Genomic DNA, 54,149 nt, shown 5'->3' with positions numbered 1-54,149 from the left:
TGTGTGTGTGTGTTTCTGTGTGTGAGTGTGTGTGTGTGTGAGTGTGTGTCTGTGTGTGTGTGTGTGAGTGTGTGCTAATGTTCCTCTGAAACATTAGCTTATGTTTCTTCCTCATTAAAACGTTGAGCTGAGCTTGCAGTGTGTGTCCCCAGCAGGCTATACTTTCATACCTACATGATGGTTTACAGTTTCAGATGAACCTCAATTAGGGCGCCGGACATTTGAGAGATTTCCAGACCACACAGTCATCCCCCGCTACCATATAGAAGAGCAACATGAACTTCTGAACGTGGCGAAGAATTTATCACCCTCCGTGAAATGGCGGCATCRGCTTTAGCTCCCCTCTAAGAGGGGGAACCGGACGATCTTCCAGAATGATTTGGTGTAACAATTTACCAGAGCCTTTACTCTAGTTCTACCCCTCCATCCCCGCTGCTCTCTGTCTTCACACACACACACACACCACGAGAGTCATATCCAATATCGCTGCACAGATTCCAGGCCAGAGTTTGGATTAGTAAGTGGTTGTTTGTGTGTAAAACAGGCGTCCCTCAAACGTTCAGCCTCGCCGGCTCCCTCTGACCTACGTGACCCAACCTCTCGCTTCAATGAAAACACATACCCCCAGCACGAGAGAGCGAGAGAGAGAGAGAGAGAGAGAGAGAGAGAGAGAGAGAGAGAGAGAGAGAGTTTCTGTGTTCTAGAAACAGCCCGTAAATCAAGAGGTAGCTTCAACATAAAACTCAAAGCAATGTTCTCTGGACAGGACAGGACGGGACGGGACGGGACGGACGGACAGAGAGAGAGAGAAACAGACAGACAGAGAGAGAAACAGACAGACAGAGAGAGAAACAGACAGACAGACAGACAGACAGACAGACAGAGAATGAGAGAGAGAGAGAGTACGAGGACCCCTCCCCAGTTCTGTTAAATCATCTTTAAGTGTACTAGCCGAAGGCTACACTTGCTTAACCTTCTGACCTCTGACCCTTTACTTCTGACATGCTCCCTGAACCCTGGAAGACACATGATCACGAGTAACTCGAGTCATAACTGTAATAGTAATAACAGCATAAACAAATACAGGTCTATGTGAAGTGTAATGCCTTCATCTTCATACGGATTAGAATACAGCCCATCACTGTATAAACTGGAGAAAGTCTATGGATTAAGTCTATGGAGAAAGTCTATGGAGCAAGTCTATGGAGCAAGTCTATGGAGCAAGTCTATGGAGCAAGTCTATGGAGCAAGTCTATTCAGCAACATAATATAATCATATATATGCCATTTAGCAGATGCCTTTACCCAAAGTGACTTACAGTCATTTGTGCATACAATTTGCATATGGGTGGTTCCCGGGAATCCAGCCCACAATCCTGACGTTGCAGGGCGTCATACTCTACCAACTGAGGCCTCCAGGATCACAGTAGACAACCACACTGGCAGACCTGAGGGGGGTATGAGTTCCTCCCTCACAGGGTGTCATCATAACTGGCCCATCTCCTTATCGGCAAAAATAACGGTCTCTGCTCCTCTCCCTGTCAGCCCCAGAACTGTCTGAAATCATTCACTCTGCAGTACATTATTTTATGTGTTTCAATTGTTTGACTACACACGTAAAGAGAAGAMAAACGTGCCACATGATTTAGTGTCTAGTGCCCTTCCCAGCTCCCGACACCCCTGCAGTTTTCACTTCATCAAAGTGATTGCGCAATGGAGCCACTTTGGCCTACTCCAATCGTTGTTCACGGTCTCTGACCTATTGGGCTCTCAGAATTAAGAGTTTCACCCGATAGATTCACCTTATGATGTATGCTGCTAATTCCTAAACAATAATGTCATTTCAGACTACAATGTGTTACACGCAGCCAAGGTGTGAATGTGACATTACGCATCAAWTCATAAATGCACGCTGTGAAGTTTCAGCACATTTCCCATTTTCCAATCATAAGACAGTTTATGAAAGTTTAGATTTTTTTTTAAAGATAAAATTAACAAATGACATAAACAACCTAGTTATTGATCAAATGGGTAGGCTATTACCTCCGTGGTCGAGGTGCTCCTGCCGTTGGGGACTGCGCTTTTTTGACTGTTGGTGGGGAAGCTCTTGACTGACACCTGGATGGTCGCCAGGAGGACAACACACAGAAGCTGAACCCGCCTGCGCATCTTCTGCATGTTTTCTCCGCGTTGGGACACAGTCCGCTGGTGTTGGGATGCTCGGTCTCTCCTTTGATCTTTAGAAGCTCTTAGCGTCCTGAACACGTTTCCGGTACCCTCGCATTTGGTCCATAAATATCATCAATATAAATCCGAAATCAACATATATGATACTTAATCCAACATTTTGTCTAAAAGTGACCGGAACTTTTAACCAATTTGATGCGTCTTACCAGCGCTATTTGCTTTCCGTTATGCGTCGTTTATGTTGACGCTCAAAAGTTGCTTGGAACATTTGGCGCTGTGATCAATAATTCCCGTCAATTCATCTCCGGCTTATATCCACACGTGTTCTTGTATCAAAAGCGTTCAGAAGCTGATATCTATTCTATTTATCCTTCGTTGACTTCACAMCGTCTCATTCCTTGCTCGCTTTCCGTGCACGCGTCTTCTCTGTGCTGCTTTTGTTGCGACCTTATACTCCTTTGAAATAAGTTGAAATAATTGTAGATAGGGAACTTTGTCWAACCATTATGACTGCAAATGTACACATAAATCTTTTTCCATGCGCTCTGAGAAAATATTTCTATCGTTAGTTGTAAAGGAATCTCTTCTTTGAATGCTTGAGAACAACCGTTTGTCATCTACAGCCCACTGGTTTTGACACTGCATGTCTCTCTGTCACCATCTGTTCAGTACCAGACTATGGCATGTGGGGCCCTGGGGCACCTACCTCCAGCCCCGCCCCCCCCTATAGCATATTTCCGGCAATTCTACACATTTGACCATTGCTTGTGATTTATTTATATACTATCTGGGGTGCCCCGACCTCTATTTGATGATTTTTTGGGTTGTGGGCCCCCTGGAGGTCTGTCCCCGGGGCATGTGCCCTGCGTACCCKCTTCACTAAGCCAGCCCTGCATCTGTTCAGTACCACTCACCTTTGCAGAGTCATAGTAGTAGTGGCTTCATTAGCTGAGGGCTGGACCTGCATCTCCCGCTGCCAGGGTGACTTTATGGGGGAGGGTCCTACCAGAGAGCCCACAATAAAGTAGTGAATGAATGAGAGAYCCGAATGAATGAATGTCTGTGAACGGGAAGATTGAATATGAGCTAAATGAAAGGATGAAAGAGAGAAATGAGAACAAAGAAGATGTCAAGTAAACAGAGAAGAAACACTATTTTTGGGGGGAAATAAATAACTTTTCCCACAGAGTTCCGATTTATCTTGTTTTCATCTCGTCCATGTGTCAGAATTCCACGTTTTAATTATTTTCCTTGGACTACAAAAAGGTTGTAGGAGCCAGGGAATGGAGAGCGTTTTCTCATAGACTGAAGATACATAGATATGAAGTRAAGCAGAGGGGTGTGACCATGTAAACTAAAGTGGGAGGAATGATAAACAGACAGATCCTAATAGCTATCTGGCATGGGTCCAGAGGGGCAGCACCCACTGATAAATCACAATTTAAAAAATAATTAATATAAAAAATAAAACATAACAATTTAAGATCTTTATTTTTATTACTGTATGGGCGAGGCAGAGCAAAAAAAATTGATACATTTTATTAATTTATTTTATTGAACCTTTATTTAAATGCCTCTTCCGACAGCCAAACAGCACCACTGGACCCGAGCCACTGAACCAACACCACTGAACCAGCACCACTGAACCAGCACCACTGAACCAGCAACCCGAAGCCACTGGACCCGAGCCACTGAACCAGCACCACTGAACCCAGCCACACTAACCAGCACCACTGAACCAGCACACTGGACCCGACCACTAACCGAAGCCAGCTGAACCAGCACTACTGAACCAGCACTACTGAAGCCAGCACTACTAGACCAAACACCACTGAACCAGCACCACTTGAACCAACACCACTAAACCAGCCACCACTAAACCAGCACACTAAACAGCACGCACACCACTAGACCCGCACCACTGAACCAGCACCACTGAACCAGAACACCAGTAACCAGCACTACTGAACCAGCACCACTGAACCACACTACTGAACCAGCACCACTGAACCAACACCACTGAACAGCACCACTGACCAGCACCACTGAACCAACACCACTGAACCAGCACCACTAAACCAGCACCACTCTCCTAAAACCCTGACTTCACTTATTACCTCTTCCTAAAACCCTGACTTCACTTATTACCTCTCCTCAAAACCTGACTTCACTATACCTCTCCTAAAAACCCTGACTTCACTTATTACCCTCCAAAACCCTGACTTCACCTTATTACCTCTCCTCCAACCCCGACTTCACTTATTACCCTCCTAAAACACGGACTTCACTTATTACCTCTCCAAAAACCCTGACTTCACTTATTACCCTTCTAAACCCTGACCACTTATTACCTCTTCTAAAAACCCTGACTTCACTTATTACTCTCCTAAAAAAACCCTGACTCACTTATTACCTCTCCTCAAACCCTGACTCACTTATTACCTCTCCTAAAACCCTTGACTTTCCACTTATTAGCCTCTCCTTAAAACCCATGACTTCACTTAATTACCTCTCCTAAAAACCCTGACTTCACGTATACCCCTCCTTAAAAACCATGACTTCCACTTATTACCCCTACCTAGCTCCTAAAAACCCTGACTTCACTTATTACCCCTCCTAAAAACCCTGACTTCACTTATTACCTCTCCTAAAAACCCTGACTTCACTTATTACCTCTCCTCAAAACCCTGACTTTTGAAAATGTTTTATTTCACCTTTATTTAACCAGGTAGGCTAGTTGAGAACAAGTTCTCATTTACAACTGCGACCTGGCCAAGATAAAGCATAGCAGTGTGAACAGACAACAACACAGAGTTACACATGGAGTAAACAATAAACAAGTCAATAACACAGTAGGGGGAAAAAAGGGTCTATATACATTGTGTGCAAAAGGCATGAGGAGGTAGGCAATAAATAGGCCATAGGAGCGAATCATTACAATTTAGCAGATTAACAATGGAGTGATAAAACATCAGATGATCATGTGCAAGTAGAGATACTGGTGTGCAAAAGAGCAGAAAAGTAAATAAATAAAAACAGTATGGGGATGAGGTAGGTAAATTGGGTGGGCTATTTACAGATGGACTATGTACAGCWGCAGCGATCGGTTAGCTGCTCAGATAGCAGATGTTTAAAGTTGGTGAGGGAAATAAAAGTATCCAACTTCAGCGATTTTTGCCATTCGTTCCAGTCACAGGCAGCAGAGAACTGGAAGGAAAGGCGGCCAAAGGAGGTGTTGGCTTTGGGGATGATCAGTGAGATATACCTGCTGGAGCGCGTGCTACGGGTGGGTGTTGTTATCGTGACCAGTGAACTGAGATAAGGCGGAGCTGTATTCAGTGATGTGAATACATATTTTAATACAAGACGACTGAACACGAAGAACACTAACAAACTATACAAAATAACAAACGAACGTGACCGCTATAAACACGGCGTGCAGACATGCAACATCAACATAGACAATAACCCACAAACCAAACTGGAAAATGGCAACCTAAATAGGATACCCAATCAGAGACAACGATAAACAGCTGCCTCTGATTGGGAACCAATCTAGGCCACCATAGACCTACATATGTCTAGACTAGACACACACACCTAGACATACAAAAAACCCTAGACGAGACAAAAACACACATACCACCCTCGTCACACCCTGACCTAACCAAAATAATAAAGAAAACAAAGAATACTAAGGTCAGGGCGTGACATTTACACTCCACAGTGTCAACACCCTGCTCAAATATCTCTCTAATCACATTACTGTATGTTTTACACTCCACAGTGTTAACACCCTGCTCAAATANAACACCCTGCTCAAATATCTCTCTAATCACATTACTGTATGTTTTACACTCCACAGTGTTAACACCCTGCTCAAATATCTTTCTAATCACATTACTGTATGTTCTACACTCCACAGACAACTGATTAAGACAAATGTATCAATGTAACAATGGATGTGGAAATGGCCTTTTACATTGTAGAACCAGTTTATTGGTTGTAATTGCCAATTGGGTAACTGTATGGTCCCGGGGGCCTACCAGAACGTAGGYCTACCAGTTTGAGCTCCTGTTAGACAGATTCCATTTGGTTTCTCTACGTGTGTCCATTCAGATAGAAATAGCATGTGTATCAGGCTGAACCGGTCCTATCGGGCTATTGCCTGTGTATATTTGGTCAATCTACTTGTATATTTTGTATGATATGGTGCTATAACCATTGGATCACCAAGACCTGTAAATAAATCTCCACTCTGAGCACGTCACCCTGACTTGGCTTTTGCTGATTTCATGCCATTACGACTGCTACAATGTCCCTATTTTACAATTACATAGGCTAATCAAAATGTGTTGTAGACAAAATAATGAAAAGGGCTGTCTGTTTGCCTTAATAAATAAACAAAGATTTGTATTTGAACAAGGCGTTGTATGTATAGATTTATTTTCATAGTCCGCAAACTCTTTTCAAATCCTCGGTCCATCTTAGCAAAACACAAAGAAGAGAAGACACAATTTACATTTTGGAAAATATTTTATTCAACTTTATCAACTCATTCATTCAAACATTAGCGAGCTCATTCCGACTCATACCATCCAAGACTCAGACGCCTTGAGGAAACCAAAGCCTGGTAAACATGGAAATCCTGCAGCACAATACAAGGTCCGTCATTGCGAGTTAAAGTTCACCATTAACCATGAGTTTACTAGTCGAATTGTCAGGATTAGAGGTTTCAAGCCAGTTCTAATCTTTCTCGTTTCCGTGAACTCATCTGTCAATCAAAGGAAGAGGCAGGGAGGAGAGACAGGTATTGACCAGCTCAGCGTCCAATATCAAAGGAAGAGGAGCGGAAGGCAGAGACAACGGTCATGGACAGCCCTCAGCTGCTCAATCAAAAGGAAGAGGCAGGGAGGAAAGACAGGTATGGACAAGCTCATCTGCTTCAATCAAAGGAGGAGGCGATGAGGAGCAGACAGGTATGGACAGCTCATCTGTCAATCAAAGGAAGAGGCAGGGAGGAGAGACAGGTATGGACAGCTCAGCTGTCAATCAAAGGAAGAGGTTTGCAAGAGAGCCAGATACAATGGCGCCGGAGGAGATGGCTGCTGGTTTACAGGCTTCTAACCAACTGTGCTATTTTGTGTGCTTTTTCGCAATGTTTGTAACTTATTTTGCACATMATGTTGCTGCTACCGTCTCTTATGACCCAAAATAGCTTCTGGACATCAGAACAGAGATTACTCACCTCGAACTGGACAAAGATTTTTAATTTAATCAGTCCGACGCAAAGGATATACTGCTTCTCTGATACCAGGCCCAAATCCACGTCATTCGCACGAAAAAGAAAAGACAGAAGTACAGGGGGGCAGAGATAGGGGTGCTTTGGGAGAATTAGTCGGCGAGTGGGTAACGTGCCTCTACCATCCGTTCTATTGGCCAACGTGCAATCACTGGAGAATAAACTAGATGATCTCCATTCAAGACCCTCCTACCAATGGGACATTAAAAACTGTAATATCTTATGTTTCGAACGACGACACGGATAATATACAGTTGGCTGGGTTTTCCGTGTATCGGCAGGACAGAACAGCTACGTCTGGTAAGACGAGKGGTGRKGGTGTGTGTCTATTTGTCAAAAACAGCTGGTGTGCAATGTCTAATATTAAGGARGTCTCGAGGTATTGCTCGCCTGAGGTAGAGTACCTCATGATAAGCTGAAGACCACACAATCTACCAAGAGAGTYTTCATCTATATTTTTCGTAGCCGTCTGTTTACCACCACAAACCGATGCTGGCACTGAGACCGCACTCAATGATCTGTATACGGCCATAAGCAAACAAGAAAATGCTCATCCAGAAGTGGCATTCTTAGTGGCCGGGGACTTAAAAATTTGGTAAAATCCGTTTGACCTAATTTCTCCCAACCTCTTGAGGAGAGCCAGGTATGGACAGCTCAGCTGTCAATCACAGGAAGAGTTTGCGAGGAGAGCCAGGTATGGACAGCTCAGCTGTCAATCAAAGGAAGAGGTTGGGAGGAGAGCCAGGTATGGACAGCTCAGCTGTCAATCAAATGAAGAGGCGGGGGAAAGAGCCAGGTATGGACAGCTCAGCTGTCAATCAAAGGAAGAGGCGGGGGAAAGAGCCAGGTATGGACAGCTCAGCTGTCAATCAAAGGAAGCGGCGGGGGAAAGAGCCAGGTATGGACAGCTCAGCTGTCAATCAAAGGAAGAGGCGGGGGAAAGAGCCAGGTATGGACAGCTCATCTGTCAATCAAAGGAAGAGGCGGGGGAAAGAGCCAGGTATGCTGCTGTGTTCACCTCTGGAAAAGCTCTCTATATTCACTGAACGAAGGATGTGAAAAAAGGAGGAGAGAGTAAGTAGGATCAGAAGTCCTCAACCTGAGGCTGCAGTAAGGCCTGCCTGGCAGCAGAGTGTGTACCAGATCAGATGTATTGAGATGATGTGGACAACCTTGAGGAAGACCAAGTTACAGCAGAGTTAGTCATAGGAAACACACTCACTGCATGCACACACACAACTTCAYCTGGGATGAACAAGGCAAGAGCAACTGTTTGTTGTTGTTGTCCTGCCGTGATATAGTGGCATGCGTGAGTGTGCGTGTTTGTGTCAGGGTSATCTGAATATGACACCTAAGCTGTTCTGCACACAGAGCTGACAGTGATCAGACAGGCTGCACGGTAGAGACAATATAAATGTACATGTGTATGTGTGTGAGAGAGTCTGCAGACATGGCCGGTACTGCAGGTAGCTAGCCTAAATTAAATCAGTCTCCTTCTGACTCATCCCAGAGCAAGCTGAGGATTGCACCCTCATTCATTCCATTCCAAGATCACTTATAGTACAACAATTACATATTATGTAAAGAAACACAAATGTCATAACTAAAAAACCGTCTGTCCCAAAGACAATTACACTATTCTATGATACTTACATCAAACAAGTGTTTAAACTCCACCAACATAACTAAAAACCGTCTGTCCCAAAGACAATTACACTATTCTATGATACTTACATCAACCAAGTGTTTAAACACCACCGACATAACTAAATCATCACATTTTAAAATGTTCATGAGAGAATTCCAGGACCACGGAGCTGAGTAACTAAAACTATTTCTTCCATGACCTGTTCTAATTCTTGGTATTGTTAAAATGGGGCCGTAATGGGGCCGTAAATTATATTTATTATTCTGACCTGAATTAAAAAATAACAGCGATAAAGTGGCATTTGACCCAGTATGGCCTTATAAATCAGTGTTTACCAGTGTTTAGGCCTATACACAGGTCATGAAGACAGCCAACGGCGCTCTCAGAGATCACAATTGATGTGTTAGATGTGTTTGATTTGTAATGAACTTGAGGGCCGCCATGATACACTGAATCAAGTGCTCTCAGGGTAGTGGCTTGAGGCCTGCATATATTATACCTCAGCAAAAAAAGAAACGTCCTCTCACTGTCAACTGTAGATGAATGGTCTCCTGTACAGTCAGAACTTTCACAGCCTCTTGTAGAACATGTACATTCCACCATTACACACACTGATACCTCACACCAGTCAGTAAGTAAGAAACCCACCATCTTCCTTGTCGAGAGTGAGCAGTCTGACCCAACCTTGTTGTAAACTGCATTTGCTCCAGTCCAAGCTTCTAACAGCCCCCTTGTGGTGTAGCTGGTATGAACCAATAGAAAAACATTCTGTACCAACCCAGACCTCATGATATTTTTTTGCACCTAAGTGAATGTCTTCAAAATGGCATTCAGTTGCATCAGTGTGGAAATAGAACCTTTCCATTCTATCTACCACGTTTCTACGTGTCAGACTCACCTATCGCTATCCCGTCCTCCCCATAATGCACTTCATGAGGTGATGATCTTGACTAGCATACACACGCACTGTGAGAGTGGGACGGGCAGGTACTCTATCAATTCCTAGAATTGAACAAAATAGAATAGAACACATAGAATAAACGTAAAAAGAATAGAACAGAATATAACAAATAGAATAAAACAAAATGAAGAATAGAAAACTAGAATAAAACAAAATAGATAGAACAGATATAACAAATAGAATAGAAAAAATACGAATAAACAAAATAGAATAGAACAGAATAGAACAAATAAAAAAGGATAAAACAAAATGAAGAATAGAATTAACAAAAGAGAATACAACAAAATAGAATAGAACAGAATAGAACAAAATAGAATAGAACAAATGAATAAAACAAACAGAATAGAACAGAATCATAACAAAGAGAAATACAACAAAAAGAATAGAACAGAATATAACAAAAAGAATACAACAAAATAGACGATAGAATCAACAAAATAGAACAGAACAAAATAGAATACTTCAAAATAGAACACAACATGTGTTATAGTGCATTCAGAAAGTATTCACCCCTTGATTTATTTACATGTTGTCTTGTTACAGCTTGATTCAACATGGATTAAATTACAGTGTTTTTCTCTCCACACATCTACACACAATACCTCATAATGCCAAAGTAAAAACATGTTCTTAGAAATGTTTTCTAATGTATTGAATGAGAAAGAATAAGAAAACCCGCACTGCTCTGGATCGTATCACTGATCTTTAATAGCTTTACGTATCGGCCTCACGGCCTTGGTCAGAGCTTTACGTATCGGCCTCACGGCCTTCGTCAAAGCATTTCACTGTGTCGTTTACACCTGCTGTATCCTCTACACGGGACAAATACACTTTGATTTGATTGATTTTATGTCAACAAAAACATTTATACAGCTCTGGGGAAAATGAAGAGACCACTGCAAAATGATCAGTTTCTCTGGTTTTACTATTTATAGGTATGTGTTTGTGTAAAATGAAAATGTTTRTTTTATTCTATAAACTACTGACAACATTTCTCCAAAATTCGAAATAAAAATATTGTCATTTTGAGCATTTATTTGCAGAAAATGACAACTGGTCAAAATAACAATGAAGATGCAGTGTTGTTAGACCTCGAATAATGCAAAGAAAATAAGTTCATACTCATTTTTAAACAACACAATACTAATGTTTTAACTTTGGTGKAATAACCCTGATTTTCAATCACAGCTGTCCTGTGTCTTGGCATGCCCTCCGCCAGTCTTTCACATTGATGTTGGGTGACTTTAAGCCACTCCTGGCGCAACAATTCAAGCAGCTCGGCTTTGTTTGATGGCTTGTGACCATCCATCTTCCTCTAGATCACATTCCAGAGGTTTTCAATGGGGTTCAGGTCTGGAGGTTGGGCTGGCCATGACAGGGTCTTGATCTGGTGGTCCTCCATCCACACCTTGATTGACCTGGCTGTGTGGCATGAAGTATTGTCCTGCTGAAAAAAACAATCCTCAGAGTTGGGGAACATTGACAGAGCAGAAGGAAGCAAGTTTTCTTCCAGGACAACCTTGTACCTGGCTTGATTCATGCGTCCTTCACAAAGACAAATCTGCCCGATTCCAGCCTTGCGGAAGCACCCCCAGATCATCACCGATCCTCCACCAAATTTCACAGCAAAACACTGTGGTTTGTAGGTCTCGCACCCACTGTGAAATTTGGTGGAGGATCAGATTTGTCTTTGTGAAGGACGCGTGCCAATATTTGAGGTCTGACAACACTGCATCTTTTTTGTTATTTTGACCAGTTGTCATTTTATGCAAATAAAAACGGATAATTTTGCACCTTCCTAATATTGAGTTGCACACTCATTTCGCCCTCAGAACAGCCTCAATTCTTCGGGGCGTGGACTCTACAAGGTGTTGAAAGCATTCCACAGGGATGCTGTCCGATGTTGACTCCAATGGTTCCCATAGTTGTGTCAAGTTGGCTGGATGTCCTTTGGGTGGTGGACCATTCTTGATGCACACTGGAAATTGATGAGCGTGAAAAACCCAACTGTTTCCTTTGAGCATTTTCATTGAGAGCCCACTTAGGATATATAACAGAGATAGACTTCCTTAATATTAGAGATAGCAGACTTCCTTAATATTAGAGATAGCAGACTTCCTTAATATTAGAGATAGTAGATGTCCTTAATATTAGAGATAGCAGACTTCCTTAATATTAGAGATAGCAGACTTCCTTAATATTAGAGATAGCAGACCTCCTTAATATTAGAGATAGCAGACCTCCATAATATTAGAGATAGCTGAATAGAAATTCCCGTAAATGGAACAGAATGACGTGATCAGAATACTGGCTCCCATGTCTTCATAACCTACTATCTTGTCATTTATATAACAATCTCTGTTTGGTCCCTATCCATTTGATTCTAGTAGCATGCTAAATATGTTCACACACAACACACAACACACAACACACAACACACACACACACACACACAGAGAGGCCTATTCCATAACAGCAGAATCTTAGTTCAGTAGTTGTGACTAGCCAATGTGGTCAGTGTTAGTACTGTGTGAAAAGGATGTCAACTATTGAAAAATACCTACAGAGGAATACTAATAGGTTAGCTATGGTTTTACACCATATGTCAAGCGCTGTTGCTCTGGAGTCAAAGAAAGCAGAGGGGAGGCCTCCCAGACAGAGCGTGTGAATCTGAGCACTCTCCCAGCATTATACCACACTCCAAACCTATACCACACTCCAAACCATATACCACACTCCAAACCATATACCACACTCCAAACCATATACCACACTCCAAACCATATACCACACTCCAAACCAACACAATGAAATCAAACAAACACCTTGCCAATAACAATACATCCAAACAAAGAAATGCTGTCAATGATCAACCAACTCCATTCTGCTATGCTGTTCTTTTTTATATAAACAAAAACCAGGATTGACTATACAACTGTCTACATCCAAACATGACTAGGTGTAACTATTAAGGCCGGTTTCCCTGACACAGATTCAGCCAAGTCCTGAACTAAAAACTATTTCAATTGAGATGCCCCATTATTGCAGTCTTGTTAGTTCAAGACTAAGCTTAAACTGTGTCTGGGAACCCGACCCTTAAAGACAGCACTTACCTAGCTCTAGGCTATCCATCTGGTGTCTGGTCAGTAGGCCTAGGCTGGTTAAATAGGTGAGAGACATGTAGACACTACACACAGTGTAATAGTGAGGTTTGAAACACACACAGTGCCTTCTGAAAGAATTCATACCCCTTGATGTATGCCACATTTTGTTGTGTTACAGCCTGAATTCAAAATGGATTAAAGAGTTGTTTTTTTTACCCATCTACACACAATACCCCATAATAACAAAGCGAAAACATGTTTAATTTTTTTTGTTGCAAATTTAATGAAAATGAAATACAGAAATATCTCATTAAGTATTCACACCCCTGAGTCAATACTCTGTAAACACACCTTTGGCAGAGATTACAGTTGTGACTCTTTCTTGGTAAGTCTCTAAGAGCTTTGCACRCCTGTATTGTACAATATTTGCACATTAATCTTTTAAAAATTCTTCAAGTTGGTTGTTGAATATTGCTAGACAGCAGTAAGTCAAAATGGTAAGTAGGCCACTCAGGAACATTCAAACCTTGTGTTTTAGGTTAATGACCTGCTGGAAGGTGAACTTGTCTCCCAGTGTCTGTTGCAAAGCAGACAGAACCAGGTTTTCCTCGAGGACTTTGCCTGTGCTTAGCTCTATTCCGAGGCCTTTGAGTCTTTCCCTTTGAAACATCAAGCCAGTAGCTCCAGGCAATACACACTGCTTTGTAACCACATGTGACTAGTCATACCCCTCTCTCACATACCTCAGAGGCTAGCGATGGTGACTGCCACCTGCAGTTACAGTAAATAATTTATTCATAGCCTGTATCCAAGACCTGTTTGTGCTTTCTTACCAACTCCTGAAGGAATTGTAATAGCCTAGTTGGCAAGACGGCACTACACTGACCTGGGACCCAGGGATTCACTTCCAATGCAATGCTCAATTCATATAAATAGAATCTAGGAGTAAATTAAATAAACAGATGATATTGCTCTACCTATAGGACCACAGTCGGTTGTGCATGGCGCTTGCAACGCCAAAGGTCGGTGGTTCGATTCCCACTCGGGGCCACCTAAATGTATGCACGCGATGTTTAACAGTGARAATCGCAGAATGGTGAACTYACTAAATGACTGAGAGTTTGACTGTGTGATATTAGGTTGCTTCTTGTGTAAATATTTTCCGTCTGGATTTTAATGATTTGTTTGTAATGATTCGACTCTAAGTCGCTTTGGATAACAGCAACTGCCAAATGGAATATTAATATAATTATTATTATGTCATAACCTAGTTGGCAAGACAGCACTACACGGATCTGGGCCAGGGTTTAACTTCCAATGCATATCTCTACCCATAGAAATAATGTTTATTTTTTATTTATAGATTCTATTTATATTGTTCTACCTATGGGGCAAGCCGTTGATATACTTCTTCATTTTCCATTGAGGATTTCCATTGAGAGCCCTCTTAGGATATATAATTGTTGTTGGCTCAAAGAATTCGAAACACACTAATTAAAATTAAGTATGGATCCTGGCAGGGGTATAAATTGAATTAGCCTAAAAGTGCTCTCTGTTCCCCTGGGTTCCCTCCGTAGACAGGAAGCTGGGAAGTCGGGGAATTACAGGTGTATTTTTTTACACACACACAATTTGCAGACTTCTTTCTTCAAAAATTATGCATTTTTCATTGTTTCTATTACAAAAAGAGAAACACAGGAAAATATTTTACCTTCCCAAACTAACTAAGACCCAGTTTAATGATATTTCTCACGAACTGACTTGTCTGACACTTGTGTTTGGACTTCCACAGCACACACTCAACATTTCCTAGAGAACACTTAAGATGTCAGTGATGACAAAAAAATATTGTCGGCATTTTAGCTAGCTAGTTAGTATGTTGCATATTGTTTGTATAAGATAAAATGCTAAAAAAAAAAGCAGGAAGCTGACTACTGCAGATATTATTTGCCGACACTCATGGGGTGTAACGTTACATAATGCAAGATACATTATTACTAGCCTTCGAAGAATAGCTAGCTCACCAACTCTACAGTACCTAGGTAACATTTTTGCAAAGTCGCCAACAATTGTCAAATGTCTAGCTTGCAGACCGTTAAGCAAATTCAAATCGATATCAGTAAAGCTAACCATAAAAATGGGTTAGCTACAGTTTAAAAACGTATCAAGCTAAATACACATAGTTAACAATATTGATATGCAGATAAGCCTCGCCACTTCCCCACCATCCATCCCTATCGTGCGCTAGGTCCTTACTTTTTCCTCGGGATAGCAGTACTTCGGCTGCTGATGATGGTAATAATGATGATGTTTTTTTACGAAGCCGTTTCTTCCCGGTTTAAATCCGTTCTTCGCTCGGTGAAAAACATCTCCCTTCGCGGGCTTTTTCGCGGAGCTTTCGGTCATGCTTGCCTATGACTGCGGACCCGACAGTAACATGCATGTAGCTGCCTAGCACAGAATGGGGTACTCGAGTGTGATTTCGTGCCAGTCTTGGTTAAGCGACCCGCTCGCAAAACCCACAACCAGGAGCCAGGGTTGCGTTCAGAACGACTGAACGTTTAATTCAACCGAACCGGTAACAGTTACTGTACTGAACGAGTTCTGCGATTTCACATAGAAACAACCATATTGATCAGGGCCACATCCACCAAATCGGAGCAAACGTACCTCAAAGTATATTGAAAAACAGTGCACCGTTTAAGGGAAACGCATCGATCAGTACACACCGTCACGCAACGTAGCAAACGTTGTGCCGAAATGAATTCTGACCTGAAATTCCAGCAGCTACAATACCGGAAATAAACGCCCCTAGCAACCAGAAACAGCCTATGGTATTGCGGCATTCAGGGSTGGGTGCAGTTCAGGAGCCTTCAGATTCGAAAAGGGAGTGGTCCTCAGTAGTGAAAATTAGCTGTAGTAACCTCTACTGTTTGGGCTCCTCTGACATGTGAAGTAGGACTGTTAATAAGGACTGATAAGGTCTTGAAATTTGACAGAACTTGAAAACAGATATTCTTGTCAAATTCATGACTGAGTGGTTCACACTCTTAACAGGTGTCAAGTTCTTCTTTTGACTGTAATTGCCTTTAAAATGATGAGAGCCTAAGAAGAAGAATGGGTGACATGTAGTAAAGCTCACTCGTAAAATGTCTACTGGAGTTATTTCTATCCTAACCTCTATCCAGGCCCTATAAGTGGGGAATGAGGTGGTTTTGTCCTAGCCCTGTGTTAGAGTGGAGACAGGAGATAGCCTCACAAGGCATATAGTGTTTTTTATTTTTTTTATTTAACCTTTATTTAACTAGGTAGGCTAGTTGAGAACAAGTTCTCATTTACAACTGCGACCTGGACAAGATAAAGCAAAGCAGTACGACACAAACAACAACACAGAGTTACACATGGAATAAACAAGCATACAGTCAATAACACAATAGAAAAAAAGAAAGTCTATATACAGTGTGTGCAAATGGCGTGAGGAGGTAGGAAATAAATAGGCCATAGTAGCAAAGTAAGTACAATTTAGCAAATTAACACTGGAGTGATAGATGAGCAGATGATGATGTGCAAGTAGAGATACTGGTGTGCAAAAGAGCATAAAGTAAATAAAAACAGTATGGGGATGAGGTAGGTAGATTGGGTGGGTTATTTACAGATGGACTATGTACAGCTGCAGCGATCGGTTAGCTGCTCAGATAGCWGATGTTTAAAGTTGGTGAGGGAAATATAAGTCTCCAACTTCAGCGATTTTTGCMATTCGTTCCAGTCACWGGCAGCAGAGAACTGKAAGGAAAGGCGGCCAAAGGAGGTGTTGGCTTTGGGGACATATAGTACATATAGTGTACCTACCTCCTCCATCAAGAACAGGGTAGAACCATCACACACACACACACACCAGTAGGTGGGATGGGCAGTGTGGTGCGGTAGGACTCCACTATTATCAGTAGTGGTGCGTGGATAAAATCACRGGATAGCCAAGCCAGAAAACAAAAATACATATTACAACCTACTGTATGTGTTGTGATWATTRCGTTRTTTGCTCTRTAACCTGTTAGTTCATATGCGTTGACTCCATGATATGTAGGCCTAAAGCCGAGACAATAAGAAGACACAGCACAKTGAGTGGTGGAATAAATTCAACCACACCTTTGTTTCATCACAAAACCGGAGAGCAACATCTCTCCTGTGAAGTACACAAAACATACATGACCTACAGCATGGTCAAGCWAGTTAATGTTTCCGACAYGTTTTCAGACTACTAARCAACTATTGATTTAGAACCATGGGGAGTTACAGCAAGTCRCAAKGAAAACAGGCACTACCTCCGCTATTCCAGCACAGTGACAACTAAAAGATACCAAAAACGATTTAGTCCAATGAACGTAAGCTATTATAATATGGCCACCCATGTTACTGATTTCTGTGGTTGCGTAACATGTTGACTCACACTACTTGTAGAGAAACAGCCAATGCCATCCTCCTCTTTCATGTTGCCTAAACGGTCTGACTCTGTGATACAGTACATGCTTTAAGTTGTTGTTGTCCGAGGCTAAYTGGCTAAAATGCTTGCTAGCTAGCCTAACTTCCTTTCATGGGCAACGATGCGTCAGGCCAGACAGTAGACATTAGCCTATTACTTCTAGCTACAGTGCATTCGGAATGTATTCAGACCCGTATTCTAAAATGTATTAAATTGTTTTTTTCCCCCTCATCAATCTACACACAATACCCCATCACTGGGGCCATGCTTCCTGCCATCCAAGACCTCTATACCAGACTGTGTCAGAGGAAGGCCCTAAAAATTGTCAGACTCCAGCCACCCTAGTCATAGACTGTTCTCTCTGCTACCGCACGTCAAGCGGTACCGGAGCGCCAACTCTAGGTCCAAGAAGCTTCTAAACAGTTTGTAACCCCAAGCCATAAGACTCCTGAACATCTATTCAAATGGCTACCCGGACTATTTGCATTGCCCCTGATGGTTCTCAATGGTTCTCAATCAGAGGAAACATAAAATACCTGCCCCTGATTAAGAACCATATCAGGCTAATAACAATGAACCCAACATAGAAACACATAACATAGAATGCCCACCCAGCTCACGTCCTGACCAACTAAACAAAGACAAAACAAAGGAAATAAGGTCAGGAACATGACACATCTTTGGCAGAGACAACAACCTCGAAGTCTTCTTGGGTATGACACTACAAGCTTGGCACACCTGTATTTGGGGAGTTCCTCCCATTCTTCTCTGCAGATCCTCTCAAGGTCTGTCAGGTTTGATGGGGGGCGTCGGTGCACAGCTATTTTCAGGTCTCTCCAGAGATGTTCGATCGGGTTAATTACATTTTGGATGGTGTATCAATACACCCAGTCACTACAAAGATACAGGCGTCCTTCCTAACTGAGTTGCCGGAGAGGAAGTAAACCGCTCAGGGATTTCACCATGAGACCAATGGTGACTTTAAAACAGAGAGTTTAATGGCTGTTATTGGAGAAAACTGAGGATGGATCAACAACTTTGAAGTTACTCCACAATACTAACCTAAATGACAGTGAAAAGAAGGAAGCTTGGACAAATTAAAATATTCCAAAACATGCATCCTGTTTACAATACACCACTAAAGTAAAACTGCCCAAAATGTGGCAAAGATATTAACTTTATGTCTTGAACACAAAATGTTATGTTTGGGGCAAATCCAACACAACACATTATCAAGCATGGTGGGGGCTGCATCATGTTATGGTTATGCTTGTCATCGGCAAGGAATAGAGATTATTCCGTTTCTCTTCATCATAAAATAGAGGTAAGCAGAGGTAAAATTTTAGAAGAAAACCTGGTTCAGTCTGCTGTCCAACAGACACTGGGAGACCTTTCAGCATGACAATAACCTAAACACAAGGCCAAAGACACACTGGAGTTGCTAACTGTACCAAGAAGATAATGAATGTTCCTGAGTGGCCTAGTTATAGTTTTGACTTAAATCACCTTGAAAATACAGTGGCTTGCGAAAGTATTCACCCCCTTGGCATTTTTCCTATTTTGTTGCTTTACAACCTGGAATTAAAATGGATTTTTGGGGGGGTTTGTATCATTTGATTTACACAACATGCCTACAAATTTGAAGATGCAAAATATTTTTTATTGTGCAACAAACAAGAAATAAGACAAAAAAACAGAAAAACTTGATCGTGCATAACTATTCACCCCCCCCAAGTCAATACTTCGTATTGACAGCTGCAAGTCTCTTGGGGTATGTCTCTATAAGCTTGGCACATCTAGCCACTGGGATTTTTGCCCGTTCTTCAAGGCAAAACTGCTCCAGCTCCTTCAAGTTGGATGGATTCCACTGGTGTACAGCAATCTTTTAGTCATACCACAGATTCTCAATCGGATTTAGGTCTGGGCTTTGACTAGGTCATTCCAAAACATTTAAAATGATCCCCTTAAACCACTAGAGTGTTGCTTCAGCAGTATGCTTAGGGTCATTGTCCTGCTGGAAGGTGAACCTTCTTCCCAGTCTCAAATCTCTAGAAGACTGAAACCAGTTTCCCTCATGAATTTCCCTGTATTTAGCGCCATCCATAATTCCTTAAATTCTGACCAGTTTCCCAGTCCCTGCCAATGACAAACAAGGTGTTCTCGGGGTGATGAGAGGTGTTAGGTTTGCGCCAGACATAGCGTTTTCCTTGATGGCCAACAAGCTCAATTTTAGTCTCATCTGACCAGAGTACATTCTTTCATATGTTTGGGGAGTCTCCCACATGCCTTTGGCAAACACCAAACGTGTTTGCTTATTTTCTTCTTTAAGCAATGGCTTTTTTCTAGCCACTYTTCAGTAAAGCCCAGCTCTGTGGAGTGTACGGCTTAAAGTGGTCCTATGGACAGRTACTCCAATCTCCGCTGTGGAGCTTTGCAGCTCCTTCAGGGTTATCTTTGGTCTCTCTGTTGCCTCTCTGATTAATGCCCTCCTTGCCTGTTCCGTGAGTTTTGGTGGGCGGCCCTCTCTTGGCAGGTTTGTTGTGGTGCCATATTCTTTCCATTTTTTAATAGCGGATTTAATGGTGGTCCGTGGGATGTTCAAAGTTTCAGATATTTTTTTATAACCCAACCCTGATCTGTTCTTCACCACAACTTTGTTTCCTGACTTGTTTGGAGAGCTCCTTGATCTTCATATTGCTGCTTGCTTGGTGGTGCCCTTTGCTTAGTGGTGTTGTAGACTCTGTGGCCTTTCAGAACAGGTTTATATATACTGAGATCATGTGACAGATCATGTGACACTTAGATTGCACACAGGTGGACTTTATTTAACTAAYTATGTGACTTCTGAAGGTAATTGGTTGCACCAGATTTATTTGGGGCTTCATGAAAGGGGTTGAAGACATATGCACGCACCACTTTTCATTTTTTTTTAACAAGTGATTTTTTTATTTCACATGTCATTAGTTAGGGGTGTGAATACACATATGTATTTGTATTTCATTTTCAAACATTTTCAAAATGTCAAAAACATGTTTTCACTTTTGTCTTTTTGCGGTATTTGGGTGGGATGGGTAGATAAAAAAAATAATGTAGAATTTAGGCTAACAAAACAAAATCTGGAATAAGTCAAGTGGTATGAGTACTTTCTGAAGGCTCTGTATATAACAGTTTGGCCGGAATGTCAGTCAAGGAGATTGGTGTCATGGCCGATAAGGGGACAAAGTGATCGAAGTCTGATGTATCGCCACCTCATTATCTCGCTCTCGCCCGCAACGCATCTGGAAGAGGCCGATAAGAGGCGCGGAGCTGATGGGAATAAAACCGGTTTGGGGAGAGGAGGGGGGAGAAAGAGAGGAGGGGGGGAGGGAACCGAAGCAGTTTCTCTCTCCTTCCCTGCCTGAATTAATGTTAGCCGCTGGCAGAGAGAGATGGAGGGAATGAGAAAGGGAGGGAGAGAGAGAGAGAGATGGAGAAGTAACACAGTATTAGTCGGCTAAGGGACAGACGGAGAGAGACGGTAGCCATTTTCTGCCTTACATTTCGCCACAGGGTCAACGTTTGCTGTGGTAATTTACCATGTGTGACCAAACACCAGTTAGCTACCTGTGGTCAGTCTAACTGGTTAATCACCCCAGTTAGCGATACGGTGGTGCTGTAACACCACAATAACTGATGCCTCAGCTCCTCCCCATCAAACCTCCTAGCCCCCACACCTACACTGGCTGATTAGTGCTTGAAGTGTATCCTCACACTCATGCTGTGAGGGAAGGAGATGGTACGTGTTAGACTTTCTTATGCCTGGGGATTTATTGGTATCTGAAACCACCAACCAAGGACTTGGAGTTGAACCAGACTCTAAGTAGCCTTGGCACTCATTGTCAGATGTCAACTTTTTTTAGTTTCCATTAGAGCACATATGACTTACAGATGTGTGTGAACAGAGAGAGAGAGAGATAGAGACAGAGAGAGACAGAGGGAGACAGAGGGAGACAGAGGGAGACAGAGGGAGACAGAGGGAGACAGAGACAGAGAGAGAGCGAGAGCGAGAGAGAGACAGAGACAGAGAGAGACAGAGAGGGAGAGAGAGCGAGAGAGAGACAGAGAGAGAGAGAGAGCGAGAGAGAGCGAGAGAGACAGAGAGAGAGAGACATATAGCGAGAGAAGAAGAGCCCTGCAGTAGTTCTGTCAGTTAACAGGTTAATTAAGTGATAATTCCAAAATGGAAGACTCCACTTGACAAATAAGTCCAAAAATAAATAAGCGAAAAGCATTTAGCTGTCTAGCTACACATGATAGCGGTCCTGACTGTCCTCATATTTGTTCTCATCCCCAGGCAGGCCATGTATCACTAATTGCTTCTGTCTGGCATCACTCCCAGTCACAAGAAGAATCCACTCACAGATTCCATTCCTCAGAGTTTGACAGCCCAGCCTGTACACAGAGTATTCCTTTGTGTGTGCACTGGTATCACCATCCTAGACGTGACTGGGCCTGCTCTATAATCCCCTCAGGGCATGATGTCACTACGCTCCAACAGACACTATTGTTGCTTAGCCAGCTGCACCTGTCACTTGATACTGTCTCTCCATAAAAAAATGAGCAGTTTTTTAAAGTGTGTATATGAGTTCATGGAGAAGGAAACCCTTCAACATACTATTGTTTTTTAGTCTATTTATAAACAATATATCCCAACTGTAACGATTGTCGTCTGGAGAAGGAGAAGAGGACCAAGGTGCAGCGTGGTAAGTATTCATAAATGCGTTTCTTTAATAAATATGAACACTAACAAAACGACAAACGAACAGTTCTGAAAGGTGACGACAAACACTAAACAGAAAATAATCACCCACAACTCAAAGTGGGAAAACAGGCTACCTAAATATGGTTCTCAATCAGAGACAACGATAGACAGCTGCCTCTGATTGAGAACCATACACGGCCAAACACAAAGAAATAGACAACATAGAACACCAGACATAGAATGCCCACCCAAACTCACGCCCTGACCAACCAAAATAGAGACATAAACAGGATCTCTACGGTCAGGACAGCAACAAATGTTAAGTATGACTTTTAAACCAATACACTTTTATCACGTTTAACCGCTACCGTTAAAATCCAAACTCTACACAAAATAATTATCAGGTGAATTGAAATGTAAAAAAATAAAAAACATACTTAAAACCTTTCACAAGTCACAAACCCGGATCCGGGATCCCCCCCATCACAAAAGCTGACTAGCATAGCCTAGCCTAAAGTTACAGGGATATCATAAAATAAAATGTTCATGAAATCACAAGTCCAAGACACCAAATGAAAGATACAGATCTTGTGATTCAAGCCATCATCTCTGATTTTTTAAATGTTTTACAGGGAAGACACAATATGTAAATCTATTAGCTAACCACGTTAGCAAAAGAGCACACTTTTTTACTCCACCATTTTTTTTTACTGATCAGTAGCTATCATAATTCGCCCAAATAAAGATATAAAGAGCACTAACCAAGAAACATTCTCATCAGATGACGTCTGATAACATATTTTATTGTATAGCATAGGTTTTGTTAGAAAATGTGCATATTTCAGGTATAATCATAGTTTACAATTGCGCCCATTACTATACTAAATGACTAGAATAACTACAGAGACCATCGTGTATTAGCTAATTATCATCATAAACATTTCTTAAAAATACACAGCTACAGCAGATGAAAGACACAGATCATTGATATAGCCAATATGTCAGATTTTCTAAGTGTTTTACAGCGAAAACACATATAGCGTTATCTTAGCTTACTAAAGTCAGTCACAGTAGCATTGATTCATGCAAAAATAGCAATAACGTTATAAACCACAAACGTTATTAATTTTTTCACTAACCTTCTCAGAATTCTTCAGATGACAGTCCTGTAACATCATATTAACATGCATATGTTTGTTCGAAAATGTGCATATTTAAGCCGCACATTTCGTGGTTACAACGTGTTTAGTGGGCAAAATCAAGCAATCTGTCGGCGCATTTTGGAAAGGCACTTAATCTTATCGAAAACTATTCATAAACTTGACTAAAAAAATACAGGTTGGACAGCAATTGAAAAGAAATTGTTTTAATGCAATGCTGAATTACATTTTTAAATTAACCTTACTGCGCAATACTGGGTACAATACGGGTGCGATAGCGCAAACGCTACATGGAAATAATGGCGTCTAATACATTTTCTTTTTCAACAGAACGTTTTATCAGCATAAATAGTACCTACTATTAGCTGAACTCCATCAGATCTTGTGAAAGGTGTCGTTGGCCAAAATAATCGTTGCTGGGTTGGAGAATGTTTCCTCGACGTTGCAATTAGCAGTACAGAATGGCATTCGAGAGAGAGACACCCGACGTTTCTACAGCGCCATGGAATAATACTGAAAATCGCAATATAATGACCTAAATGGTATAATTCGGTTCAAATAAACAAGATTATGAATGTTTTAAAGCCTATAGCGAATAAAACAGAGCGGATACTTCTAGGAGCTAAAACAGACGTTCTAAAAAGACATGCGACCATCTTTGCGTCAGCGCGAAGTCCAAAAGGTCGGACACCGGTTCCAATCAATTTAAAAACTTTGGGAAATACGTAGCAGGTCATTTCAACTCTCCCTATTCGTAACAGCCAGGGGAAGGCGTATGCAGTGCATCTCAACCAATAGAAAGACGGCAAGGTTAAGAAAGGTTCAAAGCAGATGAATAAAATTTCCCATTCTCACACAGACTAGGAAAGTGCTCTAAGTCGAGTTCTGTTTCACTTACAGACATAATTCCAACGGTTTTAGAAACTGAGAGTGTTTTCTATCAATAGTAAGTAATATGCATATTGTCGAGCAAGAATTGAGTAGGAACGTTTACATTGGATACACATTTGTGCTATGTCGAAATAGACCCTAGTGGCAAGAGTTGAATGCAAGTCGTTTCAATATTTGTTAATTATTTTAGCATTTAAAAAAATAACTTAATACGTTACTCAAAATGTAAGTACAGGTGAAGTTGGAAGTTTACATACCTTAGCCAAATACATTTAATCTACAGTTTTCACAATTCCTGACATTTATTCCTAGTTAATAAACTTCCCTGTCTTCCCGGTCATTTAGTCACAACTTTATTTTAAGAATGTGAAATGTCAGAATAATAGTAGAGAGAATTATTTATTTCAGCTTATATTTCTTTCATCACATTCCAGTGTGTCAGAATTTTACATACACTCTTAGTATTTAGTAGCATTGCCTTTAAATGGTTTACTTGGGCAAACGTTTCAGGTAGCCTCCCACAAGCTCCCATAAGTTGAGTGAATTTTGGCCGCATTCCTCTTGACGACGTGGTGTAACTGAGTCGGTTTGTAGACTCTTGCTCGCACACGCTTTTTCAGTTCTGCCAAAAATGTTCTATAGGATTGAGGTCAGGGCTTTGTGATGGCCACTCCAATAACTTGACTTTGTTGTCCTTAAGCCATTTTGCCACAACTTTGGAAGTATGCTTGGGGTCATTGTCAATTTGGAAGGCCCATTTGCGACCGAACTTTAACTTCCTGACTGATGTCTTGAGATGTTGCTTCAATATATCCACATACTTTCCCTGCCTAATAATGCCATCTATTTTGTGAAGTGCACCAGTCCCTCCTGCAGCAAAGCACCCCCACAACATGATGCTGCCACCCCCATGCTTCACGGTTGGGATGGTGTTCTTCGGCTTGCAAGCCTCCCCCTTTTTCCTCCAAACATAACGATGGTCATTATGGCCAAACAGTTATATTTTTGTTTCATCAGACCAGAGGACATTTCTCCAAAATGTACGATCTTTGTCCCCATGTGCAGTTGCAAACCATAATCTGGATTTTCTATGGCGGTTTCGAAGCAGTGGCTTCTTCCTTGCTGAGCGGCCTTTCAGGTTATGTCGATATAGGACTYGTTTTAATGTGGATATAGATACTTTCGTTCCTGTTTCCTCAGGCATCTTCACAAGGTCCTTTGCTGTTGTTGTGGGATTGATTTTCACTTTTACCACCAAAGTACGTTAATCTCTAGGAGACAGAACGTGTCTCCTTCCTGAGCAGTATGACGGCTGCGTGGTCCCATGGTGTTTATACTTGCGTACTATTGTTTGTACAGATGAACGTGGTACCTTCAGGAGTTTGGAAATTACTCCCAGGGATGAACCAGACTTGCGGAGGTCTACAATTTTTTTTTCTGAGGTCTTGGCTGATTTCTTTTGATTTTCCCATGATGTCAAGCAAAGAGGCATTGAGTTTGAAGGTAGGCCTTGAAATACATCCAAAGGTACACCTCCAATTGACTTAAATTATGTCAATTAGCCTATCAGAAGTTTCTAAAGCCATGACATAATTTTCTGGAATTTTCCAAGCTGTTTAAAGGCACAGTCAACTTAGTGTATTTAAACTTCTGACCCACTGGAATTGTGATACAGTGAATTATAAGTGAAATAATCTGTCTGTAATCAATTGTTGGAAAAATKACTTGGGTAATGCACAAAGTAGATGTCYTAAACGACTTGCCAAAACTATRGTTTGTTAATTAAGACATTTTTGTTGTGGTTGAAAAACAARTTTTAATGACTCCAACCTAAGTGTATGTAAACTTCCGACTTCAACTGTATATATTTTTTTAGGATAACCAAAGAAAAAAAATTGACTGATTTTAATTTACTCAATTTGAAAAAATTGAGTACATTTGATTAATAATTGTATTTCTCTCAACTTAAAGAATTGTAAGTTATTGCAACAACTTGCCATGTGGCTACATTTTTAGAGGAGCCTTTATGATTCTCTTACAGAATGTTGTATATTTCTATATTATTAACTTGGCAGTTTGTTGTGCCATCATGAGGTGTCATGACGAAGGGATATCAAAATTGTCAAGCAAATGGATGTTCAATGATGAGGCCACCCATTCCCAGCATCGCCCCTTGACAGGGACTAATGCAGAATCCTGAAATGCTTGCAGTTCTACCTCCAGTGACAGCGCCTGCCAAATCAGTTCAAATACTAATTATTGAACACCTTAAACAATATTTAACATTTAAGTGTCTATTTGTTACTTTTTATTTGTATTTTTATTAATGTATTTTTCTTAAAACTGCATTGTTGGTTAAGGGCTTGTAAGTAAGGATTTCACTGTAAGGTTTACACCTGATGTATTMGGCGCATGTGACAAATAACATTTTGATTTAATTTGAACACTAATATGTTGGGTTTACTAAATATTTGTGTGACATCAACTCATATTTAATCATATTGTACGTAAATCCAACACATTTTCATGGCTATTGTTAATTCCCTGGATTTACTTAATTTGTGCAAAATTCAACAACAACAAAAAAATTACACTCAAAAACATAGGAAGTTATATCTACTAAATAATATTAAGTGTCTTCTTGTCGCCTTGATAAAAAAAAAAAAGTAGATTCAACACTTTTTACATTGTAGCACCTGATTGAGAGACCATGTAGCACTGTGATCAACACCTCTAAAGATGTATCCCTCTAACACAGTAAATACACTAACAGATGCAACTGCTGCTACAGAGTACCGCTGCACTACCGCCTCTGGCCTACAGGTGTCACTGTTGCACTGCAGCGCGTTGCATCTACCTGTGAGTTGATTACTGTTGATTTAGCACGAACCACAGGCTTCATTCAGAGGTGGGATGACACCATTAGCACAGCAGGATGCTGGTCAAGTCACTTGCTGTATGCACTACACATATAAGGGCCTGCTGGAATTACCAGGGCTTTAGCTGAGCATATAACTTTTAGAGAAAGATTATCTGACAGAAGACAAACAACAACTGAAATATATATCCACAAGCTATCTTGATTAGTTTCCCAATGCAGGGATCATCGGATTAGAATAGATAAACTACCTAACCTTGATCAATTAAACAACCAATGTAAACTTTTTACYAAACCATGATGCGTATGTAAACTTTTAACTAAACCATGATGGGTAGTAGTAATGTGTTAGTAAGACATGTTTCATTACATATGACTAATTTATGAAATCAAAGCGCTTCGATGACATCATTTTCCTAGCCGTGCCTGCAGCTAGGCCTAGCTACATCAGAAAGCCAAAAACACCTGGTCATGTGATAACGCATGGGAAAACACACCGCGTTTTTCTCTACACCTAACCTGCTACCAATTACAGCTGTGCCCTGGAACCATTTCACAGACCCCTCTCTGGAACACTCAGCAAATAGTTACCATGGGAATCGGTGTAATTGAAGGAGAAAAAAATGACAGGCTGCTTAAAGATGAGAGAAAGAGAGAGGACAGAAGAGAGGGAGAGAGGAATAGAAAAAGAGAGGGACAGAGAGGCACAGTGCCAGCACTCTCCAGCTCTCGCTCACAAAAGGAGATTATGTTAAATGTAAACAAAAGTAGTTTCACTCCTCTGTTCCCCCTTGGGCGAACTCACTGGGAAGGAGAACTCAACGGTCACAGTGTGGAGGACAGGAGACTAGGAACCAATTTAMCCCTGGTTCTGATTCTCTTCAACAGGCCAGAAAACAAAATGGACGCCAGTTTCCTTCAGCTTTCACCCTCTGAATAACCAAGCAAGTCAAACACAGGGTGGTAGCTTTCTGGTTTAGGTCCAGGGTGGCAGCTTTCTGGTTTTCATGACCATGTGACCTGGTAGTTCTATTCTATAACAAGGCTACAGGCTATAACTAGGGCCTGGAGTCCTTCCTGGTCAGGTCAAAACTCATGACCGGCCATAAGCTAATACAAGGAGAAGGAAACATTGTTTTCAATTAGCGTTAAAGGCCATACAGTAYGTACACTATGAAACTGCTACCCACTTCATGCCAGATATCATGAGTGACTTCATGCCAGACATCATGCCTGATTTCATGCCAGACTTCATGAGTGACTTCATGAGTGACTTCACGCCAGACATCACGCCAGACATCACGCCTGACTTCACGCCTCACTTCATACCTCCATGCTGGCGGACCACCAGTAGGCTAGTGGAGGGTAAACAAACCTTTTAGAATTGACCACTACAGTACATCACTGCTGACCACACATGGTCATCAGGATAATAGGCCCATATAATAATATGGCCGCTCTACCATAGCCCAGACCTTTTCCTGATCAGATCACATTGAAAAACTCCTGAACTATTTCACAATAGATGACCTCAAAACACAAAGCCTGTTTGTTTGTCTGTCAGTTGAAGGGAACAGCTAGCCGTTAGCCAAAGCAGTCTGAAAACAGCACAGCTAGCCGTTAGCCAAAGCAGTCTGAAAAGAGCAGCTAGCAGCGCTCCATCGGTGACCATGGTAACGGGGGCAGGCCGGCCAATTAAAAACAAAGCAAGAGTGAAATGGCATAATTGGGTCTAATGAAGTCATGGAGAGGCCTTGCTGCTACAACGCTCCTAGCCAAGCCCGCCATCACCTTAACAACCAACGGCAGCTGGTGATCTCCTCCAGAACATCAGGAGAGAGAGAGAGAGAGAGAGAGANGAGAGAGAGAGAGAGAGAGAGAGAGAGAGAGAGAGAGAGAGAGAGAGAGAGAGAGAGAGACTTCCACAAAGCTGTGAACGATCTGAGAGACAAGGCAAGAGGGGCCTTCTACGCCATCAAAAGGAACATACAATTTGACATCCCAATTAGGATCTGGCTAAAAATACATGAATCATAAACAGAACCCATTGCCCTTTAAACAATCAAATGTTATTTGTCACATACACATGGTTAGCAGCTGTTAATGCGAGGGTAGCCAAATGCTTGTGCTTCTAGTTCCGACAGTGCAGTAATATGTAACAAGTAATCTAACAACTCCACAACAACTACCAAATACACACAAATCTAAAAGGGATGGAATAAGAATATGTACATATAAATATATGGATGAGCGTTAGCCGAGCGGCATAGGCAAGATGCAATAGATGGTACAAGATACATATGAGATGATTAATGTCTTTGCAGCCTGAATGGAGAATTTTTTTATGTACGAACCGGTCCGCAGGGTATACAAATGTATCGCCGGCTGCTTACAATGCCTTTGGACGGTAAGATGAAACGACTGATTATCGCCATCTGCTGGCCTTCGGGCGAACTCGTCATGTGATATGGGTCAAATGCAGTTCACTTCACTGCTCATGCCAACATTACTTTCTCCATAAATGGACCATGAAGGAAAGACTATTTTTTCCTATTTTTGCAGAGACTAACAAACATCACAACCCATTTATAAAAACAACTTCGTTGTTTGCTGTAATTAATGTAGTGAAACTCTGAACTCAACTATAGTTGACTAATAATCACTGCTATAGTATAAACTGTTGGTTTTACAGTAGTACAGAAGAACAGACAAAAGATCTCACCATGAAAACCAAATTATTCTCCCTCTATCAGGTTTCTCTGAACCCTTTAAGAAACACATTCTCAATAGGAGGCAATTAATCCAGTGTTATTCTCCAGTGATGCATTTCTCAAGGGGCAGAACAAGTGTGAAGAACTTCACGTGGCTTCACTGTTTCACKACTTCAAACACGTAGAGAGAAAACAATACCTTTTTATAAAAGGAATAACTTTTAATAGGTTTCCAATGAGGAGAGGGATGTTTATGGTCTGTCTGTGTTGATGCTATTTTCACTCTCTTTTTCCAGGGCACAGTTTTTCACATTTTTTAAAATCTGGATCAGAACGATCAGGATTCTGTAATCGTCTTTTTTTGGATTCCAGCATCAGATTGATGCTGGATGTTTTTGATCCGGTTTAAGAAACTAATCAGAAAGGATCATTCTGATCCAGCTAAAATCAAGATCACAGAATCTGGGTTGTGGTTTCAGTGCTTTGAACCGTCCTACACCTTGGCAGCTGACCTCACGTATAACACATTCCACGTATATGACTGCATGCTCTTGCATACAGTATAAACCAAGCTGACCTCACCTAAGGCGTCCACTATGAACGTCAGTCTGGATTACAGTATGTTTCAATATCTTAGCTCTGACCTCACCGTGAGACTCATCGAACAGTATGAATGCTGTTCAGTCTGCAACTCCCAAGTAAAGAGTTAACAAGGCTGCTAACCTCATTCCTATATACTCCACCTTATGACTGCTGCACTCTTGTCAACAGATGTTAACAGCTGACCTCACTAACTCCCACTATGACGTCCTAGTCATGCATATACTTAGGATGTGTAAACAATGCTGACCTTCACTGTCCTTACAACTCTCATCTATGACGTCAGTCTGCATACAGTATGTAACAGCTGACCTCACCTAACTCCACTATACGTCAGTCTGCATACAGTATGTTAACAGCTGACCTCACGTCAACTCCATATGACGTCAGTCTGCATGACTAGATACGTAACAGCTGACCTCACCAACTCCACTTATACTCAGTCTGCATACAGTATGTAACAGCTACCTCTCACCTAAACTCCACTATGACGTCAGTCTGCATACTCATATGTAACAGCTGACCTCACCTAACTCCTCCACTATGATCTCTCTAGATCTGCATATACAGTATCTACAGACTGACACTCACACACGATCTATAGTCCACTTATAAGCCTTCAGTCTGCATACAGAATGTAACAACATCACCCACCTAACTCCACTATGACGTCAGTCTGCTATACATTTGTAACAGCTGACCTCACCTAACTCCACACCTATGCGCTCAAGTCGTGCCATACAGTATGTAACAGCTGACCTCACCAACTCCACTTATGAGCGTCAGTCTGCATACAGTACGTAACAGCTACTCACCGTAACTCCACTATTTGCACGTCATCTGCATACAGTATGTAACAGCTGACCTCACCTAACTCCATATGCTCAGTCTGCCTTACAGTTGTATATCAGAATTGACACTCACCTAAGCTTGCCACATATGACGTCAGTCTGCATTTACCAGATATGAACAGCTGAAAACCTCACCTCAACTTCCATCTTATGACGTCAGTCTGCATACAGTATGTAACAGCTGACCTCACCTAACTCCACTATGACGTCAGTCTGCATACAGTATGTAACAGCTGACCTCACGTAACTCCACTATGACGTCAGTCTGCATACAGTATGTAACAGCTGACCTCACCTAACTCCACTATGATGTCAGTCTGCATACAGTACGTAACAGCTGACCTCACCTAACTCCACTATGACGTCAGTCTGCATACAGTATGTAACAGCTGACCTCACATAACTCACTTGGTGTAAAATGAAGGAGTCCACAATATCTTTAAATACAATGTCGCATTTATTACAACATCACCATGTGAAATTATCCAGAAATAAATATTCATCATAAGACGTAACGCTGTACAGTAGAACTCTAATTATAACTGTCTTCTGGTACTCCTCTTTGACCTGTTAACATTGAACAGTCCATACATATAACCTCTATTGGTGTGGTGTCTCATGCGTCACTCCTCCTCCTCTTCAGTCCCACATTCTCTCCATCCTGGTTGTCATGGTACCCATCCGTGTGTCCCGCGTCTATTCGTTTGTCTGTCGTGTCCATGGCGGGGAAGGCCTGGCCAGACCCAAGCACCTGTCTGATGGTCATATTCACCCTGGAGGTCTGGATGTACCTGGAGCACACCGCCCAGTCCTCCTCTGATACCGGCTGGATCAGGGTGGCCTCTCCCTGGGTATGGTCCTGTGCGAGTMCCTGGTCTGACCCTGGGCCTAGGCCCTCCTCCTCTAGAGAGGGGTGTAAGGGGTCTCCCTTGGGGGCGGGGACAACGCGAGGCACGGCGTGGTAGAGGAGGCGGCTGTGTCCTGACATTACCATGACGTCACCGCTGTGCATGTACATGGCGGTGGGCGGGTCTTCCCTCTGAGTTCCACCAAGCAGGAAGACGGCGGATTGGCCAAAACTGACGTCAATCAAAAAAGAGAGGAAGACACATGAGGATAACAACAACGACAAGACAAACAGGAAATGGTCAATAGCCGCTTTCACATTCAGAGTAACACATTCATAGAGTATTACCAAAGAGTGTCAGGTTGTAATTTAGGATGAATTGAGACAATATTCAATGAGTGAGTTTGATTAAGCTGCCCCGGGTTATGGATAAGGGAGTTTGATTAAGCTGCCCCGGGTTATGGATAAGGGAGTTTGATTAAGCTGCCCCGGGTTATGGCCCGTCACGTGTCTGGGCGAAGCCGGTGTGGGAGGTGCGCCCTGCTCAAACGGAACAGTAATCTGTGCCGCTCGGTCGTATTGTAACAACGCAGCACGGTACATCTCTTTCCCCAAAAAATCTGTTTGAATTTTCAAACTGGTTTTCTTAGGGAAGGCAGATAAAGCATTTAAAAAAAAATCTAAAGCAATCACTGTTGCATGTGAACACACAGAATCCTACTCAACACTCCATGTGCTTAACCTACGTCAGTTTTGTTTTGAGCCGACTTCGCCATTGGTCAGAACGGGGCACCCAGCTCACACCCGGAAGGCACCCAGCTCACACCCGGAAGCCATTCAGGTTCCAAATCGAATGCAATCAACACTAACCCGGTTCACCCACTGAAAGCCGTGGTTGGTGGGTTGGTACAACAAGCCCCTCCTCCACTCACCTGAATGACAGGAGGGGTCTAGTGTGGTCCAGCTCTGATTCGTCTACGTGGATCCCGAGTGACGAATCGGAGCGGTAGTAGTTGAGGATTCCAGCTTCTGCGTTGAACCCAGGAAATCGGCAGGCTGCGGCCACATGGCGAGATATAGAGTGGAGATCTGATGGGAACGGAGTGTAGTGATCTGCTGAGTATGTCTGCAACAGAAAGAAGAGAAGAAAAAAACAATGTATTCATTCATTTCCATTTCAGGGAAGAAGCATAACATCCATGTTGCACAAGCCTTTCAGGGGTCAGTCTCGGTCGGCCGTAGAGGTCAGTCTCGGTCGGCCGTAGAGGTCAGTCTCGGTCGGCCGTAGAGGTCAGTCTCGGTCGGGCCGTAGAGGTCGAAGGTTCGAGCGCAGGCCCGTTAGAGGTCATCAGTCGGCTCGCCGTAGAGGTTCAGTCTCGTCGCGAGCCGTAGAGGCGATCAGTCTCGGCCCCCGTAAGGTGCTCGGCGGCCGTAGAGGTCAGTCTCGGGTCAAGGCCGTACTGAGGTCAGTCTCGGTCTGCCGTAGAGTCAGTCTCGTCGGCCGCTGAGAGTCAGTCTCTCGGTGGCCTGGAGTATCTGGTCGCCGAGACGTCAGTCTCGGTCGGCCGTGAGAGGTCAGTCTCGCGTCGGCCGTGAGTCAGTCATCGTCGGCCGTGGAGTCGTCTCGTCGCCTGGGGTCAGTCCGTGGAGGCTCAGGTCTCGGTCGGCCGTGGAGGTCAGTCTCGGTCGGCCGGGAGGTCAGTCATCGGTCGTAGAGGTCAGTCTTAGGGAGATCAATTTTCCCTCTTACTGAAGTCAGCCAAGAAAGCCAGGTCAGTCAGCAAGCTAGTAGTCAGTCAAGGCAAGCCAGAAAGTCAGGCGCAAGCAGAAAGTCATCGGCAAAGCAGTCAGCCAAGCAAGCCAGGTCAGTCAGTCAGCCCAGCAAGCAGAAGCCAGCCAGAAGCCAGAAAGTCACCAGCAAGCCAGTCAGTCAGTCACAGCCAGGTCAGTCAGTCAGCGCAGCCAGTCAGTCAGTCAGTGCAGCAAGCCAGTCAGCAAGCAGTCAGGCAGCCAGTCCAGTAAGCATGGGGAGGGGGGGGGGGGATTAATTCCATTATAAACAAACTCTCTGCATCTTTCCTGGTTTAGTGTTGGGCGGGCATAGCCACCGTGGGCATCACAGGATAATCCACTGTGCGCTGTCCTCTAAACACAAGGATTAGCTGGCAAGCAGCGGCAGAATAAAAACAGACCCCTGCTTAAAATGCAGCGATTGTTGTCAGACATTTGGCAGTGTCAGAGCCAGGATGGGAGCTAATGAATCCGGTGTAAAACTCCTGACTGATTTAAACAGGACAGACGACTAAACACGTTGGATGTCATTAGCATATAAACGAGACAGGCAGGCGCCTGCACAATTACAGATGACCTGACCTGAAAGGAGTACACCAGGCTAATATGATCCAAATACCCCTGTGATCTCTCACACACCCACACACACCTCCAATATTTAAACACAGAGAACACTACTGTGTACATACAGTATTCATGTCCTGTTTGAAGCGATGACTGTTCATCTATCGTTGTAACATAACGGAGACTCGTGGTGTGGTGGATGGAGGACATGTTTAGGATCTTTAGCATACGTAACTGGTGCACTGAATCATGCACAGAATGCTGTGGTATCACATTGCCTCACTAGTGATGTCATTGTCAGATACGTAACATGGTATCGTTGAGACATTTATTTACGATCTAGTCTCAATATAAGGCTCTGCTCTCACTTTTCTGTGTTTTATGATCGGTACAGATGTTATAACTAACAGAAATATGACGTTGACAGAGTAATCAGCAAAAAATAAAATAAACGTCCTCCCACTGTCAATTGCAAACATCGACTCAGCAAACTTAACATGTGTAAATATTTGTATGAACATAAGATTCAACAACTGAGACATAAACTGAACAAGTTCCACGGACATGTGACTAACAGAAATGAAATAATGTGTCCCTGAACAAAGGGGGGGGTCAAAATCAAAAGTAACAGTCGGTATCTAGTGTGGCCACCAGCTACATTAAGTACTACAGTGCATCTCCTCCTCATAGACTGAACCAGATTTGCCAGTTCTTGCTGTGAGATGTTACGCCACTCTTCCACCAAGGCACCTGCAAGTTCCTGGACATTTCTGTGGGGGGGTGGGGGGGGCCCTAGCCCTCACCCTCCGATCCAACACGTCCCAGATGTGCTCAATGGGATTGAAATCCGGGCTCTTCGATGGCCATGGCAGAACACTAGCATTCATGTCTTGCAGGAAATCACGCATAGAACAAACAGTATGGCAGGTGGCATTGTCATGCTGGAGGGTCATGTCAGGATGAGCCTGCAGGAAGGCTACCACATGAGAGAGGAGGATGTCTTACCTGTAATGCACAGCGTTGAGATTGCCTGCAATGACAGCAAGCTCAGTCCGATGATGCTGTGACACACCGTCCCAGACCATGACGGACCCTCCACCTCCAAATCGATACCGCTCCAGAGTACAGGCCTCGGTGTAACGCTCATTCCTTCAATGATAAATGCTAATCCGACCATCACCCCTGGTGAGACAAAACCACGACTCGTCAGTGAAGAGCACTTTTTGTCAGTCCTGTCTGGTCCAGCGATGGTGGGTTTGTGCCCATAGGCGACGTTGTTTGTTGCCAGTGATGTCTGTGTGAGGACCTGCTTACAACAGGCCTACAAGCCCTCAGTCCAGCCTCTCTCAGCCTATTGCGGACAGTCTGAGCACTGATTGTGCATTCCTGGTGTAACTCGAGCAGATGTTATTGCCATCCTGTACCTGTCCCGCAGGTGTGATGTTCGGATGTACCGATCCTGTGCAGTGTTGTTACACGTGGTCTGCCACTGCGAGGACGATCAGCTGTCCGTCCTGTCTCCCTGTAGCGCCGTCTTAGGCGTCTCACAGTACGAACATTGCAATTTATTGCCTTGGCCACATCTGCAGTCCTCATGCCTCCTTGCAGCATGCCTAAGGCACGTTCACACAGATTAGCAGGGACCCTGGGCATCTTTCTTTTGGTGTTTTTTCAGAGTCAGTAGAAAGACCTCTTTAGTGCCCTAAGTTTTCATAACTGTGACCTTAATTGCCTACCGTCTGTAAGCTGTTAGTGTCTAAACAACCATTCCACAGGTGCATGTTCATTAATGGTTTATGGTTCATTGAACAAGCACGGGAAACAGTGTTAAACCCTTTACAATGAAGATCTGTGAGTTATTAGGATTTTTATGAATTATCTTTGAAAGACAGGGTTGTTTCTTTTTTTGCTGAGTTTATTTTAGATTGACATGTTTGACAATAAGTGTAATTCCTTCCTGACATAGTGGACTGACATGAACTTCATTTAAAATGTTTCCCCTCCAGTGTAGGAACTCATATATATACAGTGGGGAGAACAAGTATTTGATACACTGCCGATTTTGCAGGTTTTCCTACTTACAAAGCATGTAGAGGTCTGTAATTTTTATCATAGGTACACTTCAACTGTGAGAGACGGAATCTAAAACAAAAATCCAGAAAATCACATTGTATGATTTTTAAATAATTAATTTGCATTTTATTGCATGACATAAGTATTTGATCACCTACCAACCAGTAAGAATTCCGGCTCTCACAGACCTGTTAGTTTTTCTTTAAGAAGCCCTCCTGTTCTCCACTCATTACCTGTATTAACTGCACCTGTTTGAACTCGTTACCTGTATAAAAGACACCTGTCCACACACAATCAAACAGATTCCAACCTCTCCACAATGGCCAAGACCAGAGAGCTGTGTAAGGACATCAGGGATAAAATTGTAGACCTGCACAAGGCTGGGATGGGCTACAGGACAATAGGCAAGCAGCTTGGTGAGAAGGAAACAACTGTTGGCGCAATTATTAGAAAATGGAAGAAGTTCAAGATGACGGTCATCACCCTCGGTCTGGGGCTCCATGCAAGATTTCACCTCGTGGGGCATCAATGATCATGAGGAAGGTGAGGGATCAGCCCAGAACTACACGGCAGGACCTGGTCAATGACCTGAAGAGAGCTGGGACCACAGTCTCAAAGAAAACCATTAGTAACACACTACGCCGTCATGGATTAAAATCCTGCAGCGCACGCAAGGTCCCCCTGCTTAAGCCAGTGCATGTCCAGGCCTGTCTGAAGTTTGCCAATGACCATCTGGATGATCCAGAGGAGGAATGGGAGAAGGTCATGTGGTCTGATGAGACAAAAATAGAGCTTTTTGGTCTAACTCCACTCGCCGTGTTTGGAGGAAGAAGAAGTATGAGTACAACCCCAAGAACACCATCCCAACCGTGAAGCATGGAGGTGGAAACATCATTCTTTGGGGATGCTTTTCTGCAAAGGGGACAGGACGACTGCACCGTATTGAGGGGAGGATGGATGGGGCATGTATCGCGAGATCTTGGCCAACAACCTCCTTCCCTCAGTAAGAGCATTGAAGATGGGTCGTGGCTGGGTCTTCCAGCATGACAACGACACGAAGCACACAGCCATGGCAACTAAGGAGTGGCTCCGTAAGAAGCATCTCAAGGTCCTGGAGTGGCCTAGCCAGTCTCCAGACCTGAACCCAATAGAAAATCTTTGGAGGGAGCTGAAAGTCCGTATTGCCCAGCGACAGCCCCGAAACCTGAAGGATCTGGAGAAGATCTGTAGGGAGGAGTGGGCCAAAATACCTGCTGCAGTGTGTGCAAACCTAGTCAAGAACTACAGGAAACGTATGATCTCTGTAATTGCAAACAAAGGTTTCTGTACCAAATATTAAGTTCTGCTTTTCTGATGTATCAAATACTTATGTCATGCAATAAAATGCAAATTATTACTTAAAAATCATACAATGTGATTTTCTGGATTTTTGTTTTAGATTCCGTCTCTCATAGTTGAAGTGTACCTATGATAAAAATTACAGACCTCTACATGCTTTGTAAGTAGGAAAACCTGCAAAATCGGCAGTGTATCAAATACTTGTTCTCCCCACTGTATAATATATATATATATACATACACTTTATATAAAGTAGAAAAGAGACCGGTACAGATGAAGGGAAGGAAACACGGACACCTAAAACCATTGAGAAGCACCCATAGAGAGTGGGTTTGGTGGACCGGGTTAGGCGTCATTGTAAATAAGAATTTGTTCATAGCTGACTTGCCTAGTTAAATAAAGGTGACGTTATTTTTTTAAAGAGAGCGACAGCTCTACCAAGACCATTGAGATGCACCCATAGAGAGCTTTACCTAGACCAGGGGTATTCAACTCTTACACCTTGCCCAAACCGGCTGCGCGCGTGCGCCATTGTGCGCTATCGTGCATACATTTATTTTGCCCCCCCCCACACCAAACGCAATCACGACACGCAGGTTAAAATATCAAAACAAACTCTGAAACAATGACATTAATTTGGGGATAGGTCAAAAAGCATTAAACATGTATGGTATTTTAGCTAGTTAGCTTGCACTTGCTAGCTAACGTTAATTTGTCCTGTTTAGCTAGCTTGCTGTTGCTAGCTAATTTGTCCTGGGATATAAACCTTGAGTTGTTATTTTACCTGAAATGGACAAGGATCTCTACTCCGACAATTAATCCACACATAAAACGGCCAACCGAATCGTTTCTAGTCATCGTTTAAATTATATGGTGATCGCACCTAAACTATTATTGTATTACCATGACTACCGGCAAAACAGTTTTCGTCTTTCTATCACCCACGTGGGTATAACCAATGAGGAGATGGCACGTGGGTACCTGCTTCTATAAACCAATGAGGAGATGGGAGAGGCAGGACTTGCAGCGCGATCTGCGTCAGAAATAGGAACGACATCTATTTTAGCCCTTGGTGTCGCAGATGCTCGTTGGCGCGCGCGAGCAGTGTGGGTGCAATAATTGAATAACATGGGTTTCTAAATGTATTTTGCGACGCTCACGCACGCGACGTGTCCGGTCAGCATGTTACACTATGAGGTCTGGAGTCTGCTGCTTTTCTGTTCTACCTGATAACTAATTGCACCCAGCTGGGGTCCCAGGTCTAAATCAGTCCCTGATTAGAGGGGAACAATGAGAGAAGAAAATGCAGCGGAACTGGCATCGAGGTCCAGAGTTGAGTTTGTAAACACCTAGACAATTGAGATGCACACAGAGACAGAGACACACAGTTCTACTAACACCATTGTGATGCACACAGAGACAGAGAGAGAGACACAGTTCTAATAAGACCATTTATATGCACACAGAGACAGAGAGAGACACAGTTCTACTAAGACAATTGAGATGCACACAGAGACAGAGAGACACACAGTTCTACTAAAACCTTTGAGATACACCGATAGTACATGTGAACAGCAACGTGTATGCCCCCACTCACCTGAGGATCTGTCTGGATCAGCCATCTCTTTCCTGTGTTTGCAAAATATACTCGTCACTTAAATCTCGCTAGATTGATTACTTGCTTTCATTTTACTCCTGCGACTCTTTCATACTCTTCTTGCTTGTGCCTGTAGTTTTTTCCCCCTCTCCCGTTAACATTACGACCGCGGACATGTTTGTAATGACCTGTAAAAACACCCTGGTAATGGCTGAAATGGGCTCAGTGGAATACGGTACGTTATATCTATAAGAACGCTGAAGCTTCGTCGGGGATTAAACGCATCGTCTCGACACTTACATCACAAGAAAGATACGTTAATTTTTGATGCGTGTTCATTTCATGCGGAATTATTTAAGTGACCAATGATTTCAAGTCTGTGTGTAGACAGCAGCCGCTCTGTGTTAGTGACGGCCGTTTAACAGTCTGATAGACTGAAAAACAGCTTCTCGGTGCCAGCTTTGATGCACCTGTACTGACCTCATGAAATGGATGCACATAACTTTATTTGTTTTATCACAAAATAATAAAAAAAATACCTGATACCATAAGAAAATGTATATGAGTGCATTCTAAGATTTTTTGTTGTTGAAATGTTACAATAAATGGAATATCTGAAATCCCACCAGAATCCCTGAACTCAACTCATTGTCTGTGCCAGTAAAACGTGTGCTAGAATTCAGTTCATATCTGGTGGATTTAAACACATCTAAACGTTTGGAGTGTCATCATCCATTGTCCAACTGTTGCATTTTTTAGAATTGGTTTTAAAACCTTTTAACAATTCATATGACCGTTGAGAGATATAGCTCTACATAAAACCATTAAGATGCACCCATAGTGAGAGAGATACAGAGAGAGCTCTACATAAAACCATTAAGATGCACCCATAGTGAGAGAGACAGACAGAGTGAGCTCTACCTTGGTGTCCCAGTTGTAGTGGTAGCCCAGGGTCACCCAGCGAAGCTTCTCCAGCAGCGTCTTGGGCTCCCTGACCCTCGAACCTGTCTTCCTGTGGGGGAAATCACACCAGGGTCTCTCGGCAAAATCTAACGTGGAAGTTCCATTCTGATAAATTATTCACTTTTCACTCAAATAATAATAATGGGAAATAGACACACAACACTCCAGCCGTCTGTCTGCTGGTGCTGAAAGTAGTTAAGTCTATTTACCGGAGGGTGTCCGCACTCCTCCCCCAGATGTCTTGTGTTTCCGTGGGAGCCATGTGCATGTCCAGGTTACACACGTTGGGTTTCTGTGGGTAGGTCTTCAGACACTGTCTCACCCAGTGCTGCTGGGAGCCTGGCAGGAACGGGTTAGATATAAAGATGAACCCTGGAGAGGAGAGGGGGGGGGGATTACTACATTCAATACAACTTTATTGATCCCCTCAAGTGCCAGGAAGGTACATTAACAACAGATTAGGGGGCTGTCAAGACTAGTGGTGTACTGGAGGTCAAACATCACGAGCATTTACCTAGCCTGACACACCCATCCACATGGCTCTGGACAAACGCCACGTCCACTAGTGTTTTTTTCTGCACAATGAGTCTGGATTTGCTTTCCTCCCCACCGTTTTGTAGAACGCGAACACATTTTGACCGTTCTGATTGGTCCCAGAAACCGATGGGTTGGGCCAAACCCGGCCTACACGATGCATGAATCACGTAATTGGCTTTGATACTCTGATAGTTTAGAGACGATCCAATTACTATACATTTGTTTTGTACAACGTCGCTCATTTTGACATCAGCGCAAACAACTTCTAGGATGGCAGTGTCAGACAATGTATGGAGCGATCGATAGAGCAGCGAAATTAAATTCAGGAGAAGTTGGCAGGGCAAGCATTTACCCACCTTTTGTGGAAAAATGTATTTTAAAGTATAGGGAGCGTTACTTTACTCACTGCGAACGGCAATCAGCATTTAAACCCACATCTTTTACCACTATATCACTGGAGAAGAGCTAGGTCTAGAGTAAAACATTTTTTTAAAATAACATATATCTATTAAAAAGTAACATCTTACATACTGGTTAGTTAGTTAGTTAGTTAGTTAAAGGGTAACATTTCTGCTATATGACAGCTTGACATATATATATATATATAAAAAACTGTTAAAAGTACAGTGGAGGCTGGTGAAGGGAGGACGGCTCATACTAATGGCTGGAACAAAGTAAATGGAACAGCATCAAACAAATGGAAACCATGTTTTTTTATGTATATTACACCATTCCACCTATTCCTCTCCAGCCATCACCACGAGCTCATCCTCCTTAATTAAGGTGACACCATCCCCCTGTACTACATATCTGAATCAGTTCAGTCAGGAGTCAAGACTAATATTATTAGACAATTTGTTACCCATCATGATCCTGGAGAGTTCAAATGATGTGCAGGATTATGTTACAGCTCAGCATTAAAAAAAACTCCACTAGCCTAATACCCTACCTGGATAACCGTGCAAGCCAAAGGCTGTCCAGTCTCTGATGGGGCGAAGGCCCACCCTCCTGGCCTCCGCATCACTCACTGCAGCTGGGTTCAGTTCGGTGGGAAAGACCTGTGAATCACCATCACATCAGCTCAGTCACATCAACCAGAGTTCATAGTGGGCGCACACACACACACACACACACACACACACCACACACACACACACACACAACAACACACACACACACACACACACACACACACACACACGTAACCGTTCAAAAGTTTGTGGTCACTTAGAAATGTCCTTGTTTTTGTTTTCCAAATTTTTTGTCCATTAAAATAACATCAAATTGATCAGAAATACAGTGTAGACATTGTTAATGTTGGAAATGACTATTGTAGCTGGAAAGGGCTGATTTTTAATGGAATATCTACATAGGCCCATTATCAGCAACCATCACTCCTGTTCCAATTGCACGTTGTGTTAGCTAATCCAAGTTTATAATTTTAAAAGGCTAATTGATCATTAGAAAACCCTTTTGCAATTATACTAGCACAGCTGAAAACTTTTGTCCTGATTAAAGAAGCAATAAAACTGGCCTTCTTTAGACTAGTTGAGTATCTGGAGCATCAGCATTTGTGGGTTCGATTACAGGCTCAAAATGGCCAGAAACAAAGCACTTTCTTCTGAAACTTGTTATTCCATGCGAGAAATTGCCAAGAAACTGAAGATCTCGTACAACGCTGTGTACTACTCCCTTCACAGAACAGAGCAAACTGGCTCTAACCAGAATAGAAAGAGGAGTGGGAGGGCCCCGGTGCACAACTGAGCAAGAGGACAAGTGCATTAGAGTGTCTAGTTTGAGAAACAGACGCCTCACAAGTCCTCAACTGGCAGCTTCATTAAATAATACCCGCAAAACACCAGTCTCAACATCAACAGTGAAGAGGCGACTCTGGGATGCGGATTAAGAAGTGGATGTCGATTATGATAGCCCCCCACACCTCTCCGATTCAGAGGGGTTAGGTTAAATGCTGAAGACACATTTCAGTTGAATGCATTCAGTTGTATGACTGACCTAGGTATTCACCTTTCTCTAATAAAACGGCATTCTTTCCCGAGAAGTCGTGTGAAGACCACACACACCATAGCGTGACTCCAAGTTTACTTCAATATGACGGTTATATATATCAATATTTGCATTAAAAAAAAGTTTACACTGACATATTTCGCATAATTTGTTTTACCGTCATAAAAATATATACATTTGTCCCTAGTATTTTGTTTTGTCAACATTTGCAAAGTTTACAGACACATTTTCTGTTTCCATCAGACCTGTCATTACATTTTTTATCCGACTTGCATAAAAAGGTTGGATGGAGACTGGTTACTGACTGAAGCAGTTTGCAAAGTGAAAGATGATTACTCTGAAAATGACTGTTTCTTTCGTGGAAATTGAAAGACCCGTGATTGTGTTTTAGTTGTTTCTGAAAATCTGAATCTAATCGCAGTTGTTTTGCTGTTAGTTCTCTAATAAAATGAACAATAACAAATGGCGAGTGACACGCCCACGCAAAAGTGGTAAATGCACTGCAATTTATCCAAGAGTTGACTTCGTAACGACAGCACATTAATTCCCTTTCTAGATGTTAATTGTACATCAGAAGGAAATCTGATAGTATTGTCGAACTAGCTAGCTAAAGTTAGTTAGCTACAGACAGTAGTATTATACCAGGAAGTGTGTCTGTTTACACATCAATATTTAGTTGCTAGTTAGCTATATTTGGAAACGCTCACCTTCTCATGTGTCACCATTTTCGAGAAGTCAATGACATCCCTGAGATCTGGTGGAGGATTTCTTCGCTTGTAAAATTTGAACAATTTTCTAAATGCATCTTCTCCATGCTCCACCACGGAGGCCGCCATCTTTGTCATCACTAAAATGACCTTTCAACTCTAAAATAAATTTAAAAAAACATAAGCAAACCATTAAAATGCACAGCATGTTAAATATGTAAAGTAAAGCTTAGCTTTTAGTGATTTTAAGTCCATATTTGAAAAATTAACAGTCAAATAACACCGGTGTGTGTCAAGGCACGTGACTCGGGTCAAATGTAGCTACTAGCTAGTTAGCTTTCCAAGGACGCAACATGGCATCGTCGTCTAAGAAGGTTTTTGAGGTGTTTGTGTCTAAAATACCATGGACCATTGCAAGCAGTAAGCATGCTTTTTAAAAATGTATATTGGAAACAAAATTTACTGTATGTTGGCAATTTTATGTTAGGCTATGAGCTTTTGTAGGCGTCTTTACATCATGCTGTGTGAAGTGCTGTCTTGACATTGTTGCTAACCAAGCTCACGAGCTAACTATGTGTGGCTGCGTCTTTCAGCTAACCTTATTTTAACCAACCTTTCTGTCTCTTATTTGCATTAATGCTCATTTGACATTGTCGTTGTGCCGATTACTAAGTTATGAGGCTTATTGCAGCCTAATTATATGGGTAATGTATGTCAATGAGATAGTTGGCATCAGTTAGTTAGTTAAAACATCTTTGCCTGTGTGTACAGTCAAATATTAGGACCACGTCCTCTCTAGTATAGTCATTTGCACTATAGTTAACTAGCTACAGTGGGAGAACATGCAGTATAACATATTGTCATAATTTTCTTTCAGAGGATATGAAGGAGTACTTTGGGCAGTTCGGGCAAGTCAAGAAATGCCTACTTCCTTTTGTAAGTACACCCGTAACAAATTGTTTAAGTGAGAACCCCAGCCCTCTTATCACAATGTGTATCTTCATTTGACCTACAGGTAGCTGCCAAAAGTAAAGGAAACACACGAGTAAAAAAGCAATTGACATCCCATCAAGAAATGTATAAAAAATGCCCAGTTGCCTGTGATGTTGGCTAGAAGAAGAGATCGCAGTGACTTTGTGTGTGGTATGTGGTGTCAGTCACCAGATATCAATCGAATTGAACACTTATGGGAGATCAGAAGCCACTCCTGAGACAGTGTTTTCCACCATCATCAACAAAACACAAAATAATGGAATTTCTCATGGAAGAATGGTGTCGCATCCCTCCAATAGAGTTCCAGACACTTGTAGAATCTACGCCAGTGGGCATTGAAGCTATTCTGACTCCTGATGGCCCAATGCCCTATTAAAACACTTTAAGTTGGTGTTTCCTTTTATTTTGGCAGTTAGTATATCACAACCTCTATATTCACCTCACAATGTCTATCTTCTAACAGGACAAGGAGACAGGATTCCACAGAGGCTTCTGCTGGATCGGCTATACATCTGAGGAAGGCCTGCACAATGCTCTCCAGAAAGACCAACACATGCTGGAGGGAGCCACGGTATAGTTTGTTAGGTCATGTCATACCCTGAATTGGGGTGTGTTCACTAGGAACCAAACCAAATGGATATAAACAGAAGCAAATGGAATTAAACATGGAGGGACCGACCTGAGTTCCTACCAATAGAGTTTCTTCCAATAGAAATTTGTTCTCGTGGCAAAACATATCCGTTTGAAGTAAACTGTTACCGTTGCAAAACATTTTGCAACTGTTTGCTACAGTCTTTGCCGAACGAAAACACCCCTGTTGTTGTTGACTGAAATGTGTTGACTGTTGTATTCTTAGTATGGAATGTATGTTGATTTTTCTCCATTCTAGTTTGAAAGCTAACGTCGGTCTCTAACGTCGGTCTCTAACGTCAGTGGTCTCTAACGTCAGTGGTCTCTAACGTCAGTGGTCTCTAACGTCAGTGGTCTCTAACGTCAGTGGTCTCTAACGTCAGTGGTCTCTAACGTCAGTGGTCTCTAACGTCAGTGGTCTCTAACGTCAGTGGTCTCTAACGTCAGTGGTCTGAAGTCAAATACACCCCATCAGGCAGTGTGATAAAACACAGTATTATATCACTCCCCTTCAGGGAATTACCATGTCCTTAACCCCCTAGAGTTTATTTCCATGGTCCCATGGGAATCTAATTAGCATAACACAAATCATTCCGTTTTAAGGTAGTAAGACCTTGTTTCTTTTGTTGTTGCATCAGATGCATCTCAATCCACCGATGTTGCACTTCCGCACCTGCGGTGAAAGAGCTAGAGCGGTGTTTGTCAGACCCGTGAGACACCCTGAAAAAATGAGTCTTCTCACACCTGTAGYGTCTGAAGTTTGGGCTACACACTAATATGACCCTTCTCTAGGACGCCCACAGGCCTCACTAGACTCATCTGAAGGTCCCCCGGTACCAGTTTGAAAAATGAATGGAAGTATATTTTTAGACAGTTTAGGGCCAAAAATAAGGGGTTAAATATAAAATATATATATATATGAAAAAGATCCTGATTTCTTTTATCTTTCAGATATAGGATAGACAATTCAGAACAAACTTCTTTTAGATTTTCTTTTGGGACTATCTGTTGTTCCATTTAGTGAGTCTGTTATTCAATGAGTTTGTATGGCTAATAGCAGTAAGTCCAAATGTACAATTTTCATTAAAAAAATAAATAAGCCAATTAGCTAAATGATCCTTGGTATGATCTTCTTAAAACAATCCCCCCAAATTTTGTAGAACCCCCCCTGGGTTAGACTGTAGATGGTTTTAAACAAGCTAAAAATGTATTTCTCTCTTCCATCTCCTTTCAGCTTCAAGTTCAAAGAAACAGAAAAGTGTTTGCGGGACAGAAAACAAACAAAGAGGTGGTGGAGGGACGCTGAAGGGTGTGCGTTTGTACGATGTTTGTATATATGAGAGGGTGTATTAAATACCTTTAAACAGAACTGGGCCATTCAACATTCATTTTTGTTTTTTCATAGTACGATGTCTTCATATTTTATTGTAATTTGTTTAAAGAAAGAAACATGATTACTGTGTCTGTTTTGCATGTCGACAAAATGGATGAAGGGAGAAGTGCGTTTCTTTTGGCACCCTGTCAGTAACTGCATATTAAGACAGACGAGATGATGATGGTGGCAGGATATTGGATCTCTGTTATTGTGCTTCTCATGATTATTGATGGCTGCTTTACACAACCTCTGCATCTGTATTAAACTATGAGKAGGCTTATCACTTTTCTCAAAGTCAGGCATCACACTTCACATAATAAAATGACAGATTTACAATTTAGTTTCTCATTCCTTTCCTTTTTTGTGTAGTGGGTTTAATCTGGTTGAGTGTCAGTACATTTCATAGGTGTGGACTCGCGTCACATGACTTGGACTCGAGTCACAAATATGATGATTTGCAACTCGACTTTGACTTTAACAGCAATGACTCGTGACTTGACTTGGACTTGAGCCTCATGGCTCGACCTGACTTGATATCCTCCCCAAACCCAAATATATAAAAATTACGCTATTAAAAAAAAGTGTGCAGCGCATCAACTCTTCATTTAACAGATTACAGTTTGAATCGGAAAGCAGCCAATCAAATTGTGCCAGCGGTGAAAAAATAGTGCGTAGCAGTGCAGAGGAACGTCCAGCGGGTGAATTCAGATTGAGCCATTGGAAAGATGATACCCAAAATTATTCTTTTCGGATATACAGACTACACTGTAGTCAACAAAAAACGGATTGCAACTTGCAAAACATGCGGGAAGAAAATTACAGATGGAGGCGCAACAACTTCCAACTTTGTTCGACATTTGAAGCTGCACAAAGAACGGTAAGTCGTGGCTAATATAGCCGACAGCTATATATAACTTTGCTAGTATAGCATGTAGGCTAACATAACGTTAAATCAATGAGCCTCCACACAGTCAGCCAGTGCGGGAACGTGATCATTGCACCCAAGATTGAGACCAGGCAAGATTGTGCTACTGCCCCGCTCAATTTTTTTTTTTATATGCTTACAGATTTGAACAATACCAGATGAACAAAAGTGTCACAAGTGAACCACAACAGTCTCCAATCTCACAGTTCATGGAGACCCGTGTAGGGCAGTACAGCATGAATCATCCACAGCAGAAAGCTATCAACAATGCAATACTGTCCGACCTGGTTATCGATTGCAACTTGCCTCTGTCTATTGTGGAAAACAATAGTTTTCGTCACTTCCTGTCAGTGGTTGACAGTAAGTACAGCCCAGTGTGTTGCAGAACATTGAAATCAAAAATAGAGAACCTTGCTACAAAGAGACGTTCAAAACTGAAAACTCAGTTGAGCAACACAGACCATGTTTCAGTCACAGTGGACATTTGGTCTGACCGAAAGATGAGGGGGTTCCTTGGTGTCACTGTGCACTGTATGGAGAAAGAGGGAGAGAGGATACAGCTCAAATCCAATCTCTTGGCCTGTGACCGCTTCAAAGGCCCACACATGGCCGAAAGAATCTGTGAGCAATTTGAGGCCATATGTGGTGAGTACAGCATTAAAGATAAATTGGACTATATCATTAGTGACAATGCAGCCAACATGAGAAAAGCATTTACGGTGTGCTTCCCCATTGAACAAGAAGATGAAGTACATGACGAAGATCACCTTGATGACCCAGAGCTCTGGAATGACCTAACCCCGGAAGACCAGCAAATAGTGGATGCTGCTATTGCAAACACAAAACAGCGCTTGCAGTGTTTTTCCCACACTCTCCAGCTGGTGGTGGGAGACGGCTTGAAAGAAACAACAGGGATGACTCCTTCTCTTTCAAAGTTATCAAAAATCAGCTCACTGTTGCATACAAACACAACACTCAAAGAGGTGTTTGAGGCTGAATTTGGGGAAAGAGGGATCCCTGCTGCTGTCAACACAAGATGGATCTCAACATTGAGACAAGTGAAGGCAGTTATCCAATGTGACCATCGAAAGCTCAGTCATGTTCTAGAAAAGGCTGGRCACAAGGAGTTGTTGTTCACAGTACAGGAGTGGAATAAGTTGAAGGAGTTGGTGGACATCCTGAAGCCATTTGGAGAAGCAACAGATATGACACAGGGGGAGAAGATAGTCACAATCAGTTCTGTTGTTCCCTCGGTCCTGTCCCTGAATCAYCACCTGGAGCAGCGGAAGCCTCAAGTCCATTTCCTGAGCRGCCTGGTCAGAAGTCTYCAGGCATCCCTGAWCAAAAGATTTCTTGGAATCTTCATCAATGTGAAAATGGCCAGGAAACAAGATGGAATCACTGCCCCCTTTTCAGATCCAGTCTACCTCAAAGCAGCTGCCTTGGATCCGGCTTTTTCTCTGATGTGGGTGGAGCACCATGTGCTGGTCAAGGAGGAAGTCAAGGAGGAGGTGGCACAAAGAGTGAAAGGTAAATATTATTGAGTTTAATGTAACTTTTTCTCATTTAATYCAATTGACTGCAACAATAATACTTTTTCAATTTAACCCACTGAATCACCAATACTCTAATACCGGCCTTTTTGTTTCTGCTATTACATGTTTTGCCAGAACTGATTCTGCAAGATGCTACAGGGACTGAGCAAGCTGTGCCTCTTGTTGATGAGAAAGAGCGAGAGGACCATAGTCTTGGACAAGAAGATGGGCTGTTTGCAGCATACTGTAAGAGGCAGAAGAAAGCTGTTGGGACCWCTCCAGCACTACAGCTAAGTCACTACCTTGACATATGCGAAGGACAGAATGCCCTCTTGTTCTGGGCAATGAACAGGAAGGCTCTTCCTTCACTGTCCCGAGTGGCCATCAGGGTCTTGGCAGTGCCTGCCTCCAGTGCTCCGGTGGAGCGTGTCTTCAGCCATGGTGGCATCATACTGCGGCCTCATCGTGCACAAATGACTGATAGACTTTTATCGAATTTGGTCTTTTGCAAATGCAATGCATCATAGGGTCCTGAGATAAGATAATTTTTAAAAACTGTTTATGCATTACACACACACACGTAGTCTCCATGTTCAGGTTTTATCTCCCATCTTTGGAATCTGTATTTTTTTTTTCTAGGACATTCAGGCCAGTGTTCAAACTGTAGGCCTACTTGAAGTTCAGTATCAGTTGTTTAGATGTACCTTTTAATAAATGATTGTAACTTTATGGCAGGATTGTTTTAGGTGTCTAGAGTATATCTGGAGATAGAGCACTAGAATATTTTGTTTTTGTCATATTGATGTCTGTCTCATGGCTACCCATGTATTTCAATGGAAATATAAAGTTTATTTGGAAAGTAATAAATATATTTTTTAAAAGCATTCATAATTTGCATAAATGTAATATACTATTACTCGTTAAATATGAAATGGTATCACATTTGGTGAAGAGCACATTGACTTGTTTAGGACTTGACACTTGATGGTCTTGACTTGGGACTTGCCTGTCTCGACTTGAGACTTGACTTGGGACTTGAGACTTGACTTGGGACTTGCCTGTCTTGACTTGAGACTTACTTGTAAAACAATGACTTGGTCCCACCTCTGAACATTTCATAATAAACATGTAACATTTTATGACTGCTTGATATTGAAGTTAGGGAAATAGGTAATGTTTTATTTTCACACATTCCCCAGTTCTCGGTGCTAGGAAAAGGATCTTTGTCAAACTTTAAAGATTGACATAAATCCACCTTTCTCCTCTGCTGCCATTATAGGTGTCTAATGGAGAAGGTATCATCTAACTCTTCTCTCCTGGAACTTCATTTATAAATGTTGCGATCGTACAAAATACAGTATATTCCAAAACATGCATGTTGCCATTTATAGAAATTTAACTTGGTGTGAGAATGTTCTTAGCTTCATGCAAACGTTAGACCATGCGAATGCACAATTTCTTATGGTTGAAGTATTGCATTGTAAGCAGGCAGTAGCCTAGTATTTTGTGCAAATGGGTGATATGACACATTCATAAAACGGGTAAATATAACAAGATGCAATTATTTGCCGTTAACGAAGATTAATTTAATTTTTGCATCTTTGCTTTCTTAAAAATAGTGAGAAATATGCATACAATGACTGACAAAACATTAAGAACACCTTCCTAATATTGAGTTGCACCCCCTTTTCGTCTTCAGAATATCCTCAATTCATCGGGGCGTGGACTCTACAAGGTGTCGAAAGTGTTCCACAGGGATGCTGGCCCATGTTGACTCCAATGCTTCCCACAGTTGTATCAAGTTCTACAGATGTCCTTTGATACACACGGGAAACTGTTGAGTGTGATAAATCCAGCCGCGTTGCAGTTCTTGACACTCAAACCAGTGTGCCTGGCATCTACTATCATAACCCGTTAAAAGGCACTTAAATCTTTTGTCTTGCCCATTCACCGTTTGAATGGCACACATCCACAATACATGTCTCAATTGTCTTGAGGTTAAAAAAAATATATTCTTTAAGCGGTCACCCCTTCATATGATTGAAGTGGATTTAACAAGTGACATCAATAACCGTTCATAAGCTTTCACCTGGTCAGTCCGTCATAGAAGGAGCATATTTTCTTAATGTTTTGTACAGTGAGTGTATAAATGCACACAAATATAATCACAAACACATCCTACCTGTCCTTTGAGTCTACAGTCACTTCCTTCACACAGTCATTTGGGGAAAAGGGGCAGGACGGAACCAAAGCAAAGAAAGTACAAGTTACAGCCCCCTCTCCTACCCACTACTTACCTATTCTTAATGCCACCTGGCGCGCTAACCAAAATACAGGGGGTGGTCCGCCCAGGTCTTACCTAGTGTGCATAGACAGTGTACATACTACGGGTATATGTATGCCCGCAGGCCTCTTGCCTAAACACTCCCAAGGTGCCTTCCCCTTCCCCCCTGGGAACAAAAACAGAATAATTACTCACTTAAAGTGAACAATTCCAATCATCACAAACACAGTCCTTTTGGCATACACATACCTCAGCAGGACCAGCTACAAAATACTTTACAAAACCTGTCTCTGAGCAACAACCAACACAGCACTTCCAAGAAGCTCTCCTAACAAAGGAGCTGCAGGAGTCGGTAATTGCAGACAGCTGTATCCCCTAACGAGAGGGAGGCGTCAGAGCTCCACTCGTCGATGGGGCCGACCAATCAGCTGCTTCGAATCCTGGAAGCCATTTCCTGAAACATACACATCCAAGCACATACAAACCCAAAACAGAAACTGGGGAACTTAACAGACAACAAGGAAAGAGATCAATTGACCTCATTTGGATTTCCTGGTTAAATAAATGTTAAATAAATAAAACACAGTTTCAAGTTCTAATGTCATGTGCACAAGTACAGTGAAATTACTTTCTTCCAAAGTTAACAATGTAGTAATCAATATTCATGTTGACCCTAAAAATAACAGAACAAACAGAACAAAAACACAAAAAATAAGAAGGACATAAGAAAGTAAAACTGCTAACTGCTAAATACAGGGTCAGTTAATACCACACTATATACAGGGTCAGTTAATACCATACTATATACAGGGTCAGTTAATACCATACTATATACAGGGTCAGTTAATACCATACTATATACAGGGTCAGTTAATACCATACTATATACAGGGTCAGTTAATACCATACTATATACAGGGTCAGTTAATACATACTAATACTCAGTTAACTACTATACAGGGTCAGTTAATACCATACTATATACAGGGTCAGTATCAATACCATACTATATACAGGGTCAGTTAATACCATACTATATACAGGGTCAGTTAATACCATACTATATACAGGGTCAGTTAATACCATACTATATACAGGGTCAGTTAATACCATACTATATACAGGGTCAGTTAATACCATACTATATACAGGGTCAGTTAATACCATACTATATACAGGGTCAGTTAATACCATACTATATACAGGGTCAGTTAATACCAACTATATACAGGGTCAGTTAATACCATACTAATACAGGGTCAGTTAATACCATACTATATACAGGGTCAGTTAATACCATACTATATACAGGGTCAGTTAATACCATACTATATACAGGTCAGTTAATACCATACTATATACAGGTCAGTTATACCATACTATATACAGGTCAGTTAATACCATACTATATACAGGGTCAGTTAATACCATACTATATCAGGGTCAGTAATACCAACTATATACAGGTCAGTTAATACCATACTATATACAGGGTCAGTTAATACCATACTATATACAGGGTCAGTTAATACCATACTATATTACAGGGTCAGTTCAATACCATACTATATACAGGGTCAGTTAATACCATACTATATACAGGGTCAGTTAATACCATACTATATATACAGGGTCAGTTAATACCATACTATATACAGGGTCAGTTAATACCATACTATATACAGGGTCAGTTAATACCATATTATATACAGGGTCAGTTAATACCATACTATATACAGGGTCAGTTAATACCATATTATATACAGGGTCAGTTAATACCATATTATATACAGGGTCAGTTAATACCATATTATATACAGGGTCAGTAATACCATACTATATACAGGGTCAGTTAATACCATACTATATACAGGGTCATTATACCATACTATATACAGGGTCAGTTAATACCAATATATTACAGGGTCAGTAATACCATATTATATTACAGGGTCAGTTAATACCATACTATATACAGGGTCAGTAATACCATATTATATACAGGGTCAGTTAATACCATACTATATACAGGGTCAGTTAATACCATACTATATACAGGTCAGTTAATACCATATTATATACAGGGTCAGTTAATACCATACTATATACAGGGTCAGTTAATACCATACTATATACAGGGTCAGTAATACCATATTATATACAGGGTCAGTTAATACCATACTAATACAGGGTCAGTTAATACATACTATATACAGGGTCATTAATACCATATTATATAACAGGGTCAGTTAATACCATACTATATACAGGGTCAGTTAATACCACACTATATACAGGGTCAGTTAATACCACATATATACAGGGTCAGTTAATACCATACTATATACCGGGTCAGTTAATACCACACTATATACAGGGTCAGTTAATACCATACTATATACAGGGGTCAGTTAATACCAACTATATACAGGGTCAGTTAATACCATACTA

The 54,149-nt window shown here is 42.0% G+C and overlaps 3 protein-coding genes across 3 annotated transcripts; 2 read left to right on the top strand and 1 right to left on the bottom strand.

Annotated features, from left to right (window-relative positions):
* Window positions 1-31,952: 31,952 nt before the first annotated feature.
* Window positions 31,953-44,242, bottom strand: alkbh1 (alkB homolog 1, histone H2A dioxygenase). The gene is made up of 6 exons (XM_024141373.2): window positions 43,957-44,242; window positions 42,174-42,282; window positions 40,897-41,059; window positions 40,646-40,736; window positions 33,294-33,487; window positions 31,953-32,593 (listed from the first exon to the last, which is right to left on the bottom strand). Exons 1-6 carry the CDS (start codon window positions 44,092-44,094, stop codon window positions 32,131-32,133), a joined length of 1,158 nt encoding a protein of 385 aa, XP_023997141.1. The 5' UTR covers window positions 44,095-44,242; the 3' UTR covers window positions 31,953-32,130.
* A 16-nt stretch (window positions 44,243-44,258) lies between these two features.
* On the top strand, window positions 44,259-47,294 carry slirp (SRA stem-loop interacting RNA binding protein). The gene is made up of 4 exons (XM_024141374.2): window positions 44,259-44,376; window positions 44,834-44,892; window positions 45,413-45,520; window positions 46,814-47,294. Exons 1-4 carry the CDS (start codon window positions 44,310-44,312, stop codon window positions 46,883-46,885), a joined length of 306 nt encoding a protein of 101 aa, XP_023997142.1. The 5' UTR covers window positions 44,259-44,309; the 3' UTR covers window positions 46,886-47,294.
* A 297-nt stretch (window positions 47,295-47,591) lies between these two features.
* Window positions 47,592-50,034, top strand: LOC112074146 (zinc finger BED domain-containing protein 4). Its single transcript, XM_024141372.2, has 3 exons — window positions 47,592-47,831; window positions 48,022-49,409; window positions 49,550-50,034. The coding sequence occupies exons 1-3, from the start codon at window positions 47,680-47,682 to the stop codon at window positions 49,939-49,941; spliced, it is 1,932 nt and encodes a 643-aa protein (XP_023997140.1). The 5' UTR covers window positions 47,592-47,679; the 3' UTR covers window positions 49,942-50,034.
* Window positions 50,035-54,149: the final 4,115 nt, after the last annotated feature.

Source organism: Salvelinus sp. IW2-2015, unplaced genomic scaffold (genome assembly GCF_002910315.2).
Source record: "Salvelinus sp. IW2-2015 unplaced genomic scaffold, ASM291031v2 Un_scaffold2513, whole genome shotgun sequence".
Classification (NCBI taxonomy): Eukaryota; Metazoa; Chordata; class Actinopteri; order Salmoniformes; family Salmonidae; genus Salvelinus; species Salvelinus sp. IW2-2015.
Note: the sequence above shows the minus strand (reverse complement) of the source record. Positions and strands in the feature narration are given on the sequence as shown.

Excerpts from the sequence above, each read along its gene's own strand:
- slirp (XM_024141374.2), top strand. The coding sequence starts at position 44,310 with ATGGCATCGTCGTCTAAGAAGGTTTTTGAGGTGTTTGTGTCTAAAATA. Across the intron at positions 44,893-45,412 it reads AGAAATGCCTACTTCCTTTT|GACAAGGAGACAGGATTCCA; the intron begins GTAAGTACACCC and ends ATCTTCTAACAG. Across the intron at positions 45,521-46,813 it reads ACATGCTGGAGGGAGCCACG|CTTCAAGTTCAAAGAAACAG; the intron begins GTATAGTTTGTT and ends ATCTCCTTTCAG.